We start from the raw sequence: 72089 nt of genomic DNA, 5'->3' as shown, positions 1-72089 counted from the left end.
ACAAAGAAAGATTACACTTGAATTGTTGTTGTAATTGTAACCTTTTTAATAAAAAAAATCTATTTACAAGGTAGATGTAAACAATCTATTAAAAGGAAAATATAAGCCTTTTCTTTAAATAATATTTATTGTGTTTTATTAGTGACAAATTTGGGGAGAGGATATATATTCCAAAACTGAAAATACAGTATGAGAATTAACTGCACAATTACTAGACATGTTTTCCTTGGATATTATACAATTTGTGGAAAAATATAAAAAAATGAGATGCTTCCAACTGTGAACCAATTTGGTAGAATATATATATATACACTATATATATATATATATATATATATATATATATATATATATATATATATATATATATATATATATATTCACACACATACATTTTGCTCTTGCATTCTTTCTTGTGGCTCAGTGACACACCTGAATGAATGGCTCATTAAGTATGCGGGCCCCATTGTCTCCTCAGGTGCGAACCACTAAATATGCATGATGGTGTTGGATCGTTGACCCCCACTCGCATATTGCCTTTCCAAACAGAAAGTGTCTTGCAAAATTTAAATTAATGTATTGTTTTATTTGAATGATTAGGCAGGATGATTTTCAGATCATTTTGAAGAAAAAACTCTAGGCGACAACATCCATTAGTCAAAAGTCGTATTGACACATATTTAGTATGTGTTTTGTGGCATTATTTCAGAAACTTTAGTTTTTAGTTTTTTCAATAACCATGCATAAACATTGTTGCTCACATATTATGTATAAATAGTGATAAATATATTTTTGTGCTAAATAGAGTGTAATTACACCTTTGCCATTAATATGTTTATAAGCAACTGAAAAAAGCACAAATGTCAGGGCATGTCAGAACATCTCAAGGACCCCAAAAACACCTTAGACCCCAGAGGGTTAAAACAATTAAAATACTATTTGACCTGTGGAAATGAATAGATCAACACTATTCTAAAAACTTTATTTGAGAAATAGTTTATACAATACAATAGTTTTTATGTATATTTTAATATTTATCCTAAAACATAGCAAGGATATTGGATGAGTTTTAGCAATGTAATGTGAATAGCACAAATGCCATTTATATTCCGTATCTAATATTTTCCAATGTCTTGTACCTTTGATGGTGTTAAACATGATATCAAGTGGATGGGAATATGAATGGAAATGATACAGATAGTGAAACTAGGCACTGTAAGCTCCATGTATGGTTATTTCGGGGAGGTGACGGGGATTGAGATGCATGTACAAACAATCTTCCGCTGACTGGGATTTTTGAGCAGGTTCTGGCATGCATGGTTTTATAAATCTGAAAACTTTTTGTGCGTATGCAGACTTTTAGTATGAAATCTACAGAAAGTTTTATAAATGAGGCCTCAGCTCAGTGAATATCTGTCTCATCTCCTGCTTGTGTGTGATAGTATGGTTTTAGATGTTTAACTCTCAGGGATACCTTATGATGAGTTTGAGTCTGGGATGCACTAGTGTTAGGTCTTTTGTTTAGTGTCCTGTATTTTTTATCTTTTATGATTTCCTGTCCTTTTGTAGTCTTGTACTTGGTCTTTGTAGTTCTTCCACTGTTTCCCCACCCTCATTTTCCCCAAGTGCTCCTTGTTTCCTCGTCTAGTCCTGTTTTTTTAGCCCTGTGTTTTCTATTGTCTGGAAGATCCAGCTTCCTCACTTCGTTTTTAACAGCATACTAAAGGTAATGAATTTGGCTTATATACCCATAATTAACACAAATGATACAGTATGCTGCAAAATTTGTTGTTTTTTACAATCCAAAAACAAGAAAATCAATTAGTTTTCTCAATTTTTTCTCTATTTTTTAGAAGTCTTGAATTACTGATTATTGGGCCAAATTTGTTCCAAATAAGGTAAGATAAATGGTTTTGACTGTGCTTATTATTGTTATGTCACATGTTTTGTACAATATTTACAAGACTGTTTCCAAACCAGCATGCAGATTATATTAAATACAACAAAGACAAATTAAGTAAGATTCAATTTAATATTATAGTTATTGTGAAAAGAGATTATATTACAGTAGTGTGTCAGACTTGATTTCCTGGAAATAGTGTGTAGCTTTGCCACCCCTCCTAAGCATCTGAGCTCCACCCACTTTAACTTTCATTCTGGGAAACAGTATTACACCACAGAATGCGTTATCTCTATATCTCTATAAGAACACACAGCAAAAAACAACTGAAGAGTGCATTCAGTTGCATACCAAATCGAGAATCCCTAATTTTTTTCTGTATATTTAAAACATTTTCAGACCTTTTTTTCCTCATAAAATTGAATTGGTGTTATCTTTTGAACTCTTGCCATGAAAACAATCTGAGGTTTCTCATTTTTATTCTTCACATGTTTTTACATGTCTTTATTCTGTACAGGTCAATTTCAGTTTCAGAAACAAGAATGTCTAGTACCGTCATTCCCACAAACTCGTCGACGCTGATCATCCAGTTTCAGGCCCCAGAACAAACGGCTCCAGCGACTGTTTATGTGCCACAGACAGCTTCAGCTCCTCAAGGACTTCAGGCTTTCCTGAAAGGCCAACCAAAAGCACTTGGGGTGAGAAATCTTTCAATAAAATTTATTTTTATACGTGTGAAGGAAAGGTACGGAAAAAAACAAACAAAAAAGCATTAGGATGTCACCGGGTGACGAATAGGAACTACAATGAACGGAACGAGTTCCCTTGGGGAAACAGTTCCGGTGTAACACCCATATTGATGAGCAACAGCTGCGGTGGATAATCAAGTGGCTATTTGAGCGTGTGTTGGGAATGAGTGAGTGTGCGTGGCGGTTTGAAGAGAGAGAAACGGCAGGTTGAAGGGAGGAGTGCGCAGGCAAGCAGAGCGGTTGTGATCAAAGTCGAGGTTACGAGAAGACGAGAGGCAGAGGCGGCAGGATGGCAGCGGAAGTAAAGATGGTTGGCGTGGTGAGGGAAATGAGAGGGGTCTGAATTGCAGATTGTTGGTCGAACTCGGTGTCTCCCTTTTGAAAGTATCCTCATAGTGGATCGGCCGGCCCCGACGAGCTGAAGTGAAGGTACACTTTTCACTGTTAAACGGTGTGTCATTGCAGTGTCTGACGATTGAAGTGAGCACGTTGAATATTTAAAGTGGTTTGATACATGCACGAGTGTTTGAGCGTTTGATGTTACCAGCACTTTGAAAACTTAGTCGGAGACCATCTAGTCTGGTGGAGTACCAAGAATTAATGTGAACATAGAGAAACTGCTATCCGCCGCTGCATGCTGCCATCGCTACCCTGTGGTAAGAAGACTCAGTTGTTAACTGCTGGATTCTGTACTCACCATTGCTGTTCTGTGAACATAGAGAAACTGCTATCCGCCACTGCATGCTGCCATCGCTACCCTGTGGTAAGAAGACTCAGTTGTTAACTGCTGGATTCTGTAGTCACCACTGTTGTTCTGTGAACATAGAGAAACTGCTATCCGCCACTGCATTCTGCCATCGCTGCCCGGTGAGGGATCCTATTATCCGTCACTGCACTCCAACTGCCGCTGGCCTGTGAAAGGAAGGTGACACCCAGTTAGCTGACGCTGTCCTGTGAAAAGAGAAAGCCCACTGTCTGTTGCCACCCACCTGTAGTCCCTTGTACCCTGCCCGCCACCTACTGCTGACTACTGCATTTGATCGGACGGTTATTGCCTTCTGCCTACCATATACTGCTCGTTGCTCCCCACCAAAAAAAGGTCCTGGTCTATTCCCCGTCGTCCTGTGAAAGAGAGGTGACACTCAGTTATCTGATGCTGTCCTGTGAGAAGAGAAAACCCACCGTCTGTCGATCCTTACCTGTAGCCTCCTGTGTCCTACTCATTACTTACGTTGGCCTGCTGTCTGCCATCTGAAGGTCCTGGCCTTTGGACCAATCTGTCCCTCATCCTTCATCCCCCCTTGTCTGGCTTTTGGTGTGTCTTGGTGTAGCTCCTCCGGAGTGGTGGTTGTCCTCGGCCCTAGCGGTGACAAGTACAAACATTAACAAACTGTTGTGCAGACCTGGCAACCCTGCTCAGCTAATAACTGTGATTCACTATTCCCCTGCAATAAGAACCTGTTTTCTGGTCTTCCTCAGACTGTCCAGATAATGATCGGTCTGCTGATTCTCCTGTTGGGAATCGTGTCTACAGTCAATGCAGAATCCATCTTTGTCTTCAGTGGTATTCCTTATTGGGGATCTCTCATCGTAAGGAAACAATGTACAATTTAAGTACAGTTCAGTCTTTTCTAACACAGGCTAAATATTCTAACAGAATAATCCTTTCTCTCTCCTCTCAGTACATTATCGCAGGATCACTCTGCATTGCTGCAGAAAATAAACTCCATGGCAAAGCCTCCTCCAGTTTATGTTTGGTATGCGCAAATCACTTGTTATTTTCAGGGGTCCAAGCAACAAACTTTTTTCAAACTTTCACTCAATTGAGGCTAAAGCAAAAGTTTTTTGATTACTCACTCACGTCTGGCGCGTCTCACGTCTTGAGCGTCTGGCGCGAATGATTTCAATGTTAAGTCAATGTAAAGACGCGTTTACGCGCGTCTAGAGGTCCTGCGGCGCAAATGAGGCTTAGCGCGGCGCGGTAGACCAGCCTCATTCACGCATCCAGTTCGCGCGAATGAGGCGAATTGACTAACACAAATAATGCATGTCTTTTCTACCATTTCACTGTAGCTCAGCATCACGATGTAAAGTTAATGTTATTACTTTAACAGCAGCAGTAAAAAAAAAAAGAAAAAAGATAAGCTATTAGAGTAAATATATTGCGTTAGGCTACTTCATGAGTTAATAAGAAAAAAGATTTTACAATTTCTGCAAATGCAGTGATGAGTTCATGTTCTCATGATTTATTTTTATGAATAAAAATGTTTCAAAACACCCCCCCCCCCCCTCTGTTTTTTTCACAAATCGCACCCTGGTTACAGCCTTATTCCAAAATGGATTAAATTCATTATTTTCCTAAAAATTCTACTAATAATACTCCATAATGACAACGTGAAAGAAGTTAGCTTGAAATCGTTGCAAATTTATAAAAAATAAAAAACAAAAAAATCACATGTACATAAGTATTCACAGCCTTTGCCATGACACTCAAAATTGAGCACAGGTGCAATCCTGTTTCCACTGATCACCCTTGAGGTGTTTCTACAGCTGGATTGGAGTTCACCTGTGGTAAATTCAGTTGATTGGACATGATTTGGAAAGGCACACACCTGCCTATATAAGGTCCCACAGTTAACAGTGCATGTCAGAGCACAAACCAAGCCATGAAGTGTCTGTACAGCTCTGAGACAGGATTGTGTCGAGGCTCAGATCCATTTTGGATTAAGCCTATAACATAACATAACATAACAAAATGTGGAAAAAGTGAAGCGCTATGGATACTTTCCGGATGCTCTGTAAATGGTTAATTTGATTGACTATGCATAAAATCCATTATATTCTCATAAAGAGCAATGAAGTCTAATCAAAATCTAATCAGTTTGCAAAGAAATCGGTGATCTCCAAATTACCTTTAGTTTTACATGATACAGAAAACATGTCAAGTTGCCAGACATGAATGAATGAATGTATTGCTATTCTATTAAAGAAGAATAGGTCTTGGGCCTTATAATTGCAACTTGCAACTTTTTTTTTTTTTTTTTTATAGTGCTCCATATATATTGTTTCATGATCTGCTTTAACACACTGGGTAAAGTGCTTTCTAACTAATTAACTTGTTTTTCTGTCTATAGGTGAAAGGTTCACTTGGAATGAACATCTCAAGTGCTATAACTGCAGGCATTTCCATTATTATCCTTTCATTGGAGTTGTCTGTAGGACATATCCCTTACTGCTATAGATATAACTGTTATAATTACAAGGTATGTTAACAACTTTTCTAGTCACAGTTTTACTTGCATTTAATAGAAGAATTTAATAGACCACTTACTGTTACTAATAATTTACGTCTTGATATTAAAGGAGAACTCCGGTCAATTTTAACATTGAGCTCATTTTATTGTACATTTGGAGTGCTGTCAATACAGAGAACAACTACAAAAATCGGTGTTGCCTACACCGAGTTATTCTATTTTTAAAATTTGCACCCTGTTGACTTCAATGGGGCAAGTACTAAACCTGCTTTTAGGCTCTTAACATCCTTGATGTGTCATTACAAGTGCACAGAAAATGTGAGTGATTCCTTCTGAGTGAACACGAGTGGATCTGACTGCAGTAGATGTAAAAGATATGTATAAAAATGATGTTCTCTTACGAGAGGTCTCTCGTATTGCGTAAGGTTAGCTTACGCATCGGGAAAGTCTTCTTTCTTCGAGATCTGAAGCCAAAAAATTATCCTTAATTTTGTATACATTGTCAACGCAGTGCAGCAGCCGACAGACCTAGGCAGGCTGTATAAGCGTGCTCATTGGCTGCTCGGCGGCAACTGCTTAAGCCTATCGGTGAGCGCTCTGAACGCGGCAACCAATGAGGGCGCTTCGCGCCCTTCCACACCCTTCTAACCGTCAGAATGGGTGTGACCAGCGTGTATATATTCAGCGCTCATAGGCTAAAATTCTGATTTTCTTGTCTTCAGCGACGCTCTTCGCATCGCTGGATCTTGAGAGCCGCCGCTGTTGAAACCAGTGACCAGCAAGCTTAGGACAGCGCCTGAGGAAGCCGGCCGTCTTCGCCGCCTTCAGCCATCCGTGCCTGCTACGCTATCCGGCGACATATCCTTTACATTATTACTGTTTCTGTGTGTATTCTAAAAGAGCACGAGGCGTTTTTGTAAAAACGCCTCGTTTTTGCGGCTCGTGCCGCGCCCCGCTCAGCAACGGAGACCGCCACCTCTCTGCGCTCTCCGCCTGGGCCGCGGGCACGCCGCCACCGCACTCTCCGAGTGCGAAGAGCTTTCAATGTCGACCCTGCGGGCTCGACTTGAAGCTTTCGACCAAGCTGTCGCTCCGCCTGTCCCTGCCGGGCCGCGCAATAAGAAGCGCCGCTCGCAGCGACCACCGGAGACTGTTGTGACTGAGGAGCTCGCCGGAACCTCTCCCTCGAGCTCTCTCTCGCCCTCTCCCTCCCGGCCGCTCAACCGCCGGCTCTCGCCCGCGCCGCCGCCGCGTCAGGAGATGAGGCGAATGTGATAGATACCCGTACTCTCCCTCTGTTCGAGCCGTGCAACTACGCCGCTCACAAGGGATGGCAGAAGCGGACGGTCTCGGAGCGAGTTTCCTCTCCCTCTGTTCGAGCCGCGCAAACTGAGCCGCTCACGGGGGATGGCAGGAGCGGACGGTCTCGGAGCGAGTTTCCTCTCCCTCTGTTCGAGCCGCGCAAACTGAGCCGCTCACGGGGGATGGCAGGAGCGGACGGTCTCGGAGCGAGTTTCCTCTCCCTCTGTTCGAGCCGCGCAAACTGCGCCGCTCACAAGGGATGGCAGGAGCGGACGGTCTTGGAGCTCTCTTTACGTTACAAGAAAGCTACTCCGTCCTCGCGCGTCACTCACCGGTGAAAGGGGAACAGAGTGTTTTCGTCCCGCCGTGGCCTGGACTATAACCTCCATTTCTCAGTCCCCTCTTAAGTTCAGGCGACTGGAATTGTTACTATTGCAGTATACGAGCCTGTTATAAATACACGCTCGCCTGCAAGCAAACGCCGTCACAAGACATGATGACGCTAACCGAGTACTAATGTATTCTCCCCTGTGGCTCAGTGGCGGAATCCTAGACTGTCAAGCCAGAGACCCGGGTTCGGTCCCCGCTCTCGCGGCAGATAAAGTTTATGCTGTTCGCTTCTCCGAGCTCGCGGCCAGTTTTTCTTACATACAGAAAACAAGCCCGCTCTCTCCCTCGTTGGGCCGCGCAGATTGCACTGTTCAAGGGATGACAAAGCGGACGGTCACGAGCAGCGTTCAGCGTGCGCGCCTCACTCACCGGCGAAAAGAGAAGAGAGTGTGTTAGTCTCGCTACGGCTGGACAACCGCCAATCCTCACACATTTCTCAGTCCCCTCTTAAGTTCAGGCGACTGGAAATATTACTATTGCAGTAAACGAGCCTGTTTTAAACACACGCACGCCTGCAAACAAACGGCGACGCGACACATGAGGTCGCTTTTTATATGCTCGCGCTAACTGAAAGCTAATGTGTTTTCCCCTGTGGCTCAGTGGCAGAATCATACGCTTTCATGCGGGAGATCTGCGTTCGATCCCAGCTCTCGGGGCAGATAAAAATTTATGCTGCTTGCTTCTCCGAGCTCGCGGCCAGTCTTTCTTACTTACAGAAAGCGAACCCGCCTCTCGCACCACACCTTCTCAGGGTGCTCGAGTATTTTTGAGCGTCTAAACACGAGAGAAGAAAAGACGGTTAAATCCCGCAGCCCTGCGGCTGGACCACCGTCGAAGCTTAACGCTCTGTCAGTCCCCGTTGCCACGGCTACTGCAGCTGTTTATCTCGCAGTCAACGAGCCGGTATATCTACCCGCTCGCCTGCGCGCATCCGCCGTTCTCACGGCAACCCAGAGAAATTTCAAAAGAGCATAATGTCTGGTTGCATGGCTGACGCCGTATGTGTTTCTAGTACAGTGAATGTGCCCACGTTCTGTGCTCACCCCTGTACACAAGCACTATACATCCCGTGTCTCTCACAGAGCCCACTCTCATGAAGCAGGCAAAAGCCGCTTTAGTGTTAAAAGTAGGTCACGTGTCCACTTCTCCGTGCCCACACCTACTCACTGCCCGCTCTGTCACACGGCCTCGCACGACCGGTCATGTTTTAAATGTAAGTCCTGTGCCCGCCCTCGAGCGCTCACACATACTAACTAACATTTTCGCCCCGACGCCGACATCGCGCGTCGCGCCTCACACTATATGTTCCCCGTCCAAAGCCACCGGGACACTGTGTGTAAAACGGCCAGCTATCGCTGCGTGCGATCCGCCGTATCTAAGCACCAAGAGCGCGCGCGCCGCGCCCGCCCCTCCGTTTCGAGCTCTCGAGCCCGCGATGCGCGGCGATCGGAGCCCGGAGGCCATTCTGCCCCTGGCTGCACACGCAAAAGCGTGGGAAGCTATTCCAGGCGCATCAGAACGGGTGCTAAGCACAGTAAAACAGGGCTATACTCTGCAGTTCGCTCGCCGCCCTCCGCGCTTTCAAGCGCGTATCGAGACCAGAGTGAATGGGGAAGTAGCACATCTACTTCGAGCAGAAATAGCTACGCTTCTGTGCAAAAGGGCTATAGAACCGGTTTCCCCTTCCATGAGCGAGTCGGGCTTTTACAGCCGTTATTTCCTCTTTCCCAAGAAGGACGGAGCTCTCAGACCAATTTTGGATCTGAGACGTTTGAACAAGGCTCTTATGAGAAGACCGTTCAAAATGCTCACAACCAGACAAATTCTCGCGCAAATTCGCCCGAGGGACTGGTTTATATCTCTCGATCTAAAAGACGCGTGCTTTTCAGATCCAGATAATACCCCGTCACAGGCCATTCTTGAGATTCGCCTTCGACGGTCAGGTATATCAGTACACGGCCCGCCTGTCGACACAGCGCGCGCGCTGCATTCGACGCCTGGCCGCGTTCCTCCGGCCGGGCAGCACCGTACCTCTCAAAACATTTCAGAGGTTACTGGGTTGTATGGCCTCAGCCGCAGCAGTGCTTCGGCTGGGTCTTTTACGAATGCGCCCGCTACAACGCTGGCTGAATGCCCGAGTGCCTCACAGAGCATGGGCTTCCGGCGGTATTCGCATCAGAGTGACTCAGAGCTGCGTTTCAGCTCTGAAGCCCTGGTTAGCGGCCGACTGCTACCAGCGGGGAGTGACAATGGGAGCTATCTCACACCGCAAAGTTATCTCGACGGACGCTTCCACCTCAGGCTGGAGCGCTCTGTTCGAGGGCAAACCGGCTTTTGGCCTATGGTCAGACCGGGAAAAATGCCTCCACATAAACTGTTTGGAGATGATAGCGGTCGAGAACGCGCTCAGGCGCTTCCTCCCATTCATACGGGATCACCATGTGCTAGTCCGCTCGGACAACACGTCCGTGGTATCCTATGTGAACCGACAGGGCGGTGTCAGATCCAGGAATCTGTGCAGGCTGACAGAACGCCTTCTCGTGTGGGCTTACCGCTCGCTGCGCTCGCTGAGAGCCGCGCACGTGCCGGGCCACCTGAATGTCGGTCCAGACAGACTGTCCAGGGACAACATTCCCCCGGGAGAATGGTCTCTGCACCCCCAGACAGTCCAGTTTCTCTGGCGCCTATTCGGCAGAGCGGAAATCGACCTCTTTGCGTCGAAAGACAATGCTCAATGCCCGAAGTTTTATTCGAAGAGCGAGGACGCGCTGTCCCAGACATGGCCCAGCCTCCTGCTGTATGCTTTTCCTCCGATCTCCCTGTTGCCACAGGTCATTTCGAGGATCAGAGAAACGCACCACTCAGTGCTGCTTATAGCCCCGCGATGGGAAAACCAAACTTGGTACCCAGAGCTAGTGAGGCTGTCGCACTCACCCCCATGGCCGATCCCGGTGAGAAAGGATCTCCTCTCCCAAGCTGGTGGATCGATCTGGCATCCCCATCCAGAGCGCTGGTCGCTGCATACATGGGTGATCAACGGATACCCGTTGACCTGTCAGAAGGGGTCGTGAACACGATCACACAGTCGAGAGCCCCCTCCACGAGACGGCTCTACGCGTCTAAATGGTCGGTGTTTTCTAAATGGTGCGCTACTAAAAACTTGGATCCGCGCGCATGCGGGGTCCCGCGGGTGCTCTCCTTCTTACAAGAGCTGTTGGAAAAGGGCAGATCCCCTTCCACGCTCAAAGTATATGTGGCCGCTATTGCAGCGTTCGCTGAGACGACGCGCGGCCGGGCAATGGGAAGGAATGAGCTCATTATCCGCTTCCTCAGAGGAGCTAGACGGATGAATCCCCCGCGGCCCCCCTCGGTTCCCTCGTGGGATCTGTCCTTGGTCCTAGCGGCCCTAGAGGCTTTTCCCTTTGAACCGCTTGAATCCGCGGATCTAAAGTATCTGTCGCTTAAAACCGTTTTTCTGATAGCTCTGTCTTCAGTCAAACGAGTGGGTGATTTGCACGCGCTATCTGTTAGCCCTGCATGTCTTGAGTTCGGGCCGAATGACTCGAAAGTCATTCTCAGACCGAGACACGGTTACATCCCCAAAGCGATTGGAACCCCGTTTAGGGCACAAGTTATGTCCCTCTCGGCTCTGCCAGCATCCGACAGTGGGGACAGTGATAACCTCCTATGCCCTGTCCGGGCGCTAAGAGTTTACATCACGCGCTCCGCCGCTTTCAGGCGTTCAGAGCAGCTCTTTGTTTCCTTCGGCGGACGCACCAAGGGTCTTGCCGCCTCGAAGCAGAGCTTGTCCAGGTGGATAGTGGACGCGATAGCAGCAGCTTATGCCTCCAGACACCTGCAGTGCCCTCTGGGCATCAGAGCCCACTCTACTAGAGGCATGGCCTCGTCGTGGGCCTGGTCCAGCGGAATTTCTAATCACGGTATTTGTATGGCGGCGGGCTGGGCCTCCCCGTCAACATTCGTGAGGTTTTATAACCTGGAAGTTCCTGCCCTGCAAGCAAAAATACTGTCAGCATAAGTGACATGTATGCTCTGCCCATTTCTCGTGTGCAGACTACGTTCATATGCTGGCGCTATTCTGGTACTATACTCAGGGTGAAGTGTTTGACTCAGACCGGCTGATCCGCTCTGTTTCCTATTTCCCGTTACGCGCTGTTGTCGGTGCTGGCCCGCGCTGCTGGCCGCCCGTATTATTCTCTGTCGCGCGGGAATTTTTCCCTTCATGTGAGACCGACTATGTCGTTTTTCTCCTACCCTTATGAGTGCTTATGTACTGTATGGGCTCGCTCTGCCGGCCCTACTGTTTGTACTGTTATATGTTTATAGACCGGCCGCGCCGCTCTATTTCATATGCTGCATGAAGTGCCTGTACTGCGCTGGCCCGTCTCTCCGACCGGCCCAGCAGAGTGTTTTCCCCGGTTTCCCTGGGATTCATGGGCTGGATGCTCGGCGCACACGGCGTTGACAAAGGGTTCCCGATGCGTAAGCTAACCTTACGCAATACGAGAGACCTCTCGTAAGAGAACGTACTCGGTTACTAATGTAACCTCGGTTCTCTCTAGAAGAGGGAACGAGTATTGCGTAACCTGCCGTGTCGCGCCACGAGCTTTTGCGCTTCAGACTGCGAAAACCAGAATTTTAGCCTATGAGCGCTGAATATATACACGCTGGCCACACCCATTCTGACGGTTAGAAGGGTGTGGAGGGCGCGAAGCGCCCTCATTGGTTGCCGCGTTCAGAGCGCTCACTGATAGGCTTAAGCAGTTGCCGCCGAGCAGCCAATGAGCACGCTTATACAGCCTGCCTAGGTCTGTCGGCTGCTGCACTGCGTTGACAATGTATACAAAATTAAGGATAATTTTTTGGCTTCAGATCTCGAAGAAAGAAGACTTTCCCGATGCGTAAGCTAACCTTACGCAATACTCGTTCCCTCTTCTAGAGAGAACCGAGGTTACATTAGTAACCGAGTACGTTATTTAAGCCAGCGCAAATACCTGTTTACATCCTGTTTTTCGGTTGAAGTCCAAAGTAGTCGATTGCCGAGTTCACGCGCGTGATCATAGGTAACTAAACCTATGCGCGTGAACTCGGCAATCGACTACTTTGGACTTCAACTGAAAAACAGGATGTAAACAGGTATTTGCGCTGGCTTAAATAACATCATTTTTATACATATCTTTCACATCTACTGCAGTCAGATCCACTCGTGTTCACTCAGAAGGAATCACTCACATTTTCTGTGCACTTGTAATGACACATCAAGGATGTTAAGAGCCTAAAAGCAGGTTTAGTACTTGCCCCATTGAAGTCAACAGGGTGCAAATTTTAAAAATAGAATAACTCGGTGTAGGCAACACCGATTTTTGTCGTTGTTCTCTGTATTGACAGCACTCCAAATGTACAAAAAAATGAGCTCAATGTTAAAATTGACCGGAGTTCTCCTTTAACACCCGTCAAATGCGTGTGTATTTCAGCAGTGGCGTGTTACAGTCACTCCTACTAATCGCTTCGGCGGACTGAATTTCATATATACATTTATCAATTGTAGTCTTTTAAAAAATCATCTGAAATAATAAACTAAGTGCAATGTAGTGGTCAAAAATAGTGACAGCGAGTTACACACAAACCCGCCTCTCCTCACTCACTCATTTCATTTGCTCCAGAAATATATTCAGACACCATCAACATTTCTCACATTATCAGTTTATTCGCTATAGTTTAGAAAATGGTAATAAAAAATGACAAGAACTCAGAGTTATCAAATCAGTTGATATTTCACTGGTTTTGTCCATCCTTCTGTTAGACTGTCTCACAAATGAATTAGGTTGATTAGCTGTCATCTGTTAAATTTAATTACACAATTACATAATACCAATTTAGGTCAACCAATTACCAAGCAATGCTTCATTTTGTCCAGTCTGTGTGTAAAAAGGTCACATTAGCAATTAAAGAAAAAACAGTAAAGCAAAACATGGTCAGGTCAAAGTGTCTGAATAATTTGGTAGTCACTGTATGAAGAATTTTTGGATGAAGAATTTCACAGTTACTTTATTTTGCTATAATTTGTGGTTTGACTGTAGCCAAATTATGAGATAGTAGTAAAAATATCTATATGGCAGTTTTTCCTCATGGTTTTGGTAAAATTGTTGCCTGTGAAAATGCTGAGTGTAACTTCTGAAAACCACTCGACACAGTGGCTAGTGAGCAAAAAAGTTAATGTCAAGCCCTGTTCACCATGCAAGAAGGCTTTGACATTATACATTAAGTTTGATTTGTTATAATACCATATGAACCTCAAGGATTGTACATTCTGCACTTGCAGCCAGCGTATGAGTGAGTAACTATCATTTATTTTATTGATATTTGTGCTAATGATGAGTGTTTTCTCAGATCCTCTTCCGGGGGATCAGTGGTGTGTCCTTGGTATTCACTGTCCTTGAGTTTATCATCTCCATCTTTCTGTCAGCATTTGCCTGTAAAGCCAACGCTTGTTCTCCACAGGTGAGTGATGCGTTCAGGGCTAGAAGCTGAGTGACCGCTATGGTTGCTAAGCAGTTGCTAGGGTTTTCTGGGTGGTTGCTAGGACATTGCAGATTGACAGAAAGACGGGTAGTTTTTCAATTTCTATTGTTTTCAATAATCTGCACAAGTTTCGACACCAAAATATTTCATCAGGATTTTTGTCTTTTCCTTTTTCCATTTGAAATAGTGTTGTCTATAAACCTGTAATACTAGAACTGTCATCCAATGTTATTAAATTTATATTGCAGTAAGAAGGTATAAAACGCAACGTGTATTTTTCCGAAGGTGCTGAATGTTCACCAAGTTGTTATTCCACAGTCCTATGCCTTTAGACCCAATCCATCAGAGGTAAGAGAAGCTTGTAGCACCAGTCTAATGGGACTTTGTGAAAAAAAAATAAAAAAAAATAAAAATAAATATATATATATATATATATATATACATACATACGTGTGTGTGTGTGTGTGTGTTTTCAAGAATTGATTAGAACTATCAATAAATAAGCATTAAAGCTGATGGCATACCTGTTTTTCTTGCAGGTACCTCTGGTGAGCGACTCTTCCGTAAATCACGATCCTGCAGATGTTCCCCCACAATACAGTGAATGTGCTGAATATCCTAAATATGAATATTAAAAAGTGGACAGAGCTGTGGTCCTGCTGTTGGGTTTGATGCTTTCACAGGACACACGGGTTCTTCCAGTGATTCAGGCCTTGTCCACACTAATACGTGTGGCATCTTTTAAATGCTGTTTAAACTTTTGACAATTTTTGATTAATAAAATTGTTGTTAAAAAAAATAAAAAGCATATTTTTCTTTCTGTTTTGTCCTTCTGTCCACACTGACACACATTTTTATTAATAAAAAACATTCTCCAAAGTGGATTAATTTGAAAACACCGTTTTCGCGTTATAGTGTGGACTGTCAAAACTGAGTTTTTTTAAAACATTGACGTAAGTTTAGTCATGTGACGCATATTCATGTTTATACCAGTATTGTGCCTGTTATGTATGATCCACTTTCACACTATTGCTAAAATGTTACTTTGCACACTCTTCATATCACAGTCCTGCAAGGAAGACAGAAAATGTACTTGCATTTGCTGTCCTTCAGTAAAACATGAGAGCAGTCTCGCTTTAGACCAAACATATAATGGTGACTGAGTGCATCAGTGAATGCTGAGATATTTTGCTAAATAAAATAATCCTGTCAGAAGAATTGCACAATAACTTTATTATTTACTTTTCCATCTGTATCATCTCAGTGAGCTTTTTTTTTTTTCACTAAAAAGAAGACACAAATGTAATCACTGGATCAAATAGTAAATACAGATTTGTGAGTACAGACACTTGTGAGTAAAAATACTATTCAAGATACTGCTTCGCAATTTTTTTACATCAACAATGCTGCCTAATCATCAGTGAAACTCACTCTTTTTTCTCTTTAAAGATAATAAATAAATGCATATGGCTGATATAACTGAATGTTTAAAACTTGCAAAAGTAAAAGCAAATATTAAAATTATTCGTTAAATTCCCTAAAGTCTCAGTCCTCTGTGTGTCCTTCAGCAGGCTTCCTGTTTAGGGGTTGAAAAACACAGTTAAAGATTAGAGTAGCACAAAGAGCAGTCTACTCTGATTAAGTCTCGTTTCTTTTCTTTCTGGATCTCAGGATTGGATCTGTTATTTTCCAGTGATAAATGGTCAGAGTTTATTTAGAGTAGTCAAAAATAGAAACAAGCAGATTCTGCGCAGGACAACGGCACACCCTCTAGAAGCAACCCATAACTGAATTCAAGGAATTGCGTCATGCAGAGTTTATGTAAAGCTTTGGGTTCATGTTTCATGTCAGTCATGTGATTCCCTTGCCCTCATGTGATCCTGCCATGAGCTTCCCTAGTCTTTTGTGGCATGTTGTCATTGGTTAATTGTCTAATCATGTTTAACGGTGTGTCTTGTTTAGTGATTAGTCCTTAGGCTTGTTGGACTTCATACAGCTCTGCGCAGACCGATCGGCGGCTGACTTGAAGCAGTGCATGCCGGTTAGAAATTTTGTCCAACTTGATACAGCGCCGACGCCACGTGACGTATGCCATCAAAGTACCGCGAGAGCGTTTCGAGAGTAGCCGGAGAACTCAGCCAGCGCAGCTTCTCAAGAGCGGCTGCACGAGCTCTGATGACAACACAACTGTTCCACCGCATGACAAAGATCACGTGTGTCTGTTTATTCTCACACCTTTAGTTCCACTAAAGCTCACAAATCAGTTTTTTATAACAGTAAACACTCTTTTCATGTAGTCGCGATGTTATATTGTGTCATGTTTATCAAAATAAAACTGACTAAAAAACCTTGGTTCCACTTCATTGATAGTAGCTATACGCTTATGTTGAACTGTATTCTTGTTCAAACAGACGCTGTATGAAGCAGTACATAAAGTATTGAATGAAAATGTTTCTGAAACATCTGTGTATTTGGCAAATATTGCATTTATTTCACTTCAGCTGTGGTAAAGTATGCAAACTCCACGAGAGAGGTCGGAAATTTATATGCCTACACGCGTCAACTCTCACCGATCGGTTACATCCAGCCGCAGCCAATGTCTAACATCGTTTGCCATGTGTCCTTGTCAAGTATTGTTCGTGTAACCGCTGTGTGGTGAGTGTTTAAGTCACATGAAGTCGAGTTTTGCTTAGTCAATTCTTTGTTTTGTATTTTGATTAGTGGTGGAAGATAAAAAGTGATGCAGATTGACGCGGGACAGTGCTTTCGTGTTAATAGCTCCTAAAAGAGAATTTAAATCACTGATACAACCTTTAAGCAAATGTGCCGTATTGTGTCGAGGCTTCGAAACAATCCAACACCCGTCTCTACGGTGACCCCTAGTGGTCAGAACAGTGTAAATGCAACAAAACCCTGGCAAAACATGCATAAAACACCTTTTACAAATCTATTGCAGATTTTATTGACAGTAAAATCTTTCAAATGCTATTATCTAATTATCAAATAAGATTATCAAGTGTCTATATGTTCTTTTATCAATTGTCAGGGTTTGTTTTGTTTGTTGTATGAATGTCTCAGCTATGACTAAACGGATCTATAAGAACCTGACTAAACAGATCTATAAGAGACTATTAACTACCATTATTAATTTTAATTATACTATGTCTAATTAAAATGTCTAAAAATGTATAATACTGATCAGAGATCAGGTAAAACTCACAGACACGTGTTCAATGGTTATCATGATTAATGGGTTGACAGAGATCATCGCCCCCCAGCAGGGAACCACTGAAATTTCAAAGTGTTTGGAAACATTTAGAAACAGTTGTGACGTAATGAAGCCTCGTTTACTGAAATCACGTGACTCTGGCAGTTTGATACACTCTCCAAACCATTGATTCAGAACAAAATATTCGTAAAGGTTTCGAAAGCATCATGAAGCAGTGTTTTGAAATTGCCATGACTAATTTTGATCACGTTTGGATAAACTGCACTAGTGTTCTGCAACTCGCCTCCAGTGGATTTGTTACAGTTTAGCTCCAGCTTGCCTTAACGCTGATTTGTTTGAGCTCGCTTGAACAATGTTGTCTCATCAAGAACATCAACAAGATTAGCGTGATATAGTTAAACCCAGTTGTAATCCTCATCCCTCACCCATAGTTGTAGTCCAAAAGAAAGATTGTTCTATTCATTTATGTGTAGATTATCATCAATTTAATGACAAGTTTCAGATAGGTCTGCAACAGGAGAGAGAGCCAGGAGACAAGAGGTATGTAAGTAGGTCAAGAGCAAACGACAAACACCTGTGTCTTGTTTCAGTAATTGGTGTGGAGAGACCGGATAAAAGCCACCGGGAAACAGGAAGCTAGAGAGAGAGATTGACTGAGGACTCGTGGCGATCGTGTGAATGCTCTGTGGAGCTGCTGTTGGATTGAATGTGTTAAACGCCTAAGTTTATTTGAAGCACCTTGTTTTGTTTTGAGCAGTTTATAAAAAAAATCCACGAGCCTCAGTAAAGCCGACCCTGTCTCCTTCCTTTCACATATACCGAACATCATCACACCCACATAAAACCCACAAGACCCAACTGGACAACAGTGCTTATATATAAATATATTTACATTTTTGAACGAAATTATTGCTAGTGTCCCTACTAAATTCTATGCCCCTTAATGATTATATGCATCTAAATGATTAAATGTAAAGGCATATTTTTATTATATTGCTCTACGTTTTTGTGCTAAATTTGTTTTGCCTTCGTATGCTACTGAGTGAATAATAGATTTAAAAAATATATATCAGTAATTAACTGAAAGGCATCCCCCCATCGAAATTCACTCCCTGGACGCCGTCCTATTTCCAGACATTTTATTTTATTGAACCATATCAACTTACAAACTCAATTAGGGAACAATAATATGCATATGAAAATATACACAAATAACATGTATGTGTTTGTGTGTGAAGCACAATCTTCAAAACACTTACATTTTTATTGTAAGGATTGCTTGTAAGGAAGAAAATATTAAATAAAAATAAAATAATTTAAGCATGTACATATTTTTAAAAAGAAAGAGACTCGTGCTTGACTTTATACAATTCACCAAGGGATTGATTATCTTTTGGATAAGTATTTTATGGATGCTAGATAACTTTTACATTCATTTCTAAAAAATGTTGCAGGTTTGCTGTTATTCCATTTGCTTTTATGTATTTACATCGTTTCCAGACCTGTATGGTTATTTTGCACAGGTTGTTGTTAGTGCACAGTAAAAAATGGGGTGTTAATATTTCAGAGTAAAGTTATTTTAACCCAGATAGAGTATTTTCAACATTTTGGAGAGTAAAGTTGCTCTATCAGTGGAGTTAAAAGTGAGTGTAAAAATCTGCAGAAACGCAGTGACAATTTCAACTCTAAAGCAGTGATGATCGGATGCCCGCCATTCTGCTGTGCTTTTCAAACGTTTGGCACGCATTTCGTTGGAGGAAGATTTCGAAGGAGTAAAATCAGGAGGCCACTGATATTACTAGGTAAGTAACATCCTGTGTTGTCAACACCAAAATGCTATTTTTTATCTTTAGATCATTTTAGAGGTGTGCTGATATTAGTTGAGGTCATATTACAAGTTATAGCAATCCGTATCGGTAACTGAGTTTATGTGTTGCAATATTTTCACGAATGTTCAAAGTATGCGTAAAATAACGTTAACTCGGTCACTATTTAACAACAAAAGATTTAATACAGTTAATAGCTATTCTTAACTAACATATTTTTTAGCTTCCCAGGCAACGTTAATCTAGTTATATATATATATAGCCTATATATATATATAACATGATATATACACGTAATGTTAGCTTGCTTCTGATAGTTAATGTTGGTCTTATAAAACGATAATTCAGATCACGGATTGGATGACGTGTTTGTTTAACATAGCTTAACCATTTTAACGGGTTACTGTTCGAATAGCTAACTTTGGCATAGTTATTTGGTAGCTAATGGGAGACAGTGCGTCTTAACTTTAACGTTAGCCTATAATTTACTGCAGAAAATAGCATAACGTTATATTCAAACAGCACAACTTTGTCTTCTGCCGCCAGTGTAACATCAAAGTATTAGCATTGCCACTACTGAGATAGGTAACGTTAACTCTTAGTTGAACCAGCCCTAAATTATGATTTTGAATGTATATTTTCTTTGTTAACAGAGGCAAAATGCTGTTGCGTGTTCAATTTGGAGAAGAGCAGAAATACGTCAAGCTGTCTGAACTGACATACGATGCTTTCTTGAAAGAAGGTGGGTACATTAGCTTAAACTGCAATATTCATCACACAATGACAAAATAATACAGCTTTAACCTATTATGTTATAATATCTAGTTAGGTCCATAATCATTTCTGTTGTGCTTTATATTTTCAGTTACATAAAATCGGCTGCAGATGTCTTGTCTTTCATCATTTAGTAACCCAACCCTTCACCTACCAATCGACTCTTCGACTGTCCTGCACAGTTCATCTCCAACCCTAATCAAACGCAGCTGCCTTTAATTTTCAAGTGATCCTGAAGACCTTAATTGTTTGCTTCAGGTGTGTTTGATTAGGGTTGGAGATGAACTGTGCAGGACAGTCGATCGGCAGGAGCAGGGTTGGGCACAACATGATATAAAAATATGAACTTTGATTCTTGTGAGAAGGGAATGCATTTTTTATTTTATTTTTCTTAACAGCGTGTCTAAAATTCAACATACCAGAAAGCAGGCAGCCAGACATTAAGGTGTATGACCAGTCAGACACGGAAGTTGACTCAGAGGTTTTTGAAGAAATAGTGAAGGAGTCACCTGGAACTTTGAGAATCATGCTGGGCAATGGAGGACTTGGTATTCATTCAGACAATTCACAAACTAGTTTGTTTAGTTTAAAGACTGGATTGAGAACAGTTATTGTCTTAAAAAAAAAAAAAAAAAAAAATTCTTGTAATATGTTTTTAATTTTATAATGAACAGGTGTCTCTCAATCATCATCATCATCATGCTCGGGTACATCTGATGACACCATCATCCTGAATTTTACGATGTGTGACACTGTTGAAGAAGAAGCCGCTGCTGAAGGAAGCCAGCCTAAAAGGCCATGCCACATAAATGATGAGGCAAAAGCGGTAAGTGGTGGAAATTGCTGTTAAGTCCAATCTGAATGTTGTTTCACCATGAGAAGTGTTCTTTAGATAACTATTTTTTTTTTTCCATCATTATTACATATGGTTTTACAATAACGGAAAGCACATTTTATTCCACCTATAGTTGATTGAGAAAATCCTAACTTCCAAGCCTGGTGGTGAACGCATTATGCTAGAGTATGGAAAAACCAAATCTCTGACAGATGCCACCAGAAGACAGATGATTAACATACTTGCTGCTGAGATGACAGAAACGCATGGGTAAGTATTAAAGGAGAACTCTGGTCAATTTTAACATTGAGCTCATTTTTTGTAAATTTGGAGTGCTGTCAATACAGAGAACATCGACAAAAATCGGTGTTGCCTACACAGTGTTATCCTCTTTTTAAAATTTGCACCCTGTTGACTTAAATGGGGCAAGTTTTAAACCTGCTTTTAGCCTCTTAACATCCTTGATGTGTCATTACAAGTGCCCAGCCATGTTAGATGATTCCTTCAGAGTGAACACGGGTGAATCTGACTGCAGTAGATGTGAAAGATCTGAATAAAAGTGATGTTATTTCAGCCAGCGCTCATACCTGTATTTACTTCCTGTTTTCGGTCGAAGTCCACAGTAGTCGATTGTCGAGTTCGCACGCGTGACTAAGCAACGGTGCAGACTCAGACTCAGACGCGCGCAAACTCGACAATCGACTACTGTGGACTTCGACCGAAAACAGGAAGTAAATACAGGTATGAGCGCTGGTTGAATTAACATAACTTTTATCCAGATCTTTCACATCTACTGCAGTCAGATTCACCGTGTTCACTCTGAAGGAATCACTCAACATGGCTGGGCACTTGTAATGACACATCAAGGATGTTAAGAGGCTAAAAAGCAGGTTTAAAATTTGCCCCATTTAAGTCAACAGGGTGCACATTTTAAAAAGAGGATAACACGGTGTAGGCAACACCGATTTTTGTCGTTGTTCTCTGTACTGACAGCACTCCAAATTGACAAAAAAAATGAGCTCAATGTTAAAATTGACCGGAGTTCTCCTTTAAGCATATAGATGGGCTGTAAAGAAACATTATTACTTTACAAATATTATGTAAATTGTGTTGTGCAATGTCAATTGAGTGTGATGTTAACTTTGAATTCATATGCTAGGACATCTCCCCCCAAAAGTGTCAGAGTGATGTATGCACAGGGGATAGTAGCTTTGTTTCCCTATCTAGAAGACCCATACTCACAACATGGATATGTAAGTAAATGGGTTATTGCAACATTATGCACATATTCACTCTATGAAATGTTAATAGTACTCCTTTATAATTTATTTATAATCACTTAGGAACATTACTACGATCCAGAGAGTGGTTCGGGATACCTTGCATGGCGATTGAAGACCATACAAAGAAAAACAGCAGAGGAAAGGGGTGCCTCAGTCAGCAAATCTCCTAAAGGTATGTTTACTGATCAGTGACGTGATTATAATGGTGACCTGTGAATTGTAGAGTAATGAGTTTTTAACATTGTATTTTGTCTTAAGTTGGTGGGTCAGGTCGTGGTCGTCAGCCCTTCACCTTTGACAAAGAGCTATCTGATGAGGATGTGGAAGCAGCTATTGCTGTTTTGAGACACTCTGCTGATGAAAAGACTGTCCGTGAGAAGATGAAAGTGACCTTCATGTATCGGCAAGCAATGGTCAACGATGAAGCCAAATCATCAGATGTCTTCTTGGTCTTCCCACGATTTCTGGACACACCAGGACTGGTATGACATCTTAATTCACCGCATCACCAAAATATCCAATGTCGCATATTAGGTATCACTCATCACTTCTATGTGTGTTACATTGCAGATAGAACAAGATTTCAGATTTCTGTTTGGTGAGGCCACAGCCAACAAATTCTTGGAGAAGTGGCCAACCACTTTTAAAGCAAAAGTAATAAAGGAAAGCCATGGACTTGTACCCACTACAGAACTCTTGGATTTGATGCGCAATGCTGAGTCAGCTGCTGAAGTTGAGGATGGTATGAATGTAACTGTTTTACTTTTTATTGTGGGTTATATAGGTGGGTACATTTTGGTAATGGTGCAAGTTGTCATTTTGAATGCTATGCTATGGCATAATGTTAACCAGGTTTTTATTTACTTATTTGTAGGCTGGGACAGTGACATGTCTGCCATCTTGCTGCTGCTACATTTGCTACCACCATCTGCACAAGGTAGAAAAAGGCCGGGAAAGCTTTCTGCGTATCAAGCTGTAGATCAGCTCATCAGATTTCAAAAGGTATGCTTAAAGGCTTAGTTCACTTATATAAAAAAATAAAAAATTGCTGATTATTTACTAACCCCCATGTCATCCAAGAGGTCCATGTCTTTCTGTCTTCAGTCGAAAATAAATGAATTGAGGAAAACATTGTCATGGTATTGGAATGGAAGCTGCATTGAGACAGACTTTGAACCCTCAAACCGTTGGCCACAATGGAAGTCCATTATATTGAGAAAAATCATGGAATGTTTTCCTCAAAAACCTTCATTTCTTTTTGACTGAAGAAAGAAAGACATGAACATCTTGGATGACATTGGGGTGAGTAAATTATCAGCAAAAACATTTCAAAGTGAACTAATCCTTTAACAGTTGTTTGAAATATATCTTCCATCACCTCAATCTTGAGCACAGTTGGAGGTGATCTGATCTATTGTCAGAAGTTAGTCACTAAAACAATTCTGTTGAATGTGTTTTGTTGTAGGTTGGAACCAGTGTGCAGCAGCATCTAGACAACATCACCCAAAGCAGTCAGCCCTACCTTCTCGCCCAGGGATCCACACAGAGCACCATTCATTACTACTTCATTGTGGTTGACAAGCATGCCCTTCCATGCAAGGCAACAGGTTCAGTTGGAGCTTTTGACGAACTCTTTAAAGCCCATTACGTCTTTGGTACGTCATACAGTTCTGCCCTGAGCAGCTTTTTCACTTTTGTGCAAACAACCATCTATAACATCGACATGGGGGAAACAAAGGAGACTCCTAGAGTTGCAGAGTTGCGGGCGAGAATGGTGAGATGAGACTATGAAGTGTTTTCTTTGCAAAAGTGACCATGGAAGTCCAAACAACCTTGTTAAGCACTTTAAGGTAATTCATGGCCTATGTACAGGCAGGACTCTTTTTCTGAAGTGTGGTCAAGAAGGATGCTCACGTTCTTTTGGTAGTTTTTCTGGTTTAAGAAAGCATCTTAAGTGCCATGGAAGTAGTTTAGTTGATTCTGTAGAATATGATCTTTCATATCCTCAACATATCCGAAGTTCAACAACTTTTAGTCGGTTAGATATTGGTCCAGGAAAAATGGTGTCTTTAAATATGGTAAAAGGAGGTTCTGAAATTGCTATGGCAATGCAAGTGCCCAGTAGCATTCAGGTTATGAAGGTTAAATGGGCGAAACATAATGGGTTTATTTATCGGCCAAACTTGGTTATCTGTGGCAAAGTTGAATCTGAAGTGCCCGTGTTTTTTCAAATTGAGTCAGTTCTGATAATGTGTGAAAAACTGTTGCTACTCACAGTGCCTTTAGTTACAGAAACTTTTCAAGAACATTTCCATGCATATGAGGTGATCAGATCAAAGCAGGATTTCGTTTTTTTTTTTCATGTCGACAACCTGCATTACCCTAGGCCTTTTGACATACAAATGTCATATGGAGGGACTGACACAACTCTACTTGTGTCATATTGCTTTCTCTGGTAAGAGAAAAATGTTTGTAAAAAAACATTGTTATACATGTTTCTGTCAGATACAAGGCATTGTAAATTCAATGTTCAACTCAATTCAACATTGAAAAGCTTTTTCACAATAAATTGTGAGTTCTGTGATCTAGTGTTATTGTGCTTGTTTTTATTTGGATAGTATTGATAGTTCTATATAATTCAGTAACACTGCATCTTATGATTTTTATATATATATATATATATATATATATATATATATATATATATATTAAAACAATGTAGAGAAATAAAGTAAACATTACACTTAAAGTGTCTTTTTTTTTAAGTAAAATTGTAGATAAATTAACTCTATACTGTGTAATCATATTACTCTTAACAGTGTGATTAAACTACAGTGTTAAATACTTTTACACAATTCATTGTTATTTTTTACTCAATATTGAGTAGAATTAACTCTAAAAACTTGACACTGACCAAAGAGTAAATTTTACACTGATTTCGAGTGGGACCAAATGTTATCTGAAACAGAGTCAAATTCAACTCTTTAGGAGTTAAATTAACACTTCTGTTTTTACTGTGTGGATTTATGCTGCCACTTCAGAAGTCATACGCGATTATGAGCTTGTTGCATTCAAGTGTTTGTTGTCGGAATATGTAAATAAACACGATCTAGCTGTTGTGGGGAAAACTCATCAATTATCCCCGTGACAGCAGCCCCGTGCGCGGCACACCTCGCACTCTCTAATTGAGTTATATCGTCCGTGTAGAACAGCAGGTCGAGATCGGCTTCTTCCACGACGACACAAAACACACAAGAACTTCGATCAAGACTGCAACAAGATTGGGCTCGTCCAGGTACTCGTCGTCTCGTCCATGTACAGTTTGCGTTGTCAGGTCGTTATTAACAAAGTACTGAGTTAGTAATGCACCGAAATGAAAACGCTTCAAATCGAAACCGAAACTAAACACACTAAGACGGAAAAGTCTGACTTTAATTAGACTTTGTAAATGCTGCCATTATATTGTTGATATAATTTATATAATTTGTTTCTTTTTTCTATAATCACTTTGATAATTTATATTTTAAGTTGTTTGTTATTCATACACTTATACATTATTTATTTATTTTTAAGATGCAGTACCTTTATTTTGAAGGATTGGTTGAAGTTTATGCGCAAATGCGAACTTCACGTCAGATTCATAGTTCATGCAAGCAAGCGGCAAGCACAGACATATGCTCAGATTAAGATTTATTCTCGTCACAAAGGATTTGAACGTTCGTAAGGAGATTCAAAGACTATTTCCCTTTCTCGCAGCATGCAGCCAACTAGTTTATTTATTTATTTATTTGTATTGTGTCAGTAAAATGCCATTACATCTGTTGCACGCGCTTTTGCGCAGGCTTTCGCTTTGTGTCAAGCTGATCTCATTTCTGTATTTTGTTGTTTATACGGTTTAGTTTTCACGGTGGATTTGGAGAAAAGTCTGCAATTAAATCAGTAGCAAGAGAACCACTTGTATCTGCGTATGCTTTGGAGGAAGATACAGACTTTGATAGAGGAAATATTCGACTAATCTTACAATATTTACTATAACATTCCTCTCAGAAGCTCTGTCTCCAGCAGTCATTATTGTGGACATGTTTAGGGCGGGTCTCCGCATGACTACACATTTTCTGCAATACAGATTTCATTTGCACAAAAGCACGTCTCCGTTTTCTATCGATTAAATCTCCTGGAGACATTATCAAGAGCGTGCAAAAACAGGATGCGATCAACATGCTAAAATATTAGAATAATACGGGACGCTCGTTAAGATGCCGTTGTTTACCTGGATGCGATTGATGTTAAGATTTCATAATGTAATGGGGTTTCAAATCAAAATATGACTTCCTTTTACGAAACAGGACAGCGATTTAATACATGTCCACTGGACACCAGGACTTAAAGGGTAACTAAACCCCTGGTCAGAGCCTGACTCCACCCACTGGCAATATTTGAAAAATGCTGGAAAAGTGGGCAGACCCCAGCGGAGATAGAGGGGACGAACCGAGGGCGGGGCTGAGCACCTGAGACCCGCAGTGACGGATTAATTGACAGCTGCTGTCAGACTCTAAAATGGAGAGTGACTCACAGGGTCGCAAGACGACAAAGTACATGCATGAGTTTTATTGAGTTGATGTCAATAGCGCACGCTCTCTGTAGGCATATTCATATTTTGCCTCTATGTGGAAAAAAATCCACGCTAATCTTGTTGATGTTCTTGATGAGACAACATAGTCCAAGCGAGCTCGAACAAATCAGTGTTAAGGCAAGCTGGAGCTAAACTGTAACAAATCCACTGGAGGCGAGTTGCAGAACACTAGTGCAGTTTATCCAAACGTGATCAAAATTAGTCATGGCAATTTCAAAACACTGCTTCATGATGCTTTCGAAACCTTAACAAATATTTTGTTCTGAATCAATGGTTTGGAGCATGTATCAAACTGCCAGAGTCACGTGATTACGTCACAACTGTTTCTAAACGTTTCCAAACACTTCAAAATTTCAGTGGTTCACCACTAGGGGCGATGATCTCTGTCAACCCATTAATCATGAGGAGTCACTGATAACCATTGAACACGTGTCTATGGGTTTTACCTGATCTCTGATCAGTTTTATACATTTTTAGACGTTTTAATTAGACATAGTATAATTAAAATGATTAATGGTAGTTAATAGTCTCTTATAGATCTGTTTAGCTGAGACATTCATAGAACAAACAAAATCTGACAATTGATAAAAGAACATATAGACACTTGATAATCTTATTAGATGATTAGATAATAGCGTTTGAAAGATTTTACTGTCAATAAAATCTGCAATAGATTTGTAAAAGGTGTTTTTCTGCAAGAAACCGGCATGCACTGCTTCAAGTCAGCCGCCGATCGGTCTGTGCAGAGCTGTATGAAGTCCAACAAGCCTAAGGACTAATCACTAAACAAGACACACCGTTAAACATGATTAGACAATTAACCAATGACAACATGCCACAAAAGACTAGGGAAGCTCATGGCAGGATCACATGAGGGCAAGGGAATCACATGACTGACATGAAACATGAACCCAAAGCTTTACATAAACTCTGCATGACGCAATTCCTTGAATTCAGTTATGGGTTGCTTCTAGAGGGTGTGCCGTTGTCCTGCGCAGAATCTGCTTGTTTCTATTTTTGACTACTCTAAATAAACTCTGACCATTTATCACTGGAAAATAACAGATCCAATCCTGAGATCCAGAAAGAAAAGAAACGAGACTTAATCAGAGTAGACTGCTCTTTGTGCTACTCTAATCTTTAACTGTGTTTTTCAACCCCTAAACAGGAAGCCTGCTGAAGGACACACAGAGGACTGAGACTTTAGGGAATTTTACGAATGATTTTAATATTTGCTTTTACTTTGCAAGTTTTAAACATTCAGTTATATCAGCCATTGCATTTATTTATTATCTTTAAAGAGAAAAAGAGTTTCACTGATGATTAGGCAGCATTGTTGATGTAAAAAAGTGTGAAGCAGTATCTTGAATAGTATTTTTACTCACAAGTGTCTGTACTCACAAATCTGTATTTACTATTTCATCCAGTGATTACATTCGTGTACTCTTTTTAGTGAAAGGAAAGCAGAGATAAAGGACAGTAAGGGCACGTCTACATTAATCCGGATACATTTAAAAACGTATAAAAACGCTCTCCATCCACACTAGCGGTTTCTTTTGAAAAACTCCTTGTTACGCACATGTACGTATTTAGAGTGTTGTAATAGGGACATGTGGGTAGTTTGTTGTGCGTGTGTGTGTGTGTGTGTGTGTGTGTGTGTGTGTGTTTCAGATGCTCATTGGATCAATCTACAGCCTGTCAGTTTTCCTGAAGGATGATGATGTCTCGGTTCTCCCATCCAATCACATACCACCTTCCTCAAATACCCGTATCTCTTCCACGTCCCCAGCTTTTTTTTTTGCTCACTTTGACATTTGCATTTGTTTGGCTCGCTGTTGTTTTCTGTGTGTCTATCCTTTGCATTAATCAATTGTCATAGTGGTTGTGAAGTGTTTTTGTTTGTTTTACTGTTCATCCTAGTTCAGTCATCACGGTGCATGTGAGGCTGGGAAGGAGGGAGCACCACGTAGGACAATTTTGAATTGTATTAGACACACTAGTTTAGGAGAGTGCCACACCCTGTAAGTTTTTGTTATATGGTAGATAGTGTAGTTTTGTTAGGGCGTCTTGATGCCGAAGACTTTTCTTTTCTACATTTTTCGTTTGGTAGTTAGTTTAGTTGCATTAATCTTCTAGCTAGTTTGTTCTGTTTTATTTATTTATTGTTAATTGTCGTTCTCATTGTTTGTAAATATTGTAAATATTATTTTCTCTTCATTCTTTCACTTTTGGGTTCTGTAAAAAAAATACTTTTGAGTGGAGTTTTTGAGTTGATCTTTTTCCTTTTATTGCCCGGTCCTTCATATTAGGTTATACGCACATCTTTATTTAAATGTTATACTCCCTTACCCCTATCTAAAATGAAAAAGGGACATAACACTCCTGAAAACGCTGAATGCACCTTACTACGCATGCGTAAAACCTCACAAAAGCTCACTGAGATGATACAGATGGAAAAGTAAATGATAAACTTACTAATTCTTCTGACAGGATTATTTTATTTAGCAAAATACCTCCCCATTCACTGATGCACTCAGTCACCATTATATGTTTGGTCTAAAGCGAGACTGCTCTCATGTTTTACTGAAGAACAAAATGCAAGTAAATTTCTTCCTTGCAGGACTGTGATATGAAGAGTGTGTAAAGAAACATTTTAGCAACAGTGTGAAAGTGAATCGTACATAACAGGCACAACACTGGTATAAACATGAATATGCGTCACATGACTAAACTTACGTCAATGTTTTTAAAAAACTCAGTTTTGACAGTCCACACTACAACGCGAAAATGGTGTTTTCAAATTCATCCACTTTGGAGAACGTTTTTTATTAGTAAAAATGCATCTCAGTGTGAACAGAAGGACAAAACGGAGAGAAAAATAGGCTTTTTCTTTTTTTTGACATCAATGTTATTATTATTTATCAAAAATTGTCACAAGTTTAAACAGCATTTAAAAGATGCCACACGTATTAGTGTGGACAAGGCCTGAATCACTGGAAGAACCCGTGTGTCCTGTGAAAGCAGCAAACTCAGCAGCAGGACCACAGCTCTGTCCACTTTTTAATATTCATATTTAGGATCAGCACATTCACTGTATTGTGGGGGAACATCTGCAGGATCGTGATTCATGGAAGAGTCGCTCACCAGAGGTACCTGCAAGAAAAACAGGTATGCCATCAGCTTTAATGCTTATTTATTGATAATTCTAATCAATTCTTGAACACACACACACACACACACACACACACACACACACACACACACACACACACACACACACACACATATATTTTCCACAAAGTCCCATTAGACTGGTGCTACAAGCTTCTCTTACCTCTGATGGATTGGGTCTAAAGGCATAGGACTGTGGAATAACAACTTGGTGAACATTCAGTACCTTTGGAAAAATACACGTTTCGTTTTATACCTTCTTACTGCAATATAAATTTAATAACATTGGATGACAGTTCTAGTATTACAGGTTTATAGGCAACACTATTTCAAATGGAAAAAGGAAAAGACAAAAATCCTGATGAAATATTTTGGTGTCAAAACTTGTGCAGATTATTGAAACCAATAGAAATTGAACCACTACCCGTCTTTCTGTCAATCTGCAATGTCCTAGCAACCACCCAGAAAACCATAGCAACTGCTTAGCAACCATAGCGGCCACTCAGCTTCTACCCCTGAACACATCACTCACCTGTGGAGAATAGCAGCAGGCGACTTTACTGGCAAACGCTGACAGAGACATGGAGATGAGGCACTGAAGGCCGGCGAATATCAACAATACACTACCGATTCCCAAGAAGAGAGTCTGAAAGAGAATTCAACATTAGCACAAATAATAATGACAAAATAATTGATGATTAGCACTCACATCAGTACACAGACTGTTCAGAAGTTCAGAATCTATCATCCTTGAGGTTCATATAGTAATACAACATATTAACAGGTCAAACTGGACTGAGTTTATAATTAATGTACAATGCCTTCAGTAATAGCAAGAGATCTATAAACTACTTCTAAAATGTTGGGGAAAAAACTGGACAGATTATAGCTTTACTTTTGACAAGTGCTGACCACACAGTGATCTTATTGTGATTACTAAATAAATGTCAAGATAAAAGTTGGCGACATACCTTATACTTTACATCAACAGGAATACAATTACCCCAGTGCGGGCAATGACTGTACATCATCGGCCGTGTACCCAAATCTATTGCAATTATGATGAAGGAAGTGGCTGCAAATAGAGCACTTAAAATGTTCATTACAAGCGAACCGTTCACCTATAGGTAGGGCAAAAAAAAACATAAAATGGATTAATAAATTAACAAGAACTTTATGCCAAGTTTACACTGAACGATTTTAAGCCCCGTTTGTTGCCCCTCCCTGACAGGTTTTGGGAGATAGCCGACAAATGCCTGAAAAATCAGTGCTCGTTCACGCGAGTGACAATCACACAGTGTGAATTATCAAAGACGAAAATCGAGAATCGCAGACGAGTCGCCGACGCATGTGAGATATTTGGCTCGCTGTTTCAAAATCAGCGAAAACTACATCGGTGATGACCTGCAGCCAATGAGAGAGCAAGAGACAGAGCAGCGGGGAGTTCAGGAGGAGTTATAGACCAGAATATCTATATTTTAATAGATATATTTACAGTTATATCAAACAGAAACAAAGCACACACATTTCTTGACCTGCAGCACATTGCAAAATTATTTATTTACCCCCAACTCTCTTTGCAGAACACGTCTCTCGTCTCCCCAACCATTTCCTCCTGCATAAACTTTATTTTTTGTCCTTTTCGCTGGATCGCAAGCTTCTTGCAAGCTATCATTTTTAATAACAATTTCAGTCTCGCGTGAGAACTCTGGTCTCACTCACGCGTGATCTTGCATTATTTCCTTATCACTTCTCGTGTGTGTTTGGTTGTGAAATGTAGTTTGTGGACCAGACAGAAGTTGTCGGTGATTCCTTCTTTTGTAAAGTCATGAAGTGTGAAACCTCTGTCGCCGATCCATCGTTCAGTGTGAACACAGCAGCAACTGAGTGCTGCCCCAGATAGTCACGCAGTGTGAAAAGAACAGTGACTCGACTACTTTGAAAATCGTGCAGTGTGAACTCAGCATTGGTTTGTTAACATAGATGGAAAGGTATTCTACCACACCCAACAACAGTTGAAACGAGAGGAAAACATTCAAAGACATCTGCTGCAGAATCTCAGAGTATTTGGAAGGGCTAAAATTCGAATTTAGATTATTCATCAAATATTCATAACTGACGTGGTTTATTTGCGTTGTTAATTTGAAAATGGCGGGAAAGGGCTTCCTGCTGACGAAAACCCTCTATGTTAGTGGCAAAAATCATGCGGTACGAATCCACATATTGCGCAGCTGGCAAAGACATTACACTGTCTGTTGAAGCGTGTATTTGGACTCGTGTGAAACATCGAAATTTAGATGAATTGTATGTAATAGTTCAATTTCAAGTGATAATGGAGTTATCATTTGCAGCTTAACATTTTCTGTATAAGAAAGTATTTAACATATCCCTGGTTTCACAGACAAGGCTTTTAGTCAAAGACTAAAAAAAATACATGTTTGGGCTGTTTTAACTGAAAGCAACTTGCTCTGACAGAACTTAAAATGTATCACTGTCACTGTTTTGTCTCAAGATGCACACCAGTAATATTTTATTTTAAAGGCACGTTCATCTATGCCCTAATTGAACTAAAGCCTTATCCTGGCTTGTAAAACCAGGCCTTAATATCCTTTTTATTTGTATTATATGTATGGTCTTCTAACCTTTTTAAACTGTATTTGTGTGAACTGTTGGGCTTAAACTTTAATGTCAACACCTTAAGAAATAAAATATAAGCCCAAAAGGTTACACATTCATTTTTTCCCACAAAATTTGTTACACATACTAGTTTTCACACTACATACAAATATGTACATTTTCATAAAGGTGGGCCATTCAAATTTGAAGTGATTAGTCAGTGAAATGTGATTGGCTACTAGCATACATGTTTTGACCTTAGCCAAGTCATATTTTAAAGGTGAACTAAGTAACTTTTTTACCTTAACTGAACAGCTCCGGAGTCATTGGAATGGTTATATTACTTATTTCGGGTTGAATGGTGGTCGTTTCGCACCCCCCTGGTGCCCGTAAGCGGAAAATCCGCACTTGCAACTTTGAGCCGGCGGGCCGTGCGGCCGCCGCGTCAGGAAGTATCGCGTGAGATCAGGTCTCGCGATGTAAACAATTGCTTTACGGCAAAAGAAATCTGCTCAAATACTGTCATTATTGCGCTCCCTCAAGCTGTCCGAACCCGAATGAAGAAGACGTTTTAAAGAATGTCCCATCTGCTTTGATGTCGTTGATCTTCTAGCCTCTGGTGTCTGAGAATCACCAACGAGTTTTTACAACAGTGTTGTCAAATATCTATTCCGAAGCTGTGGGGGGAGCTCTAGAGAGAAACCTGCGAGCAAAAAGCGAGAATACAGCGATGAAATCCCAAAGCTACTGAGTGCTGCTTTAAGTTTTGTTTTGACATCCAACAAAGAAGATTCATATTGATTTTTAACTTTACCGATCCTCCAGTTACAGTGTTACAATTTCTGTTGTAGCGGCTATAGGTCCAACTTTGACACAATTTGGTGTGAATTCTCAATGAAATATATTCTCAGAAATATCCCAGCATTCATTTCGGCATTCGAGGAAGGAGATCGAGGCAGGTCAATACAAGTCGTTTTTCTACAATTTCGTACGCTATTTCATCACTAAATTCACTTCTGAGAACATCTGATGCGAGAAATCAACTGTGTAGATTTCAAATATTGGCATTTTTACGAAAATTTATGGCGAATCGAAAATGTGCTCAAACGTTTTCGGAAGTGAGAATTTCCGTAAGCGTTGGTTTATTGTTATGAATATACATTACATTGTAGTGTACAGCTGTAGAGTAATCCCTTGAGCTGAGGGTAGGCTTGGGTGATAAAGCCTGGTTGTTATCGTCAATAATTCTCGTTATGTTTGGGTACTGCAGACGGCGTCTGTGCGGCGGTATTATTGCGCAATACCAGCAAGAACACATCGTCTCAAACTGTCAGCAGCGTTCTGTGTGCTCGTCACCTTGTGAGTTCATTCTTCCAAGAACTAGTAAGAGCTTCTCCCCAAGAACACAAGTCCGTTCTTTGCATTCTTGGTTTTGAGAAACACCCAACGTCTATTAAATTAAGTTTGTGCGTTGCGTTCAGGAGAAAAATGTAAATTTGTGGAAAATGAGCGTTGCTCAATGAGACAGTTTGGTTTACTTATATTGGCACAATGCTTCGATTAATCAAAATTAGTTTGATAACTTTTTGCCAGAAACATCCCTAGCTGCAATGTGCAAACTTTAGTGCAGATTGGACCAATGGCCTAGAAGTTTGAAATATGAATATTTATATATTAGAAAATTAAAATGGCAGAAATGTTTATAGATGGAAATAAATTCAGAGATATGCATTTGAGGATTCATGGAAAAAAATTATTTTGTTTCTCGCCATTGTCTCTACGAATTATAGTCAATTATGCCCATACACTTTTTTTTGGCAGAAAAATAAGGAAGAAGAAATCACTACAGAAAATCAGTACAAACACAACAGGGTTCCAGTGCCTCTGGTTAAACCCTGGAAAACAACAAGTGTTGTGTACATACCAAACACAAACTGGAGGGTGAATTCGGTTTGTTTTCTGCAGCAATGCAGAGTGAGCCTGCGATGATGTACTGAGAGCAGAGAGAAAGACAAAAGTCAAGGCTTCTGCTGGAATATGTGACTTGTGTTACATACACTTACAAGACACAGCACTTTTTTGTATAATTGTGTTTCTTACGCAGAGAGATCCCCAGTAAGGAATACCACTAAAGACAAAGATGGAATCTGCATAAACTGTAGACACGATTCCCAACAGGAAAGTCCACAGACCAATCATAATCTGGACAACCTGTGAAGGATAAGAAAGTATTTTAAAGTAAAACAGTATCACACTTTGGGGAACAATATTACATAAACAATAGAAATTTATAACAGCCGTAGTTAGGTACTCCCAGTGGTGGACAGTAACAAAGTAAATGTAATTCGTTACTGTACTTAAGTAGCTTTTTTGCGTATCTGTACTTTACTTAAGTATTTAAAGTTAGGAAGACTTTAACTCCACCATATTTCAAAGTCAAATATCTTACTTTTTACTCTACTACATTTTCAAAATCAGTCGTTCCTTTTTATTTATGTGTGGATAAAAACTTAACTGGTCAAACGAGCCACCAATCACAGTAGCCTGCAACATGCGCGCTTTGTTTTGAACTTGCCTTGGCGGTATCTACTAAGCGCGAACCAGAGCAGTTAAATATGAGAGTTGCGATCATAGACAGTAGGCTATATGAGGTTGCGACACACTAGGCTAGTTCGACTTGAACCGGCACTGCACAGACCGATCAGTTTATGACATCAAAGTATAGAGCGAAATCGCGAGAGCGATTGAAAAGCATACAGAGCCGTCTACTCTCTAATCGCTCTCGCAGTATTTTAATGTCATTCACCGATTGGTCTGTGCAGTGTGCAGCGCCTGTTCAAGACGAACAAGCCTACTGTGATCTCGCCGCCGCGGGGTCACGTGATTCGTGTAGCTCTCAATAGTTCCAGGGTCATTCTATGAAAATGGTGGCTTTTTGAACAGACAACTTTTTAAAAATGTAATTCTTTTTTTTATACCAAAACTTATAGTCAGATAATAGTTAACCTCTTAACATTATAAATCAACTTAAATTACAGTTTAATGTATTTTTTTATATATTTTTACTACATTACATTAAAAAATGCTTGTGCTGCTTTTTTGTCACTGGTGTTACCTATATTTTAGATGACAATTCAGGCTTCCCAGAATGTAATTTGACTATTTAATTTGCATACATAATCAAAGACAGAAAAAGTTTATGTAATAATATTAAGAAATTGTCTTGATTAGTAATAATTTACTTTAAACAGGCATGTGTAAAGTTCTGTTGTGTGACATTTTTCTATTTCTACCATTGTGTTTTTTGTTGTAACATTAGAAATAATTGAGGTTGAGTGATCAAAATTGAATGATGATATCCTTAAAATGCTTACTAATGAATGCAGCAACAGTTAGGTAGATACAAAAACCATATTCTATGAAACTGGGCAACTTTGATGCCAGAAAACCAATATGCCATGCGGTAACACCAGTCAAGTCAAGTTATCTTCATTTATATAGCGCTTTTAACAATGTAGATTGTTTCAAAGCAGCTTCACAGAAATAAACGTATAATTTAAGGTAACAGAGAATGTTTTGGCTTTATAGCAGTTCTTTAATAAAGTTATTTTACAGCTAAAGATCAGTGACGCAATGTAACACCAGTGACGCAAAGTGAAACCAATGACAAAACATGCGATTATTTCAAACAATTTTTATTATACATTTATTAGTAATATTTTACATTACAAATAATTTCATATTTCAGAAAATGTGTAAATTTAATATGAACAATAAAATAAAGGTTATTGGTCAGATTAAGACCGAAAGATGAAGCCTTTTGACTAAAATGTGTCTTTCATAACACAACATTGTCATACAAACAAAACATGTCCACTAGAACATTAGAAACACTAACACTGAACGCAAAACTAAAACTGTTTTCCCAACAGCACTGATACGAACATTTTGTATGCAGTAAAACATGTTCATGAAATATTTCCTGTGAAGAAGCCATCAGTGGCTTCAATGGAGACTGGCTCGGAAATGATAACAGATGGATGCGACACAATAACATGGCAAAGACAAACATATCTCAAGTAAAAGTGAAGAACAGTTAACTAGTAGCCAGTTCACATCTGACACTTTCATACATTCAGGTGCTCCTCCAAGTACTTCCAGATACTGTGGTCAATCTGAACCGATCTTTTGTTCACTGGCAGCGGCTCTGGCATCAGACAAACAATCTGGTCATCTCCATAACAGTTGATATCATCTCTTGGGCTTGGCCAGTAGAACTTGTTTACTCCATTCCTGTGCATGTACTTAACTTTCACATTATGTTCTTCGACATCCAGTATAACACCAGGGTATGGTTGTTCGTCATAGTTCACGATGCACCACTGTCCACTGTGGTGAGACTCGATGACATCTGGACGAAGTGGAGCTGAGGTATCCGGGTTGACGACACCTGGTTGATGTGGAGGTGAGAGATAACGGCCATTAGCCAACACTGTCGGGAGGGTGACTTCTTGGAGTCCATAACATGGACAATCCCACACGCCTTCCACTGCTTGGCAGATACAACTTATGTCTCTATATTTTAGGATGCCAGGTGTGATACTTATAACCTGGTGCATTTGCATGGTTCCTTTTATGGTTACCAGATGTACCCCAGACATCATCTGTGCCTTTCTTTCCACCTCTTCCTCGCTGACATAATACAACTGTATTTGACTGCCAGAGTTCCTCAACTCCTGATAGAAAGACATTGCATCCGTTATGTCTCTCCCGTGGCGGACCAAGAGGTCGGCTGACCTCTTTAATGAACCCTCCACTCCATCCGTGGCACCCTTTCCGTGACTGGCCTCGAAAAAGTTCCATGTAGTCCCCTGGAAGCCCTTGTTGTAGGGTTCCGTGCAAACCATGTAAAAGTTGCCCTTCTGTTTATATTGTGTGGCTGGACCATCACTGAAGAAGTGAAGGTGTTGCACGGCAGGGTACTGTGTTTATCATGTCCAGGATGGGGTCCAGGTAAGCCCATATGGCTGCTGGATCATGCCTTCTGCTGGGTGAGATGGTGCAGAAGGAGATGGGGGGCTCCTTCCCCACATAGAGGACACCAGTGTGGAGCGTCACTTGCTTGTGTGACCCCCCAAAGTGAACTGACTGGATCTCTGAAGCGTAATTGCAAGTGAAGTTCTCACTAAAGTCTATATGGATCAGGCAATCATTGGTCAGGTTTTCCCTCAGGGTCCGGTAGATGCTGTACTGCCATCTGATGTTGAACAGATGTCTCCTGAATTTAAAGAGCCTATTTTGGAATTGGTCACCAGCTCTTCCTCTGTTATGGTTATATCCTTCTTCACAGTGATTAAGCTACATTTCTCTTGTTCTTCATTTGCTCTGGTGTGCTCTATCTTCTCCAGACACCACTGGGTGAGCGACACCTCTTTGTTGGATTGCTGTCTGGCCGGTGGTACAGTGGAGTATTCACATTTTTGGCATTCACCATAAGCACATGTCTTTGAATTGTTACAGACTGTGCTATCTGCCATCTCCTCCAGATTGCTGGACAGTGAAAGACCAAGTTTGTGAATTTTTTCCACCATAAACTGTAGGTTCTCATGGGTCTTGCACTGGCAAGTTTCTCGGTCTCTCTCCTTCGGGGTCACCACCCAAAATGGTTTCTCCCTACAGAAGAAGGCATATGAAATGTTTTGCCAATGCTCAGCAACAAATTTCCTGTGAAGGTTTTTCTGGGAATCACAAAGGAGCCTCCTCTGTTTCTTAATTTTTCTTAGTGTGATTGTGTTTTTCTTGCCAGGGGTTTTCCTGCTGACATCATCTCTTAGGTAGAACTGTCTTACAGCTCTCTTGTTTATTTCAGCCAAGCTTGTTTGTCGAGCTCTGTTTTGTGGCTTCCAGGCTTTGTATGAAAAACCAATCATCTGCTTGCACAACTTTTTGAATTTGTATTTCTTTATCAGCTTTCCTGTCAGTATATTTACAACCCCCTGTTTGGCTTTGTCTGCTTTGGCTGCTTTGTACTTTGCTCTTAGATCCCCCAAAAGAGCATAATGGAAGTTTAAAGGTCTTCTAATTGATGAAGAGGCAGGACAGTCTTGTAGAGTGCTTCTCGTCTTCGTTCTTGGACTTTCAATGTCTTGATTTTTACCCTGCAAATGGTGACAACTTTTCTTGTATTTGTGGTATAGTCTTTTGTGCTTTTCTAACTTCTCTTGCAACTCCTGACATTTTCTTCGGCCTATCTGTGCTACTCTCCTACGCACTCTACGCCCTTGGATTCGTTGTCTGTAAAGCATAAAGATGTAATATATAATTTTATTAGATTTCCAATGTGAGATGCATGCAACATAATACAACCATGAAATCTTACTCCATTTCTGTCATGCCTATGCTTTGGTTTTGTGTCACAAATGCTAAAAAGTTAGCATACATACAATGCAGAATACATTGTCTTAAAACCTGACCTTGCAGTACTGGGTTGACAGTACTAGGACCGTTGCTGTTCACTCTGTACATGCTACCATTAGGAGATATCATTAGGAAACATGGAATTAGCTTCCACTGTTATGCTGACGATACTCAGCTCTATATTTCTTCAAAACCTAACGAAACTTACCAATTCACTAAATTAACAGAATGCATAGCTGATATAAAAAATTGGATGACTCGTAATTTCCTACTTCTAAATTCTGAAAAAACAGAGATTCTAATTATTGGACAAAAAACTTCCTCACGTAATAACCTAGAATACTGTCTAACACTTGATGGCTGCTCTGTTAAGTCTTCGTCGTCGGTTAGGAACCTGGGTGTGCTCTTTGATACCAATCTTTCATTTGAAAGTCACGTGTCTAGTATCTGTAAAACCGCATTTTTCCATCTTAAAAATATATCTAAATTACATCATATGCTCTCATTGACAAATGCGGAACAATTAGTTCATGCTTTCATGACATCAAGGCTAGATTATTGTAATGCTCTACTGGGTGGTTGCCCTGCACGCTTATTAAACAAACTACAGCTAGTTCAAAACGCAGCAGCTCGAGTTCTTACCAGAACCAGGAAGTATGACCATATTAGCCCGGTTCTGTCAAAACTGCACTGGCTCCCTATTAAACATCGCATCAATTTTAAAATATTGCTGATCACTTACAAAGCACTAAATGGTTTAGCTCCACAGTACTTGAGCGAGCTCTTAACGCATTATAGACCTTCACATCTATTGCGATCTCAAAATTCCGGCCAGTTGATAAAACCTAGAATATCAAAATCGACTGCTGGCGGTAGATCCTTTTCCTATTTAGCACCAAAACTTTGGAACAATCTTCCTAACACTGTCCGGGAAGCAGACACACTCTGTCAATTCAAAGCTAGACTAAAAACACATCTCTTTGACCTAGCATTCACATAATACATTATAGACTTCTATAATTCAGTGTTAGGCTGCATAGATTAGGTCAGCTGGAACCGGGAACACTTCCCATAAATCCTGATGTACTTGTTACATCATGAGAAGAATGGCATCTACGCTAATTTTAGTGTCTTTGTTTATCCCGAGGTTTTCCCGCAGCCTGCCGGATCCAGGCCGTATCCAGATCTGACGAAGGCCCTTCGCCTGGACCCGATGACAACGCAGTGCTGAAGTGCCAACTAGTCTCTCCCTATGGAGGATCCCTTGAAACTCAATTTGCGTATCTACCCCGAATTGATAAAATAAAATAAAATTCTGAATTAAAACTATAAGGAAACACCAGTAATTTGTTTAGGCTTGGTTTGTAGGGAATAACAAACCTGCACACATATATTCAAACGCACATAACTATAGAACCAATTCTTAATGCGCATGTGAACGCCATCAGCGTTTCTCACAGGTTCGCGTTTAAAGTTTGAGTAAAGAGAATGGTGTCTTCTTGGCGGCCCCTAATTTAATAACAAATGATCGTTGCGACGGAAGCGAATCAATCAAAACTAACTTTAGCTGTAAAATAAATTTATTTAAGAACCGCTATAAAGCCAAAATATTCTCTGTTACCTTAAATTATACGTTTATCTCTGTAAAGCTGCTTTGAAACAATCTACATTGTTAAAAGCGCTATATAAATGAAGATGACTTGACTGTCTGGAATGAATGGGGAGGTCAACACTGTCTTTCCTGCTCTCAATCTCTCTCTGTGTTTTGCCTGTCTGACCCGCCATTTCCTTTGCTCACTCTCTTTCTTTTTTGATCCTCCAAATCTTTTAAGTAAGTCTGGTGTTTCTGTTTAAAGTAGGCTGCTCTGCGTCCTGGGTCAGCATCCCTGCGCTGCCTGTAGATTCTTTGCTTTTCAGCAGCACTTAATTTCGCCATATCTGTCAAAAGGAAAGCAATATTATGTGTTTACAATATTAAAACAATAATGAAATGCTAACAAGTCTTTATTAATATAATTGTTGAGGCTTTTATGAAACCTTATGTTGAGAAAAAAGTTAGTGGTGTTATTGATTGTCACTGGTGCTATCGTCATGTCACTGGTGTTACCAGCAGCAACAGTAACACCAGTGACGATAACACCAGTGAAAAATCTGCAGACAAAATGGCATATCTAAGATGGCAGCCACAGTAGTTCAAACCACACTTCTTAAATTGTAAATAAATCACTTAATCATGCAATTTGAAAAATAATATTAATAAAATTTCCTTTCCCCTTACTTTAAACTGTAGAACACCAGTGACACATCTTAAGTCCTCGCATGAAATTATCAAATTATTTATCAAATTGCTAAAAGATGAAGAGAGAGTGCACACTCACCTTGTACTTTTCAAAACAGCCACGCCTACAATGAACTTTTGACCCAGGAAGAAGTTGGCAAGGATGTTGATTTTTTTCAAAGTGGTGTTTTTTATAAATTTCAACACCAGTGACATGAAATTGAGGGACAGGTATTCCCTGTAAATTACTTATAATATTTAGTTGATATTTTTTTTTTTTAAGTAGTCCACTAAATAACTATACTACTTCCCTTTGTATTATGACATTTAAAGGGGGAGAAAAATATATTTTTTAACTCAAAATATGTCACTAAACCACGACTACTGACCCGAGGGACAAGCCAATTTCATGGTACTGACCGTGTTCTACAATATATATAAAAAATGGTTTGCAATATAACTGTCTTACATATGTTTTATTAACAATAAAACACTTAAATTAAAACAAAAAACATATATTTTGTGTTATTATCTGACACTTTTAAGTGTTTTTCCTGGTGGTTGAGGCCGGGACAGGAAAGCCACCATTTTCGTAGAATGACCCTCCAAACAAATCGCATTGCCAATGATTTTAAGCGGGGCAGAGAGTAGCAGCTATTATTGCAGCAATTATCAGTAAAAATTGACGCATAATGAACATTGCTTATTACGTTGACACTAGAATTACTTGCATATAATAGCTTCCTTTTTTTTTTTTTTTTTTTTTTGGAGGGAAATTGGCTGCTCCCTTAATGTAGAATATATATATGTGTGTGTGTGTGTGTATATGTATATATATATATATATATATATATATATATATATATATATATATATATATATATTTAATGGCATTGTGCAGGTTTATGTGAATGTATCATAACATTAGGATGTTTATAATTATGACCATAGACGCTCGTGAAAAATATATACAGTAAATACTGTAAATGTATTATACCTTATGGGAACAGTCCCCTTCCGTCCAAAATTAAACACAAAAAATGTATTCAATTCAAATATATAGGCTAAATATCTATCTATCGATCTATCTATATCTATATCTATCGATCTATCTATCTATATATATATATATATATAGAGAGAGAGAGAGAGAGAGAGAGAGAGAGAGAGAGACTAATTAATGTCATTTTATTAATAGATTGATGTGCCAAGAGTGACAGAGTCTTCACGTAGACTGAGTTAAGTACTCTCATTGCAAGTAATGGACAGATTTTTATCATCCGTAAATCATTCTACTCTGTGATTGATACACTACATTTTTTGCATTGTCACTTAAAAAAAAAAAGTTATGCATTGTATGGATTTACTGTGCTCTGAGCTTCTGCCTGCTTAATGTACTACGACTTTGGGTTGTGTTATTAATAAACTGTGCTTTATTTTCAACTGTTGTTGCTGAGTGCTGTCCACAACAACTAATACCACCAAATCATAACACTCACACTGATATAAACACATAAAAATGATTTGGGATTATGAACAATTTCTCACCCCAAGGGCTTTTGGTTGGCCTTTCAGAAAAGGCTGAAGTCCATGAAGAGGTGAAACTCCTGCTAGCTGTTGTCCATAAACAGGCACAGGAACATTTGTCCCAGTTCCAGCTGCTGGTGTTTGTGTTGGTGGTTGAAACTGGATGACAACCGTCGAAGAGTTCACGGGTATGACAGTGTGAGACATTCTTCTTTCTGAATCTGAAATTAACCTGAACAAAATCATAGTAAATCAAGACTAGATATGATTATAAAATAGATTTTATAAGTAAACAAACTTTCCAGTTTATTTATTAAATCTTTATGTTGTTGAAACAATAGTAGTTTAGTAGTTATTAACTTTGGTTAAATTATTGTCATCAACTAGAATTAGACCTTGAAACCGTAACATGATGGTAGTTGAACAAACTCAGGGTTACAGGATTAGTTTCGAGTTGACAAAACCAAACCAACCCAACCAGGCTTTGATGGTACCATGACGCTGATCATCAACTTTCTCTGTCAACTCAGGCTTTGATCCTGAGTTTATGAGTTTAGGTGTGACATAAGTAGCGAACAGCCAGCACGTGCTGAGAAACTGTGATTCACTTCTCTCTTCTCCAGAATATACTGAGATTGAAAAATATTAAGAATTAAAAAAAAATTACAAAACAAGAAGAAAAGAGATGTTTATGAAAGAGGACAACTACAATAAAAAATCTTGCTATATCACTGCAAGTAAAAGTTATGAAGTTTGTTTATATAGTTGATATAGGAATTGAACATTTAAGCTCACATTTAGCCATTTTCTATAGCTTTATCTATTGATTCTTAAGCTTATTTCTATTACCTTTATATATTAATAATCATTTAAACTATGTGCTTAATAATTGATCAACTAAAAGTGTACATGTGTAATGGATTAAGGGAAATAATAATTATAATTTCCTATGTACTTTAATTTGGAGTAGAAACAGGGGGAGTGACTTTATTACATCAGACATTTGTCACTTTGCTCACAGCTGATTGGTCCAATTGCGTTTTGAGATCTCTTACCTGGAACAAAACCTGCCTTAGATCAGTTAACTGTGTGGAGAGTAAGTTACTGTGGCGATGAACACTGCTGAAATCTGAGCCAAATGGTGCCTAAAATCAAGGATTGGTGCAAACTAAACTGAAACCTGACTATGTCTCTAAACCGGTTTCACGGTCTAGGCCCGAGTTCACTCTTCTGAGATAAGCCGATGTAAGTAAGATGTTATAAGAGTAACTCCTGGTACTGTTTCCCAGAATGAAAGGGGAAGCAGGCGGAGATCAGATGGTTAGGAGGGGTAAATGTGCTTATGTTGTAGTTTACAGCAAGTAATCTGCATGCAGGTTTAGAAACAATGCTGAATGATTTTGTATATTATTTGTATTGGTACATTATTAATACATTATTTTGTACCAATATACACTAACGTTCAAAAGTTTGGGGTCAGTAATATTCTTTCTTTTTGTTTTAAAGAAATGAAAAGGCTATTTCTGAAAAATCATGTGACACTGAAGAATGGAGTTATGGCTGTTGAAAATCCAGGTTTGCATCACAGAAATAAATGATATTTTCAATGTATATTAAAATAGAAAACCATTATTTTAAATTGTAATAATATTTTTCTGTATTTTTGATCATATGAATGCAGGCTTGATGCGCACAAGAGACAAAAAAAACATAGAAATAGTAATGTGTCCACATTTTTGACCAGTAGTAGGCTACTGTACTATTATACTATTGCTGCATAATTATCAAAAATGTTAAAGTCCTTACGTCACCATTTTGCATGTTGTTGTCCGCATACACTTCACATAATAGGCCTATAGGTGGCGCCTGGGCTTCATTTAATCAACTATGATAGTTTGATCAAATGGTAAACAGTGTATCAATACATAGACTAAATAAAAAGTGACTTTAATACTACTTACTATTAATGCGACTCTTGGTGCTTGTTTTGTGCAGTGCTCTGTAGTCAATTAGCATCCATTGTTTAAACGACGCAGATTCAGATCGCTTCATAAATGTAAATTTGTCTGTCCATCTAATTTTCAAACGATTTATGACTGACTGGAAAATTACCGCTCCACTTCACATTGTCCAATGAAATTTGAACTTGTTGTGCCAGATAACGATTGTTCGGTGTATTTGTTCGGTGTGTTTCTTTGAACGCTGTGTGGGAACGCTGTGCGCATCTGGCTGCCGCTCCACGCTTCGTCGTCTATTGTTACGTTTGCTGTGCCCGCTTCTTGGACAGTTGGTGTTTCCCTTTCTGCAACCTTCTACAAACTGGTGTCACCGGTGCAGGCCGGGGCGGACTCGGATGACCAGCCGCCCCTGACTCCAGACACCACCGTGAGGAGCCGACACCACAGGCACGCAACAGACGGACAAAGGAGGAGGCAAGTAATTGAGTTCACAAGTAACAATCTTTATTGAATAATAATCAACTTGAGGAAAGAATAAGCAACTCTTGTCTTCTAAGGCTATTTGACCGGAGTAGCCGCTGGATCGATTCTTCACTGTCTTCGAGACACAATGGTGTAATAGTGGCTGGGAAGGCTTACTCCACAGCGTTGCTGCACATCTGCAGGATTCAGACGGTAAGTAACAGGCAATGTTTCTTCACCCAACAGCAGATTCTCTTATCAGGACATGCAAGGGAAATCGTGACTTTAAAACTCACTTCACAGCGTTGCTGTACATCTGCAGGTCTCAGACGGTAAGTAACAAGTAATGTTTCTTCGCCCAACAGCAGATTATCTTATCAGGACATGAAAAGGGAAATTGTGACTTTAAAACTCACTTCACAGCGTTGCTGCACATCTGCAGGACTCAGACGGTAAGTAACAGGCAATGTTTCTTCGCCCAACAGCAGATTCTCTTATCAGGACATGCAAGGGAAATCGTGACTTTAAAACTCACTTCACAGCGTTGCTGTACATCTGCAGGTCTCAGACGGTAAGTAACAAGTAATGTTTCTTCGCCCAACAGCAGATTATCTTATCAGGACATGAAAAGGGAAATTGTGACTTTAAAACTCACTTCACAGCGTTGCTGCACATCTGCAGGACTCAGACGGTAGGTAACAGGTAAGGTTTCTTCTCTTAACAGCAGCTTCTCTTATCAGGACGTGAGAGGGGAATTGTGACTTTAAAACTCACTTCACAGCGTTGCTGCACATCTGCAGGACTCAGACGGTAGGTAACAGGTAAGGTTTCTTCTCTTAACAGCAGCTTCTCTTATCAGGACATGAAAGGGAAATTGTGACTTTAAAACTCACTTCGCAGCGTTGCTGCACATCTGCAGGACTCAGATGGTAGGTAACAGGTAAGGTTTCTTCAAGACTTATAATTTCAGAGAAAGAGAGAATTAACAGGAGCCTTCAATGAGGAATTACTTCACGACAATATTCAGTGGAAGAGAGGACAATACAAAGCATTACTTCACCAGTTCAGTTGTATCGTTCTGGGATTTAGATGGAGACCAGTAGATCATCTCACAAGAATGAAAGCAGGCGTTGGAAGACTCTTCTCAGCATAGCACACAGCACTCGTGTTCACTACAAATCCACAGCATTAATTCAGCGTGCATCAGGTAAGGCAAACAACTGCAAATCACTCACACAGTAGGGCTGATCAGAAACCTCGCTTCATCCATGCATTTCAATGGAAACATTCCACTCTCAATTCCTCTCCAGTCTTTCTGAAACAGATATCCTCCTCAACAGTAAATTTCACATTCCCAGTCTTTTCTTCCAGCTCTACATTTGATTCAACGATGTAATTGATTCACTTATCTTTCTCTCTTCCTCTTCCAGCGCAGATCCAAGCAGCAGTTCAATCCAGTAATATTCCACAAGCAGCTCTAATGACAGACTCCAATGGCAGTTCTTCACTTACACGAATTTCCAGGATTACAACGTCCAAAGTGAGCACTCAAACAGGAGATCTTCTACCCCACAGCATGACGACAGAGACCCAGCCGAACAACCGGTCAACTGAACACCGACCAGCAACTGCACCACAAGCAACCATCTTCACAGACTGAATCCAACTCGATTCCACTCCATACCACCCAATACCAAGACTGGATACCACCGGGTTCGAATACTCCCGGATACCACCTCCTCTTCTCTCCTGAACGGCTCCTTTATCCTCCTCTTGTGAAATGAACAGCCTGTACAAACGCCGCTCCTCTCTCTCTCACACCTGCCGTGCATCAGCGGTAATCAGGTCGGGCAATGCCTCTGCTACACCCGGAACCGGAGTGAGGCGTTACACCAAAATAATCCCCTCGGGGAACATGGAAAAAAAAAAGGTTCCGCTTTTCCATGCATTTTGTCACCCGTGACACTGGACTTATTTTTTTATTTTATTTTTTTACTTGGCTGAGCGTACTTCTGTTGTTGTTACCGTTGGGAACCGTTGGGAACTCTCTGCTGTCAGCCTGCTACGAGCCCTCTCACCCTTCTCTCCTCCATCTGTAGTTGGACTGACTGTGAGGTGAGTTAACTCTCTTCTTACCAGTAGTTCGATTAGCTTGCTGTCAGGTTGGGTAGCTTTCCTCTCCGTAAGCTTTTATAGATGTTGTGATGGTTGTGGTCCTGGCTAACGTGACTTTGCTGATAGCTGATTTTCTCATGGCGATTACAAACACAACAAAGGCTTTAGCACTCGTGCTGTCTCTGGTCTCCCTTATTTTTACTGGGTTACCTTCCAACATGGATTTTGGATACCTGTCACGCGAACTCAGGGCGCTTAATCGGCACCCACGCCTCGACTCTGAAACGTACGAGCACTGCCGCTCGCTCGGGATCACCCGGCGTTCGCGCTACGTGCACCGTTCAGTCCGAAGGATCATTAACTATCAGCAATCAAAACCAACTGTGATCCCGTGCATCTGGTCAAATAACAGAACTCTGGTCAAACCGAAACGCCAACTAAGCGACTGTCGTCCACCGCGATCGCTTGTCTGCGTAAAAAAGTCAGATTTCAATGTCAATTCAGCTGATAACTCAGATATGCTGCAAAACCACCTTGCTCTGCTGAACTGTCGCTCTATCTCGGACAAAGGCCCCTATCTAAATGAACTTATTACTGACAAAAACCTGGATATGATATTCCTTACTGAGACCTGGCAAACACCAAATGACTTCATGCATCTTAATCTGCTAACACTATACGGATACCAGCACCTGTCTAAGCCGCGTTTATCTGCTAAAGGGGGTGGCCTTGCGGTCATCTATCGCAACTCCATAACGCTTGCTCAACTGGACTTCCACACTACTACGACTTTTGAATATATGGTTTTGAAAATTTCCTCGAACAGTCCCCTAATAATCATCCTGATTTATAGACCACCCAAACAGCAAAACGATTTTTTCTCTGAACTAAGTGAACTACTAACGCTAGCCTGTGATTCATCATCCAAGGTCATCTTGCTTGGTGACTTTAACATTCACGTTGATACCCCCTGTTCAAATAGGACTCAATTAACAACTGTTCTGGACTGTTTTGAACTCTATCAGAATGTTAACTTCCCAACTCATACTCACGGCCACACACTTGACTTAGTTTGTACATCTGGCTTGAATGACATCTCCATCAATGGTCTGGTTACTCATATCTCTGATCACAAGCTTATTACCCTTGATTTTACATTAACTTGTCCAACTAAATGTACTGACGACAATATTAACATCTCTTAAGATCAATGCTATTAATGCTGGTGTGTTTGCTGCATCTATTACTACTTCTGCTATTTCTGATGTTTTTGATTTCACCTGTCCATCCAAAATATTTGATTTGTACCATTCTGCCATTGCTGACGTTTTAGATGAGCATGCTCCAATTAGGACTAGGTCTGTTCCTTTGTCCCACTCTTCGCCGTGGTTTAATGCTGAGCTACGTGCTATGAAAGCAAGAGGCCGACAGCTGCAACGTCTTTATCGGAAAACCAATCTAACTGTACACTCTCAAGCATTTTCGGACCATATCAAGCTTTACAAAACTGCCTTAAATACAGCTCACTCTTCCTATATCGCTAAAATCATCAATAACGCAAACAACAGGCCTAAAACACTATTTAGCATTGTAAATAAGCTTGTTCAGGCACCCACGCACAATGCCTGTCTACAAGAATCTGACGACTTGTGCTGTTCTTTTCTGCAACACTTTCAGGGAAAGCTGGATGCTTTACGTGGGACTTTTAGTGATGAACCGACCACTTCTAGTTGTGAGCAAGCTCAGATACAAACACTTAATAACTTTATGTTGACCAACCCTATCTTGATTAGTGAAATTATACAGAAATCCAATTCTTCTTCTTGCCGGCTGGATCCTGCACCTACAACCCTTCTGAAACACTGTACCTCTGTCATTTCTGACCTATCTCACATCTTGTAAACATGTCTCTTCTCTCTGCCTCTGTTCCAGTCTCACTAAAGACAGCCGCAGTTACTCCTATTCTTAAAAAAACAAATCTGGACCCAACTGACTACGCTAACTATCGCCCAATCTCCAATCTACCGTATGTCTCAAAAATCATGGAAAAGGTTGTCGCCACTCAATTGCAGTCATATCTATCCCTCAACAACAGTTTTGATTTATTTCAGTCTGGTTTTCGCCAAAACCACAGTACTGAAACTGCATTAGCAAGGGTTATCAATGACCTCTTACTCTTTGGTGACTCGGGAAACCTTTCCTTACTTTTACTACTTGACCTCAGCTCAGCTTTCGATACTGTCTGCCATAAAGTCCTACTCATGCGCCTCTCAGAGATTGGTATCTCAGGAGCCGCGTTATCCTGGTTTTCCTCCTATCTGACAGATAGGAAATACTACATCACTATGCACAATTACAAATCTCCCACTGTCACTCTCAAACAAGGTGTTCCACAGGGATCAGTTCTCGGCCCGTTACTATTTATTATTTACGTTTTGCCTCTCGGACAAATTATTCGCCGCCACGGTTTTCAATATCACTGCTACGCCGACGATATCCAAATATATACTGCTTGCCGACCGGATTCTATTCACCAGACCACATCACTATCATCTTGTATAAATGAACTAAAGGCCTGGCTCAACTCCAATTTTCTGTCTGAATCTGACTAAAACAGAAATATTAATCACCATCTCTAACAAAAAATTTAAGTAACATTCCCAGACTTGACCTCGAAGCTACATCAATAATTCCATCTGCCACTGTCAAAAACTTGGGTATTATTCTTGACCCTGCACTGACGTTCGACGCTTACATTAGTCAACTTTGTAAAGCGTCCTTTTTTCATCTGCGGCGTATTGCCAAACTCCGTCCCTATGTCAGCCCAAAAGACGCTGAAGCACTAGTACACGCGTTCATCACATCTCGCCTCGACTACTGTAATGTTCTTTTTTCTGGACTACCAGCACACTCTATCTCACGTTTGCAATATATTCAAAACTCTGCCGCAAGACTACTAACTTACACTAAAAAAACGGCCCATATCACTCCAATTCTGTTTAAACTGCACTGGCTACTCGTGTCATCCCGAATCACTTATAAAATTCTTCTGCTTACCTTCAAGTCACTCAATGGTCTTGCTCCAGCCTATCTCTCTGACTTACTTTCTCCTTATATTCCCCCTCGAACTCTCTGATCTTCTGGCTGTGAACTCCTCTGTGAGCGGAGATTTCGTCTGTCGTCTATGGGTGGCAGATCTTTTTCTGTTATAGCCCCTAAGCTATGGAACTCTCTTCCGTTGGCTCTCAGGACAACAACCACGTTGTATGAATTTAAGCATAAACTCAAAACACATTTGTTTAATCAGTATTATCAGCCATGAAAATGTTAATTCGACATAACACAGTCACAATGTTAACTTAGGTACCGATAATCTACTGCATCTTTACTCCAACTGCCCACCATGCTGTCTGTGATTAATGTTTGTTGCCTCTGTTTTTATGTTTGTATTGTATATGTAATGTGATTTGCAACTGCAATCGCTCACTACTTGGACTGGGCAAATGTCCATTGTCCGTTTATTTGTAAACTGCTTGTTATTTACTGTCATTGTGAAGCGTCCTTGAACTTGGGAAAGGCGCTATATAAATTAAACTTATTATTATTATTAAGTGTGCTTGCTGAAAGCAGCACACTTATTGTTCTTCTTAAGTTTTCTTCTTCTTCTTCTTCTTATTATTATTATTCCCGGGAGAAAAATTTTGGCCAGCTCCTGCTCCTGCGCCTAGGCCCTTTGAGACAGAGACACCGTTCCAACTTTAAAACGTCCGGTCAGTTCCGGTGTAAGTTGCTCGCGAAGATGACATCACGAGTCCATGTCGTTTGTCCGCCATAGTGGACTGAACAGAAAGCGAAACTAAAGTTTCACAGGTCACAAATTTGGTCCGAACTTCACGAAACTGGACGTACATGATCCTTGGACCAAGCCTCACAAAAGTTACTAGAAGGATTTTTGATTTTCGGAAGCGTTTGCCCGTCACAGCCAAACGAAATCAGTGGCGTAGTCGCCAAAACAGGAAGTAGTTCATATTTCAGGAACGCTGTCACATATCGAAACCAAACTTTGTACATTAACTCGGGACTCCAATGTGATGAAGCACAAGATCTGATTTAAAAAAAAAAAAAAAAAATTATTTCAGGCTAATAGACCTATTTACCATATACCTATGTCTATGCAATTCACCTCACACTTTTAATGTTAATGCATTTAGACAGTAGGTGGCACTGTTGTATTACATTTCACAGAGCTGCCAAGTCAGTGTATATAGGCCCTACTGCATTCGTTTTTACTAGGTTTGTCTAAATAAATGCAGGCATGAATTTCGTTTTTTGCATTGGTCTAATTTAGTCATCTTCATTTATTACAGATTTGTATGCATGCATGAATTGTGAATTTCCAGTTCTCAAAGCAGTTAATAACAAACAAAACTTTATACAAAATACATCATGCTCTTCTTCGCTAACCGAACAAACAATTCATTGTCTGTGGCTGTGTTTGTGCGTACGGGAAATATGCTGCGCATAACAATAGAAAACAAGGAGAAATGCGCAGTCACATGCTCAAACAATCAACAACGTCGCTCTAGAGGTGCGTTGTGGACTGCCAAGTGGACTTCACAGGGTTTTCCGCCATCTTAAGTTAGATTCTAATCCGAAGGCAGCGAACATGTTCAGTTCGAAGGGCACTGAGCACGGCATAGGGAATAAGGGAACATCGATACATCACTTCACAGGAAGTGGAGAGCGATGATCACCTAACTGTCATTTCGCGCATAACGTCATCACCAGTCAGAACAGTCATAACTAACGATGGAGGAGTTTACGTATGTGTGTAAGTATTCATACATTTCGCCATTGTTATACAAATGACAGTATTTTAACGGTTATTGTTGTGAATATTAAATATACTATTTTTGATGATTATAATTTACCTCAGTGAATGCAGCCAGCTTAGCTAGTTTGTGAAGTAAAGTGATTTTATTTTAAGGAGTTATTTTTTATTTTTGTTTATTTTTTTATTGTTGATGTTTACACATCTAACGACCCTGTCGAATGGAACGCACATTAGATGTGTAAAAACAAGTGGAAAGCGCGAGCGCGCTGCTGTCTCCTTTCCACAAGCGCTTGTTCTCCTGTGGCGTCTGTTGTTGCTATGCAACCATGAACTGCGCTCTCCATGATGACAAGAGCTGTGTCTGAAATTGCTCCCTATCCACTATATAGTGCACTATTTAGGGTGTCGGCCATTTTGTAGTGGTGTCCGAATTCTGAGTGAACGACATCTACATTCTTCACTACTTTTACCCACAATCTTCTCTGAATTCGAGTGTACATACGATGTACACTTGCTGAGACACTATTTCCCACAATCCAACACGATAAGGCGATAGAGCGCAAATGAAAAAATAAACAAAAATGTCACCATGGCAACGGTGCACGCGAGGTACAAAACAATCATTTAACCAGACGCCTGGTTATTTATTTATATATACCGTTATATCTATATTTGTATAAACAAATGTGTTGTGCAGTGTTTTGTTCTCTTTTATTTTCACATATAAATGTAAAAAGTAAATAAATATGACAAGCAAGTGTTTTTATTATTATTATTTTTAATCAAATAACACAATAAACGTGAAAAATACATACATACAATTGTTACATACAATTCATACAGCCAAAAAAAGGAAATATTAAAGATGGGTAGGTAATGTTTATGACAAATTGTCCGAGCTCTCTGGCGCGTGATAATTATGTCAGCGTCCGAATTCTTTGCTGATGTAGTGCACTCAACTGCCATTCACTATAGGGATTAGTGAACGAGTGAGCGGTTTCAGACACAGCTAAGGAAGTATCAGCAAAAGATTAAAGGTCCCGTTCTTCGTGATCCCATGTTTCAAACTTTAGTTAGTGTGTAATGTTGTTGTTAGAGTATAAATAATATCTGTAAAATTATAAAGCTCAAAGTTCAATGCCAAGCGAGATATTTTATTTAACAGAAGTTGACTACGAAAAACGGCTCGATTGGACTACACCCCTCTACTTCCTTCTTTAGTGATGTCACTAGAACCGTAACCTCCGCCCACAGGAACACAGGCGTATTGATGGCGAAATGTCAACAGACGTGGTTGATGTTTATCTATAATCGGATACCGCAAAAGTTTAATTCGAAGTTGTTAGTTTGCTCTGTCCATTTCACCACGGACTGTTTTTCTAACCTGGGATAATATCAAGCAGGCTTCTCTCAGCGTTTCATACTGACGAAGGGGGCAATTTCAACTATATTCCAGCAAGCGGTAAGTAGTGATTTAATATGGAAGTAGCGATCACTCTTCACATCGTTCGTTTCTCTTTGTAGGATGAAAATAATCTTACTTAAACTGTGATTAATATACAGAAAGCGATCAAAGAACAATCCCTTTCCAATCGCCCAAGCTGTCAATAACACAGCGCGAGTTTATCTGGACACTTGCCAAAACTCGTTATGAAATCAATGACGCTGTTACACTGCACAACGAAGCGCTTACTGTATTTATATACCTCATGTTTGCATTGGTGAAATCATTAGTGAGAGTGCAGAAACTGCATTGTAATGATAAGATCTTTCACGCGATCAACAGGCTGTCATCTGCTCAATGCTCATCATCACTGCAACCTTTTATGTGATTGAAATAGATCTAAATACTTAAAAAACTTCTCACGATTCGTTAATCCCGATAGCTGTAATAGTAAAAACGTATAATAGCTGTAATAGTAAAAGTTTTCCAGATAGTTCCACATGTAATGCCAGATATTTCATATGCAAGCATGTCAGCCAATCACAGCAGAGGGCGTTTACACTGAAGTCTCACAGCAGACACGCCCCTTCAAACAGAGTGTTCAAACCAGGGAATGAAATCAGGCTAGGAAATATGCCTTTTATTTCTAAATTATAAAAAAATTTGATCTAAAAAACATACTAACATTATAAGGGCACCCCTGGAAACATTATAAAATAATAAAAATAATCCATGGAATGGGACCTTTAATATATTTATAGCCCTTGCATTAGCTTTACTACTAGATATATTTATGGAGATGGAAAATAATAAGGCGCCCTGTACAGCTATGATCAGCTGTTCGGCCGAGCATTCAATGTTGTTACGCTGCAAGCTGATGGTTCGTTGCTGCCGCGCTCTATCACTCGCACACCATAAAGAGCAAAATGGTTTTTAATGTTTCAATTTCGTGATTAAAATGACATCATTTGGAAGTGGATAATTTCTTCACAAACAGCTCATTATGACTCAATGTTAGAATGCTGCACCTACACTCGATAGTGTGAATAAGATCAGCGCAACGCAGACCACTGCATTGACGGTAAAAAATATGATCTGTCTACGGCCAGGGCTCAGCGGAAGACAGAAAATGCTGGTCCAGCACTGATTGAGGAATTAAATTCGAAAATAAAAGACAGTTTGACATCGTTTTTCTCGCATCTCGCATCTATCCACTACCTGCTAACGTTAGTGCACTGCACCCGAGCAAGCACACTTTTTCTAGTTATTATTATTATACATGACAAACAGGCTTCAATGAATTATATAATGTTAATGTGGATTTTTAATTGAATCGAAACACTACCTTTTATTATTGAAAAAAAAAAAGTTTAAAAATGTTATGGTTTATTCCTTCATGCTGTCGAGCCATCACTGAAATAACTATATTTGGCTCGACGGTGGAATACCTACGTTTACACTAGTGCATTATGATTTTAATACGCTTAACTTTTGCAACGTTCACGCCTGCCGTCCACACATACATTACTCCGGAGACACACGCAACTTGCCTCGCGTCATGGCAACGACACCTCAGATTGACAGAAACGTAAAAATAAATCAAATTATAATCATAATTAATTATAATCAAATGCATTTTGTTTTATTGACCACAATATAATCATCATTGATATTTGTTTGAGAAGGGCACTTTTGATTAGTTTTGAAAAAGGGCAGGGGCTCGAGCAACCAATTATGTCATTTGTCCGAGACAGCAAATTTGTGGTTCCAGGAGAACACAGCATCGGTGATCACAATCAAGAAGCGGAGGGATGGCTAGTCCTGCAAAGGTCCGAAAAGAGGGTAAAGACGCGGTGGAAGGATTTATCTATAACGTGTCACCCAGACGACAGAGTAGGAATAGTTCTCCGTTCTTCACCGCCGTGATTCAAAGTGCCAGACAGGAGTAACACAGAGTGGTCGTGTTCTCTATGGAGAATCAAGCCACCTTCACTCAAGCAGAAATGAACGGCAACGGAGTGAGGCTGCGCAAAGTCAAGCACACCATTAGCAACTGCTAAGTAAGCAGCCTAATTCTTTTTACAGATCAGCCTCACTGATGGCATGTGTTGTGGTTCAGTGCTGGATCGCCAGTGGGCTCGGTTTTAATTAAACTCTTTTGCTTGTTCCTATAGGCTTCTCTGATCCAGACGGCTTCGACGTCTTGTGCTCTTGTGGGATGAGCGTGGAGGTGACCAGTCTGCCGTTTTTGCGGTGCGCGCCGCCGAGCTGCAGAACCATGACTATAGAGGAGATGAAAGCCCTCGGTCCGAAGCAGAAGATGTGAATTGCAGAGCTGACATTTCCTGAACGCTCCTGTTTGTTGCCGCAATGGAAAGAAAACTAATGTTGTGTTTTTGGTGTGTTTAGGTGGGAGAGCTCCGCGGAAAGGTTCAACTTCATGGATCTGTGAGCAAAGTGGTGACATCAATGGCTCAGACTCATCAAGGCCTTTCTCAGCGCAAGCGCCGATCTAAACAATGTCTAACATGCCGTCTTTCTGTGCAAAAGCTAATGTAAGCTTGGCATGACAGAGTCATGACCTCTGTCAGCGCAGACCGCCAAGCTGCCCTGTCTTCCGCAATATGATGCCATCGGTCAGGGTTGATTTTAAAGACATTCATGTCCCGCTTGATGACATCCTTGAAGCAGAGCTTGGGTCGGCCACGAGGGCGATGTCCAACAGCTAACTCCCTATGGCTAACTCCCACAGCTAACTCCCTACGTTCTAACTCCAACAGCTAACTCCCTACGTTCATCCGGCATACGACGCACATGGCCGATCCATCCAAGACATCTCCTCCGGATCGCGGTGTACATGTCACTGCTGTTAGTGAGCTTTAGCACGGTGGTGTTCGGGACCCGATCCTGCCATGACAGGCCAAGGATCTGTCATAAACAACGGAAGTGAAAAGCATTAACCCCCTGAGGTCGACAATCGAGCCGGCGCGATAGGCTCGCTTTTTTTCAGTTCAGTTCAAAAGAAATTAATTTTGCTATGTTGACTTTGATATTACAAGCAAGTTTCATACATCAATCGAAACTGTTAAATGTGTATTTTTTTGTGTATACTCACAATAAAAACAAAGTGTTGTGCTTTTTGCCAAATAAAGAAAAATAAACGTGATGTGAGTTCTGCCTTCTCTCTGTCAGTGAAGACCATTCTGAAACGCGTCCGAAAATGAACTGTAACTCAGCGAATACTCAGTCAAACAGGCATACAGACACAGAGGCATGAAGCTTGAATTCTCTTCTTTTAAATGAGGTAATTTATATAAAAAACAAATATTCTCATCTTGTGAAATCTGTATTAAAAGAGAGCGATTCCAGTCGAGCTAATTAGAGCTCATTCAAATGTAATGTGAACCCGCCCACGGAGAGCGCGTGCTATTCAAACGCAAATTACTGAGGCAATCCAAGCAAACCTGTGAACGCCCCCATATCAGCTCGAGAAAACACAAGTTTAATCATATCATTGTAGCCTATGTGTTTACACCATCTGGCAGCGCTGTGAGGAATAATAATAATGGAAAATCTACCTCAGAGTGCGGGTATTGCGAGGAGAGAGGATCCGAATACTGTAGTAAGTTTTTTTTCCTTCTCAAGTTAATCGCGTTTCTGTGAATGAATGAACGGCAGCCACAGAGATGCGTGCTGTTTATCACAGCTCGCAAAAATACAGTTTAAATTTAAATTGCGTCTCTGTGTGAATGAATGATGATGTTTTAGCAAACTGTATTGCTATACTGAGTTGAGTAAAAATCGACAGAAATATGTTGAAATAAAATGTAGGCTATTTGTATAAGCAACGTATTAAACTGAAAATTAACATTTATATGCCCTAATATTTCATAAAAACAACGTTACAGTCAGGCGTTTGTTTGTGAATGAATGTTTCGGTTTTAGCAAACTGTATTGCTATACTGAGTAAAAATCGACTGAAATATGTTGAAATAAAATGTATTTGTATAAGCAACGTATTAAACTGCAAATTAACATTTATATTTCTTATAATAAAAATGAAAGACCTATGTTACAGACATATGAAAGACAACATTTCGTTGATTAGTTTTGGATAGATTATACATTTTTACTGTAAAATATCTGCCACCTCAAATAAGCTTTTGTTTGCCAATATTTGCTCATGTTAAATATAGTATGTTTTGTCAAAAATAATCAAATAATCAATCAAATCCTTAACTTTGAAATATGTATGATAAAATGTATACTTTAGTTTTTACAAAGAAAGATTACACTTGAATTGTTGTTGTAATTGTAACCTTTTTAATAAAAAAATATATGTACAAGGTAGATGTAAACAAACTATTAAAAGGTAAATATAAGCCTTTTCTTTAAATAATTTTTAGTGTGTTTTATTAGTGACAAATTTGGGGAGAGGATAAATATTCCAAAACTGAAAAAACAGTATGAGAATTAACTGCACAATTACTAGACATGTTTTCCTTGGATATTATAGGCCAAATTGCAAGCACAATATGTGGAAAAATAAAAAAGAATTGAGATGCTTCCAACTGTTGCTCTTGCATTCTTGTGGCTCAGTGACTCACCTGAATGAATGGCTAATTAAGTATGCAGGGCCCATTGTCTCCTCAGGTGTGAACCATTAAATATGCATGATCGTTGACGCCCACTCCGCATATTGCCTTTCCAAACAGAAAGTGCTTTGCAAAATTCAAATCAATGTATTGTGTTATGTGAATGATTAGCAGGGTGATTTTCACATCATTTTGAAGAAAAAACACTAGGCGATGACATCCATTAGACAAAAGTCTTATTGGCACATATTTAGTATGTGTTTTGTGGTCTTATTTCAGAAACTTTAGTTTTTTCAATAACCACGCATAAACATTATTCTCTCAAAAATGCAGACATGTACATTCTTGTTGCTCACATATTATGGTAGCCCTGTTTGTGCTAAATAGTGTGTAATTTTTTTTTGCCATTAATATGTTTATAAGCAACTGAAAAAAGCACAAATGTCAGGGCATGTCAGAACATCTCAAGGACCCCAAAAACACCTTAGACCCCAGAGGGTTAAGCTTGTGCTCCTCCCGCCGGTATGTAGGCCATGTTTCACTTCCATATAATAGAACAAACAGCACACAGGATTCATATACGCACACCTTTACTTTGAGAGAATGGTGGCTGTTGTTCCATACACGAGACTGAAGTCGCCCAAAGGTTGTTGAGGCACGACCGATCCTGGTATTCAGTTCAGCATCAAGGCTGTTGTTTGCTGTCAGATTTGAGCCGAGATAGACAAATTTCTCGACAACCGACAGCACTGTGCTGTTGATGGTGACGTGAGGGGGAGCAGGAACGTTCTGAGCCATCAGACTGGGAGCTTAAAAATGAACGGATCTGCGACGGGACGGGCAAAATAAAGGTTACGCTGTGGGACAGGTTCGTCAACTCGGCGGTGGGCAGCAACTCGTACAATTTCAGGAACCTGTCTACGCGAGAGAGAGACGGGTGCATTTGCCTGTGTACTGGTTCGTCCAGAACCATAGAGTAGATCGCTGACCTGGAGGTGATGGAGGGAGAAGGCTGTGAGAAAGATAAATCAATGGCACTTTTCAGTCCCACAATTAAGGGCATTGAGGTGGCTATTCAACGCAAGTGTTCCAGCTACCAGTTCAAACAGAGGGAGTTTGTGGAGAAGTCAAAGATGCACAGGTGCGAGGGCTGCAAGCTGAAGCAGGCGTCCCTGTGTTTCTCCGCCTCTTTTGGAGGGAAAGCTATTGTCTCCACTGACAGCAGCGATGAGAGTGTAGTCCTGACCAGTTCGGCGACCACAATCAAGAATCGGAGGGATGGCTAAAGAGAGTAAGAGGGTAAAGACGCGGTGGAAGGATTTATCTATAACGTGTCACCCAGACGGCAGAGTAGGAACAGTTCTCCGTTCTTCACCGCTGTAATTCAGAGCGCCAGACAGGAGTAACACAGAGTGTTCGTGTTCTCTATGGTGAATCAAGCCACCTTCACTCAAGCAGAAATGAACGAGAGTGAGGCTGCGCAAAGTCAAGCGCAGCATAAGTAAGCAGCCTAGTTCTTTTTACAGATCAGCCTCACTGATGTCATGTGTTGTGATTCAGTGCTGGATCGCCAGTGGGCTTGGTTTTAATTAAACTCTTTTGTTTGTTCCTATAGGCTTCTCTGATCCAGACGGCTTTGACGTCTTATGCTCTCGTGTGATGAGCGTGGAGCCGACCAGTCTGCCGTTTTTGCGATGCGCGCCGCCGAGCTGCAGAACCATGACTATAGAGGAGATGAAAGCCCTCGGTCCAAAGCAGAAGATGTGAATCGCAGAGCTGACATTTTCTGAACGCTCCTGTTTGTGGCCGCAATGTATAGAAAACTAATATTGTGTTTTTGGTGTGTTTGGGTGGGAGAGCTCCGCGGAAAGATTCAACGTAATGGATCTGTTAGCAAAGTGGTGACGTCAACAGCTCGGACTGGGAGCTTAAAAATGTGCGGATCTGCGACGGGACGGGCGAAAGTAAGGTTACGCTGTGGGACAGGTTTGTCAACTCGGCGGAAGGCGGCAACTCGTACAATTTCAAGAACCTGTCTACGCGCGAGAGAGAGCGCCACAATTAAGGGCATTGAGGTGGCAATTCAACGCAAGTGTTCCAGCTGTCAGTTCAAGCAGAGGGAGTTTGTGGAGAAGTCAAAGATGCACAGGTGCGAGGGCTGCAAGCTGAAGCAGGCGTCCCTGTGTTTCTCCACCTCTTTTGGAGGGAAAGCTATTGTCTCCACTGACAGCAGTGATGAGAGTGTAGTCCTGACCAGTTCGGCGACCACAATCAAGAAGCGGAGGGATGACTAGTCCTGCAAAGGTCCGAAAAGAGGGTGAAGACGCGGTGGAAGGATTTATCTATAACGTGTCACCCAGACGGCAGAGTAGGAACAGTTCTCCGTTCTTCACCGCCGTGATTCAGAGCGCCAGACAGGAGTAACACAGAGTGGTCGTGTTCTCTATGGAGAATCAAGCCACCTTCACTCAAGCAGAAAAGAACGGCAACGCAGTGAGGCTGCGCAAAGTCAAGCGCAGTTTAAGTAAGCAGCCTAGTTCTTTTTACAGATCAGCCTCACTGATGGCATGTGTTGTGGTTCAGTGCTGGATCGCCAGTGGGCTCGGTTTTAATTAAACTCTTTTGCTTGTTCCTATAGGCTTCTCTGATCCAGACGGCTTTGACGTCTTGTGCTCTCGTGTGATGAGCGTGGAGGCGACCAGTCTGCCGTTTTTGCGGTGCGTGCCGCCAAGCTGCAGAACCATGACTATAGAGGAGGTGAAAGCCCTTGGTCCAAAGCAGAAGATGTGAATCGCAGAGCTGACATTTTCTGAACACTCCTGTTTGTGGCCACAATGTATAGAAAACTAATGTTGTGTTTTTGGTGTGTTTGGGTGGGAGAGCTCCGTGGAAAGATTCAATGTAATGGATCTGTGAACAAAGTGGTGACGTCAACAGCTCGGACTGGGAGCTTAAAAATGTGCGGATCTGCGACAGGACGGGTGAAAATAAGGTTACGCTGTGGGACAGGTTCGTCAACTCGGCGGAAGGCGGCAACTCGTACAATTTCAAGAACCTGTCTACGCGAGTCATTTAGGTGACTTTAACCCTTGACTAGACGATTTGAGAATGTTCATTTTTGGGTCAACTATTGTTTAATACAAAGTACTGCAATATAATTTGAAAACAATCTCAGTTCTACTCTACATTTATAAGCAATAAGTGAGAAAGTTGAGACAATAGAGAAAGAATGCAATATTAAAGAATACCAAAAATCTTCTTACTGAGTGGCCACTGTGGATATTCTTGCAAAAGACTTGTGTAACACTTTACTTGAAGGGGTGTGCATATGACATGACACGTCATGAATATGAAGGAGGTTTTATGCATGTTTATGACAACTGTCATTAAGTGTCATTCGCACAATTATGACATTTTTATGCAAATATGACATTGTTTGAGATGTCTTTGTTATGACAACTTGACATAAACCAATACAGTTAATGACACTTGTAATAAAAATGCATAAAACCTCCTTCATATTTATGACGTGTCATGCCATGATTATGGCATCATTTTGAAAGTATTTTCAAAAAATGCCTTTCTTACTTGGTATTTTTGTCTTGTTTCCTGTCCAAATATCTAAACATTCTTAAATCAAGATACATTTACTAGACAAGTAAAATGACACAAGATACTATGTCAATATTTTCTAGAATTTTTACGTTTTTGCTCAAAACAAGCAAAATTATCTGCCAATGGGGAAAGAAAAATAATATTGTTTCCATTTGAATTACTGTATAAAGTATTTTCTTATTCTGAACCTTCTAGGGTTAGTTCACCCAAAGTCAACCTGAAGTGGTGGGTTTTCTTTTAAAAACGGTTTTCAGTCTGGGGACATTTTTCAAATCTCGCAAAATGAGGAGGATAAAGAGTCCACAAGTACTAATAATGTGGATAGATGCTGTAATGGAAATGGTACAGAGAAGCGTATGGGTCCGAGAACGTTGCCAGCTGTGGTGGGAAAACGGTTCTGCAACTTCCAACTTTACAATGACAGTGGGCGGGGTTTTGTGTGACATCCACCTGTGAATGCAGACACGATGGCTGGATAACATTCCAATCAGAAGCGCATTTACCCCTCTTTCACACAGCAAGCGTGAGTGGCGCGAGAGCGGCGCATCCGCGAAACTACATCGTCACTGCAGCAGGAGACTCCCGTGAGTATTCACACTGGAAGCGTAGTACAGCGTCTGATCAGCAGTGGCTGCAAACCGTGTTTGGCAGACAATATAACCATTTCAAACAATGTGTCAGTTCTTTCAACATTTTTGTTTTTATAATAATACACCTTACTTTCACCCAAAACTAATAATTAAAAAGTTTAAATGGGTAAATTGTTAAAACTCTTGACATGCTTATTCTGTGTATTTTGAGCACGTTCTGTGTTAAATCATATTTATTTTGTCCATCAAAAGCATCAAAAGTGTGCTTTCACTTTAATTGAGCGTGAGCAGCACAGCAAAAAATAGACTGGACGCCGAAACCCCCGCTGCACTGCTGTTCACGTGACGCTCCTGCTTGACGCTCACGCGCTGCTCCTGCTCCCGGTGTGAATGCACGCATTGATTAACATGGACGCCGAAAAAAATACGCGCCGCTGACGCTTGCGGTGTGAAACTGGCGTTACACTTGTCTTTGCAATGTGTATGTGCAGGAGCCAGTTGCACCAACAGGGCGTACGCCTGGTCTTAAGGTAAGTAGGTCTTAACTCAGCATTCTAAGTCCGACCTAAAAGTTACGACCGTTGCACCATCCAGGCTTAAGTCCTCTTCTCGCTAAGAACGGGTGTAAATCTTACGCCTAGTCAGTAGCAGGCGTAAATTCAAAATCTAGGCACATAATAGCGTTAATAGCCGTTATCCGATAGATAATGTTTCTATAGTAACCACATAACTAAATACAGTAGTAAAGACATGGCGCGCCTTATACACAGACTTTACAATGAGCAGGCTTTTAGACGGGAGAGAGTTATTAGGGACAGAAGCAATCCATTGGACCTTTACAATGATGAGGAGCTAATAGAGAGGTTTCGATTCTGTCGGAGGGATATTTATGAACTTGTTGAAGAGCTGTCACCCGACTTACAGTATGTATCGAACCACAACGCAACATTGACACCAGCATTACAGCTGTTAATAGCACTACGTTTTTATGCTAATGGTGCGTTTCAAAACACTGTTGGAGATATGATTAATGTCCACAAATCCACCGCATGTCGGGCCATCCGCAGAGTGTCACTGTCACTGAGCTGTCGCCTTCCGCGATCTGCTCACCTCCCCACTGAGGCCGAGTCTGCGGTGATGAAACGCTGATTCCGCCGGGCCTCTGGCATTCCTGGTATTGTGGGCTGCATCGATGGGACTCACGTCCGGATCCAGGCACCATCTGAGCATGAGTATCTGTATGTCAACCGCAAGGGATACCATTCAATAAATGTGCAGATTGCTTGTGATGCCAATTATAAAATCTTTAATTTGGTGGCGAGATGGCCTGGATCTACCCATGACGCACGCATCCTCCGGGAGAGTGCGTTATACCAGAATTTCGAGGCTGGAAGAGTAAACGGGCTCCTTCTCGGCGACAGTGGATACCCACTGAAACACTGGCTGATGACGCCTATAATTGCTCCGAGGACTGAGCAAGAACGACGGTATAACACCATCCACACCACCACTAGGTCACTCGTTGAGCAGTGCATCGGAGTCCTCAAGCGCAGGTAAAATCCTTTCCACAGTGTCTGTATCCCTATCCATGGTGCTGATGTAGTGCGGTCACTAGATCACTGAAAACTATATACATGGCGGCGTTAGGGAGGGGCTAGCAGTTGCTTCATATTTGTTAAAATATTATATTGTTATTTTTTAATCTATGTTGATTATGAAAAGTGAACAGCACGAGTAAGATATATCAATATATCGAGAGACATGGAGGGGGTCAGACATGATTTTGTTTTGTAGAAAGCCTTTCTTTAAAGTGAATTTCGTTTTGGATAAATTGTATCTTAATTTTAATCAATTTTTCAGCATACAATTGCCTGTATTTAATAAATAAGAAGTATATAGCAGACAATCATGGAGGCGCCCGCGCGGTCACTTGCACTGCACGTTAACGGGAGCGCGTCTCATCCTAAGTTAACGAAACTCAGTGTATGCCTCACACAGACATGAGAAATACATCAAATACACAAAGCTTGAAATGTCTTTAAACGAAATAATTCAAAATGAAAAAACATAGGCTACTCTCTGATTATGTAATCCATGTGCATTTCTCTGTATAGGCGCGTTCACTACGAATATGGCGATCGTCAAAAAAAAAAAAAAGTTGAATATTACATATTTAGTGGCCAAGTTTTGCTCATTTATTAATAGTAAAAAAGTGACACATTTAGGTTTTACAGTAATCATTGACTATTTTTTTCTAGGTTTCATTGGTGGTGTTTTTTTGCAGACAAATCTTTTTTTGCTTTGCTCAGGAGGTCTTTCCACTTTTTTCTTACATCGCTCTCAGTCCGAAGGCAGCCGGAGTCAGAGCAATCGTTAATCGCCTCCATGTTCTGTCTCCATGTTGTTTGTTTTTTCTTGTTTGTTACTGTATTTGATTGCTTGGCAGTCAGTGTGTGTCTGTGCTGACTGTACAGCTCTATTAACTTTCGTATTTCAATGTCGGTGAAATTTCCTTTTCTTTTTCTTTGCTCCTCCATTGATACGGCTAACGTTACAAGTTAACCAAACAGCGGAAGATAGTTTACAGCGTAACCTAGCAACGCACGCTGCTGGTCAACAACACATGAACGCGCAACGCTAAGACCAAGGGCCCGTTCTTCGTACGTTGCTTATTACATCCGAGATCAAATGACACATCCAAGATGATATCATCGTGCGAATCATGATCTGGCTAACTCGGTTCTTCGAACACACTTGCCGGATATGATTAGTATCGCTGGATTGACTTATCTGAGATAATTGCGCGTTCATGCGCTGGTTAAAAGGGGATATGTATCGATAGTAGAAACATTGATCAGCAACGCTGCTATTGGCTGCTCAGCGTGGCCAAAGAGCGCGCTCAGTTTTTCTCCTCAGCAGAGCAAGAACTAATAGTCGAAGTTTATTCGGAATTTTAATGTTTAATCAAAACGCCAGGGAACACCTCAAAGTCTGCAAAAGCCAGGAGAGAGGGCTGGCAAAAAGTAGCAGACAATTTAAATCCGTTAGAAGTGGCCATGTTAGATGTTTTTATCACTTAATAGCCTATATTTTTGTATTTTAATAACTGCATAAATACTTTGTGCATTGTATTGTCAGTCACCACACTAGAACATGGGAACAAATAAAAGTGAAGTACAAAAATATTCTACATAATGGTAATTTTTAGTTATATTATAGTCTCTTTTATAAAGGCACTGTTAAATAAATGGTTGTCTGTTTATAAAAGCAACCAAGAAAAAGGCTGAGAAAAAAAAATATCTTAGTAGCCTACACTGTAAAATAATTTTTGCTGCGTTAAATTAAGGCCGTATAGTCCTTTCATCTGTTAAATCTTGAGTAATGATGAATTGCTTTGACTTGTGAAAGTGAAAACTGATAAACTTATGTTAATGTAAACATATTTTGCCATGAGTTATTGATCACATTTTTCCCGAGTGTAGTTCATTGTAATGACATTGTGTTTTCCTCTTTTGTGCACTTTTACATAATACACCAACACTTGTATCTCAACACTTGTATCTGTTCCCAAGTGGTGGCTGAAATATGTGCAGTAAGTGGACATTTTATAACTTAAATTCCAAAGGAGAGAATGTATAAGACTTTGTAATGTCTATTTGTTTCCATTGCACTGGACAGTGAATAAACCCTCTCAGATAACTGTCATATGGAGGAACTAGCCTACCTGCAAGTGCATACATAACTTTACTTTATACTTGTATGCTTTATGGCTGCAATATAAGTTGCAGGATTCCACATCTACAGAAAGGCCTACAGAAGAGTCTGCACAGACAGAGGAGACATAGGCCTACAGAAGAGTCTGCACAGACAGAGGAGACATAGGCCTACAGGTGGGCAGTATATAGCCAACTTTTCCTTTTTATTTGTTGCATGAGGCATGTGTCTAATATCTCTTGTTGCAGGCACTTGACCACTGGCTTTTCTTTACAAAGAACAACTGAAATAAAACTCAAGGAACTAAGCATATTTGTCTTTTATTAAACATTTAATGAAAATTGTTTTATTTTATTTTTGTGGCAATGTTGTGTAATATGGCACATGCAACAATGTCACAGGCCCTGTCAGGTGTGCAACCCTCAGGCTTCTCAGACACTGACATCCTCCCTTTAGTTAGCCAAAGTTCATTTCATTGTGTGCCCTTGTCCTGGCTAGAGCTGCATTGTAACTGGTTTGGGTCAGGGAATGGGGTCATAAAACACCTGTCTGCAGGAACATGTCATAATCACCTATGAAAAAATGCAGTTCTGTTAGGATCAGCATAAGTGTGTGTAATACAGTGAGCTTGATATTTAATTGTGGAACTTTTCTTACCACTTTTAAATAATGTGCATAAATGTGAATCTTTTCTAAAATGTGAAAATTCTTAGGTCATGCACAGATCCTGGCCATTTTGCTTTCACATTTGTGATATGGAAGATTTTAGTCAACTTTTTTTATATAATATTACTAATCTGGAATATTAAGAATCACAATAGTAACTGGGCTGCACATTTACATTGTGAATCCCCTTTCTGTTCACATAATCCCCTTCATTGAGGCCTTGATGGCAGTCTATATGGTAGCCTACCAATCACGTTATTGAAGCCTGAGTGACATATCTGTAATCGGCATGGTCATGTATGATCTTCAGAAAAAATTATGATAGCATAAAAAAATCAAATAAAAAAAACTGCTTTACAACATTGGGTCTTAAGTGGCTTGGAAATGCCTAAAAAAAAACTAAAACTGTTTTTTAAACCTAAAAGCGACAAAAAACGACAATCTCACTAATCACGTGAAAAAATATATATCTCAGAAAGTGCACTATCGCGCTGCGCTGGACTTCCCGTATCAGCTCCGCTTATGAAGCCGGGATCTAATCCTGTTAACATGAAATAAACTGCTCCCGAGCAGGTTTAAGTTTGCGCACATGTTGCTATGACAGCAAGTCCAGGATGAGCGTCGAAGAACCAAACAATCCAAGATCATGCCAAATTGCCAACAATCAAATCCAGCTAAGTGAGTTAGCGACGTACGAAGAACGGACCCCAGGCGTAGTTAAGCCTAGGCTTAAGTTTGGTTGGTGCAACAGACGTTTGGTCAACTCTAAAGACTGGTCTTAACTAAGACCTACTTAGCAGTTAGGACCAGGCTTAGTAAAGCCCTGTTGGTGCAACTGGCCCCAGAACATCCAGATACAGGTTGCATGTTAATGCCAAGTCTAAACGCAGCCATAGAGTGAGTTGCATTTTCCCCCTGCCGTTCATGACTCTTCTCCAATGGTCTGTGTATAATAAAGTGTCCATTGGATGTGAAATTCAGAAACTTGGCAAATGAAGTAGTATAACATGTATGCTCTGTATGGATTAGTTTTAATTTTGTTTTGTTTTATTCTGTTTTCCCTGTTCCTGAGTGCCCTGTTGTTGTAAGTTGACCTAGTTTCCTTGTGTGTACAAGTTTGTTCCCAAGTTTACTACTGATCACGTTCACCTGTTGTTCATTTAGTTACCTCATAACCTTTCCTTGTGTGTTTAAGCCCTAAGTTCTCCTCAGTGTTTTTCCTGGTATCAAAGTTGCATTTTAGGTTAGTGTCTATCATTCCTGTATTCTCCTGAGTATCAGTTATATGTTGAATTCTCTATCGTTGTGTTTACTGACCAGCAAAACATAAGCAAGTAATTTGGGAACTTTTCCTAATATTTTATGATTACTATGAATTCTGAGATACTACTCATTTCACATGCTGATTTTCACCTACTATATTGTAGAGAGGTATGGTGTCACAGAGTCATAAAAAACGATCTTGAAAAAAAAAGAACGAATCCTGCAACAGATGGTCTTTCACCAAATGTCCTGACAAACTTTAAAAACATGTAAAATGTGGGCTGAAAAAAAATTAAGGAACAATGACTCTTCTCCATCAATATGATAGACCATTTGCTGGAGAAACTCCCAGGTAGGAAGACGATACATTCAAGAAAGCCTCAAAAACAGTGTTCAACAAAGTCTGTTTCAATGTTGAGGCCTGCAGGAGTGTTTGAGTGGTCTGCATCTTGCAAATATTCCACCATGATGGTTCCCACCTGTTAATTACACAGTCACTTAGTGCAATATAACTGGCATTCAAGTTTTTGAGCCTATTTTGAATGGGACTTTACAGGCCATTCTCAAAGTGTTGTGCTGGTTTGTCATTATATTTTCGAAGCAAGTTAACAAGCTCCACATAATTCCCACAGTTATCATAATTTTCCCCTTCTGAGTAATATTGCCAGATTGTACAGTTTTGGATTTGATTGTGTAGGTCAAAAGTGGTTTGGTCAGGTGGACAAAAATTGGGCTGGATTGGGATCAGTTTAGTCATTTTTAACATTCACATTTTATAGGCAATTCTATTAACCGGTGCTGGGTGATTCAGAGCGAACCAAAGGGGACATTTGCGCTGTCTCTTGAGAGGCAAAGAGGACACCTCTGCTTCGTAAAGTATTTCCCAAGTATGCTTGTAAGGATGCAAATCACCCTAAGCGACAGGAACTTGTCATAAACCTAAAGCAGAACCTGCTGTGCTAGCCTGGGGTCTGTTGCCCAAAGCCAACTATGATCGCAAGTTCCGTCGTTATCAATAGAGTTAAATTAAAACTTGCAACCATAGCTGGCTAATGATGCTTTTGATAAACACACCCCTGTACAGACAGAACACAGTCCACTTAGCGGTTTTATGCAGGTGACTACTGTCGTGTTGTCCACCCGCACTAGGACAGTATCCCCTTAAAGGGGTCATATAATGCCATTTTTGTACAAGCTAGGGATGTCCCGATACCACTTTTTGCAGAACAAGTCCGATACCGATACTTTGATTTTTGGTACTCGCCGATACCGATACCGTAACCGATACCTAAATTTTCACTGCATTTTTAATTTTTAAATGTATTAGTAGATAAACCAAAAGAATATAAATCATATTAGTTTGGCTTAATTTTTTCATCAAATATATATTTCTTTCAGTTATTTTCATGCTTAGTTAAGCCTGCTAAAATGCATTGTATGAGCTTCTGTTACTGTCACTGTTCATTCTATTGCTCAATCATATTTTATCTTTCATTTAATAGCCACAGCAATATTTAGAGCTGCTTCAGCAGGGCTCAGTGCTGAGGATCGGGTCAGCGGTTCAAATGTTTGTCAAAACCAGTGAAATATCAATTATTTAATGATTGATATTACAACAAAAACTGCCAGCCTAATTAATGTGAATTTAATACAAGCAGTCAGTAACAAAATAAGAACAAACAATCGAATTACAAAAAGGACAAATAAATACAATAGAACAAAGAAAGACAAATGAAATAAACAGTGTTTTTAGAGTTTTTCGGGTAGATCTAACAGGTACAGAAATTTCAAAAAAGTAATCAAATGTGAAAAAAGCATATTCATTACTGTATAAATTATATATAGATGGATATTTTTGTAAAGTTGAAAAGGGTAGCCTATTTAGTCAAGAGCAGTGAGTATTTCTTTGTCCTTTGTTTGATTAACATTAAAACACAGAAGCAGGTATTAGACTGCTGCTGCCCCTTTAAGACCGAACGCACCGCACCGACCGCATTTGAACATGCTACGTTGACGTTCATTTGAGATATAACCGACTTTGTTTACTATAGGATACTCGCCAAAACAGGCATTATTACACAATTTTGTGTGAATTCGTCCGTACAAGCGCAAGATGTGAAAGACAATTTAATTCACTATTCGTGCGCTGAGACGCTGCTTTGGATGTTTGCGTTCATGAAACTTGACCTGCACACGTCCTGTAATAATGTAGGGAACCACTCGTTATACTTAAATCAGGTAAGAGTTCATGTTTTACTTTTCGTTTTCATCCAAATAACATGTGCTGAGTGAACGATCGGCAATCAAGAGCATGATTCAACAGAAGTGCGCTCGCTCGCTCGCTCGCTCTCTCTCTCTCTCTCTCTCTCGTCAGTTAACGTTAATAATAAGCTACCTGATGCCTCGTTTTATTTTCTTTGCCATTGACATCCGACTGAACAAACTTTCCACTGATGTCTGTTTAAACTTTAAAGGGATGTGTTCAGCTCGCGCGCATGCCTCACATACAGTTCACCTCCACAAAGCACTCGCGGCGGCCAGTTTCGTTTTGCAAAATGTACGTGGTATCGGCGAATTTTTATGAGTACGAGTACGAGTATATGAGGACAGTATCGGCCCGATCCCCGATGCCAGTATCGGTATCGGGCCATCCCTAGTACAAGCTAATATGATTCTTTAGGGTCTAAATTAAAAGTTTGTAATATACTTTAAAAATTCTCAGTATTGTAAGAAAACAATAATTTTACCTGGTCAAAAACAGCTCTGTTTTCAGCACGCCGTTTAAGTGCATGTGTCTTTAAATGATAATGAGCTTTGCTCACCCCGTGAAAGCATTGACGTTGTGGGGAATATTCCCTTCAAAAACAAACTCAGCCACTGCGTCAGTTCAGATTTAGGAAAATCAAAATGACTGCTGTGTTCGTTATTACACCCAAGAACAGAACACCACAATCGCTTAGACGCCATTCTACTCAGTGCTCCAGCTATCAACAATGACTGCGCAGGTCCACGCGGGCTATGATTGACAGCTCGGTCACGTCACAAAATCGAACAGCTTGATTTGAGATGTGGGGAAACGTATAAGAAGATTTAAAAAAAAAAAAAACCACTGGATGGATTTTTATCATTTTATAATGGTTGTGTACAGGCACTGCCAACACACATTTCAGTACAATCAACTTGTAAAAGTGCATGTACCATTATATGACCCCTTTAACTGGTGGAGGAAGTACTTCAGGGCCAGAAATACAGCCATCAACTCGAGGCAGTTGATGTGCCAATCGAGATGATGACCTCACCAGATCCCCTGGACTGGGATCCACCTAAGACATCTCCCCAGCCCGTACGGGAAGTGTCTGTTAGCATCTTGCGCCGACAACACACATCTAGAGTGGGAACCAAGGTGAGGAACCGGGGTCTATGCCACATACAAAGGGAATGAAGCCACAGCGCGTAACCCTTACCATAAACATGGATTTTAGAAAGGGCTGAAGCGTTCAGTGCTTGATAGGTAATAATTTAAATAAAATCATCCAATTTACTTCAGCTCAACATTAAAGTCTCAGAATTGACACATTATAAGATGTAACATATACATAAAAACATCTAAAGAAAGATGAAACACTCACCTCAAATAATATTTGTTAATCTTTCTTTTTCCTCCTCTGAACAGTTGTTGAACAGCAGCTCTTTCACTTCTACCAGACGTGAGAATGAGAAGAATGACAGTCAGACACAACTCTGATCTGCTTTATTCAGTCATTTAAAATGAATCCTTCATTCTCAGGAATGCTGCTGAACTTGATCAGAACTTGATCAGAAGTTTACTAGTTTGTGAAAATGTGCTTTGCATGACAAACGTGTATGAAATGTATCAACCCAAAATATTTATAGTGTTGTGTAATGCTTAATTGGATAGTGTTGTGAATAATCAGAGTCAGAGAGATCCATTTGCAGCGTGATTTATTGACAGGCAATGGTCAGAACCGTCAGATACAGCAGAGAAGGCAGGGCAAAATCGTAGTACAATACCAGGCAGAAGATCAGGGCAGGCAGCAAACAATCAGAGTCAAAGATCAAAGCAGGGGTAATGTAGGCAGGCGGCA

The 72089-nt window shown here is 40.5% G+C and overlaps 3 protein-coding genes across 5 annotated transcripts; 2 read left to right on the top strand and 1 right to left on the bottom strand.

Annotated features, from left to right (window-relative positions):
- Positions 1–1721: 1721 nt before the first annotated feature.
- On the top strand, positions 1722–14929 carry LOC308689643 (membrane-spanning 4-domains subfamily A member 4A-like). Its single transcript, XM_081363473.1, has 8 exons — positions 1722–1726; positions 2429–2598; positions 4129–4239; positions 4332–4406; positions 5784–5912; positions 14007–14117; positions 14424–14486; positions 14678–14929. Exons 2-8 carry the CDS (start codon positions 2443–2445, stop codon positions 14771–14773), a joined length of 741 nt encoding a protein of 246 aa, XP_081219599.1. The 5' UTR covers positions 1722–1726; positions 2429–2442; the 3' UTR covers positions 14774–14929.
- Positions 14930–20243: 5314 nt separating this feature from the next.
- Positions 20244–24044, top strand: LOC308689184 (uncharacterized protein). The gene is made up of 10 exons (XM_081362763.1): positions 20244–20283; positions 20366–20515; positions 20642–20793; positions 20936–21072; positions 21962–22055; positions 22146–22257; positions 22344–22567; positions 22656–22827; positions 22960–23087; positions 23551–24044. Exons 2-10 carry the CDS (start codon positions 20494–20496, stop codon positions 23866–23868), a joined length of 1359 nt encoding a protein of 452 aa, XP_081218889.1. The 5' UTR covers positions 20244–20283; positions 20366–20493; the 3' UTR covers positions 23869–24044.
- Positions 24045–29507: 5463 nt separating this feature from the next.
- On the bottom strand, positions 29508–71676 carry LOC308689641 (membrane-spanning 4-domains subfamily A member 4A-like). 3 transcript variants are annotated; one of them, XM_081363469.1, is made up of 8 exons: positions 46383–47028; positions 42749–42959; positions 34606–34716; positions 34430–34498; positions 30861–31010; positions 30422–30535; positions 30053–30115; positions 29508–29871 (listed from the first exon to the last, which is right to left on the bottom strand). In XM_081363469.1, the coding sequence occupies exons 1-8, from the start codon at positions 46433–46435 to the stop codon at positions 29779–29781; spliced, it is 864 nt and encodes a 287-aa protein (XP_081219595.1). In that variant the 5' UTR covers positions 46436–47028; the 3' UTR covers positions 29508–29778. The 3 variants fall into 3 exon arrangements, with proteins under 3 accessions (XP_081219595.1, XP_081219596.1, XP_081219597.1); XM_081363470.1 differs by having other exon boundaries at positions 44689–46980; XM_081363471.1 differs by lacking the exon at positions 46383–47028 and adding an exon at positions 71613–71676 and having other exon boundaries at positions 29704–29871.
- Positions 71677–72089: the final 413 nt, after the last annotated feature.

Source organism: Scardinius erythrophthalmus (genome assembly GCF_964197995.2).
Source record: "Scardinius erythrophthalmus genome assembly, chromosome: 4".
Taxonomy (NCBI): domain Eukaryota; kingdom Metazoa; phylum Chordata; class Actinopteri; order Cypriniformes; family Leuciscidae; genus Scardinius; species Scardinius erythrophthalmus.
This window is presented reverse-complemented; position numbering and strand designations above follow the sequence as displayed.

Bases quoted from the DNA above. Each gene is read 5' to 3' on its own strand.
- LOC308689641 (XM_081363469.1), bottom strand. From the start codon at position 46,435: ATGTTTCCATTGAAATGCATGGATGAAGCGAGGTTTCTGATCAGCCCT. The intron at 34,717-42,748 runs GTGAGAAATTGT...TATCCTTCACAG, and splicing joins GCCAACCAAAAGCCCTTGGG to GTTGTCCAGATTATGATTGG. The intron at 30,116-30,421 runs GTGAGTGATGTG...ATTTTTCCAAAG, and splicing joins CCTGCTGCTATTCTCCACAG to GTACTGAATGTTCACCAAGT.
- LOC308689643 (XM_081363473.1), top strand. From the start codon at position 2,443: ATGTCTAGTACCGTCATTCCCACAAACTCGTCGACGCTGATCATCCAG. The intron at 2,599-4,128 runs GTGAGAAATCTT...GGTCTTCCTCAG, and splicing joins GCCAACCAAAAGCACTTGGG to ACTGTCCAGATAATGATCGG. The intron at 4,240-4,331 runs GTAAGGAAACAA...CTCTCCTCTCAG, and splicing joins CTTATTGGGGATCTCTCATC to TACATTATCGCAGGATCACT.
- LOC308689184 (XM_081362763.1), top strand. From the start codon at position 20,494: ATGCTGGGCAATGGAGGACTTG. The intron at 20,794-20,935 runs GTAAGTGGTGGA...TTCCACCTATAG, and splicing joins TAAATGATGAGGCAAAAGCG to TTGATTGAGAAAATCCTAAC. The intron at 22,258-22,343 runs GTATGTTTACTG...TTTTGTCTTAAG, and splicing joins AGTCAGCAAATCTCCTAAAG to TTGGTGGGTCAGGTCGTGGT.